Consider the following 72,089-nt stretch of genomic DNA (forward strand, 5'->3'; position numbering starts at 1 on the left):
TCTTTTTGGATAAAGGAGCAGGTGAAGTTTTTTTCTGGCCCAGTCAGTCACACAGCTAATGGCACAACCACACAGACACTCAGACACCCACTCACATACCAATTCTGCCACCCACATCTATTCACAGACCCACACAGCCATTCATACATTCACCCACACAACCAGTCACTCACACCCACAAAGCTACTCACATACCCAAACAGCCATGCACACACTGACAAACCACTCACACACTCACTTACAGACCCACAAAGCCATTCACACATCCATTCAACGGATCCATGCAGCTACTCACACACCAATACAGCCGCTCACAACCCCACTCATACACCTAAACAACCACTCACAAACCCACTTACACATAGCTACTCACATCCACTCACAAACTCATAAAGCCACTCATACAACTACTTACCAACTCAAAAATCCACTCACACACCCTCATAACTACTCACACACCCACTCATACACCCATACAGCCACTTACACACCCACTCATGGACCCATACAGCCACTCACACACCCACTCAAAGACCAAGAAAACCACTCACTCACCCACTCACACCCACAAAAACATTCATAGACCCATTCAGCTAATCACACACTCACTCACAGACCCATACAGCCCCTCACACTCCCACTGACTGACCTATACAGTCACTCACACACTAACTCTCAAAGGTTACAGGTTACAGTTAGGAAATACAGCTTTAAAAAACTTTGAAATTCACTAAAAAACAAAGGTTACAGAGAATTTATAGTTAGGGAATAGAATTTTTTTAAACCTTAGAAATTCACAAAAAATAACAAATGTTACAGGGACGTTATAGTTAGGCTCAGATTTTACTCATACAAAAGCACTAACTGGCATTAGGCAGTCTGCCACACACAGACATGTTTCTGGACGCCTGGGTGCTGCACATCTATTTTCTGGGACCAGAAACAATGCACATCCTAGGCAAAGGTGTCACACCTCCAACCCCAGGGTGGGACAGTGCTTGAATGGAAAGTTTCAAAGGCCTGCCGCCTTTGTAATGTGACCCAGCCTCTGCTGCTAGCAGCAGATGGCAGTACCCAGTTTACACCCCCCTTTTGGACAGGACAACCGTCAGGAAAACTTAGAAAGGCTAGAAGGTGCGCCCACCTTCTGCCATCGCCACCCCTCTTGCAGACGTGGTGAAGTTAAGCACACTTTTCAGTCCCCCTCCATGAGAAGACCCCTCCAATCAGGGCTAGGTCTATGACTCCTCCCACAGGAGGGTGGTATAATAGAGTGTGTAGTCACCCCAGACAAGGTGCTCATTGGCCCTATCTGCTACTTCCCTAAAACAACCCTAAATGTAGTATTCAGGTGGTTCCCACAGCCTAGAAATTAGACAGACGTCGACCTTAGAAGAAAGAAGACATCCCTGTAGAGAAGAGGGAAGACGACGACTGCCTTGGCCCCAGCCCTACCGGCCTGTCTCCAGCTTCTGCGAACCTGTGACCTGTCTTGCAGCCAGCAACCTGTGAAGCCATGGGAGAACTGCTGCCTTCAGAAAAGACTCCAATCTCCTGTGTACAGTGGACCTATCCAGAAGAAACCAACTCCAAGGGCTCAGAATCCTGCCGGAACTGCAAAGCCCTGGTCACTCTGCACCTAACGACCATGGCCCGAGTCCGAGTGGTTCACCTGTGCAGTGAAGTCTCCCCAGCGATCCTGACCTCCTGACCGACGTTGGCTGACCTCTCCTGAGCTCCACACCGGCACCTGCAGTGTGAATCCAGAGGCTTCCCCTGGCCACGACAGGCTCTGATAAGAGGACTCCAACATCGAAAGGCACACCTGTACCCGAAGACTAGGGTCTTAGTGATTTGAACCGACAGCGCCCCTATGACTCCCTACAGCTCTACTTACCTCTGTCATTAGTCTCCCTTCTGCAACCTCCGGAGCGGCGCCAAAAGAAGAATCTCCATTGAAAAGCATTGAGCAACCGGTGCTGAAATTACACCCTGCACCTGGCTGTTCCAGTGCCGCTGTTTGCATATGTTTGGAGTTGGTTTGTGGCCTCCCTTGTGCAGGTCTTATCCTCAAAAACTTGGCCCCTGCAACCAATTTACCTTCCTGCAAACAGTGTGGCTCCAGGCACCTCCCAATCTCCATTGAAAAGCATTGGGCCGAACTCCGACTTTGACCTCTGCATCCAGCTGCCCCTGTGGTATGGTTTTGGTACTCACCTGACCCTTGCTCCCTTACTTACCTTTGGTCCTGAAGACTGGGATTGTAAGTGTATTACTTACCTGTTTAACCGTGATATTGTTTTCCCCATAGCATAACATTAAACTGTTCTGAAAACGTTATGTCATCTTTTAAAAGTGAAAAGTATTTTTATTTAAATACATACTTACCCTATTGCAAATACCTTGGTCTTAAAATAAAATACAAACAAAGTATATTTTTCTAAAATTGCTCTGGATCTCCTTTTCGAGTCGTGTGTCCATTATTAGTCAATGTTGTGCAATAAATATCTAACACTCCTCTGTGTTAGGCCTAAGGCTGCTCGCCACACTACCACTAATAGAGCACTTTGGGTTTTACATTGAGCCCTGTACACTTTTGGTGAACCCCTCGACTCTGTACATGGTATAAACACCTAGTGGCAATACCATAAACAGAGCCAGCTTCCTACATAGCCTCCAAAACAGAACCTACACTGAAACGTATTTTAATTTGCTACAGCAAAACACGGTAGTTCAAAAGAGGTTGCTCAAGTGGTGCCCCTTCCCCTTATTAGAAAATCAGCACTGGGGATGTGGTCCCCGGGGCCTCAAGGAGTTCGGTGAGAGGGGATTGCATGCCCCTAGCAGTGCAAAATCCTTTGCCCCATCCCCTCGGGCCCAGTCCCATGCTGGGGATTTTTTTAAAGCATGTTAGCCCATGATTTTTAAAAACATTTTTCTGCAGATTCATGGATCCATTTTAAATTCACAGCAAAATGTAAGGAAAAATATGTTTTGAGTCCCAGGGAAGTACCTCAGGGACCCCCATCGGGCCTAGGGGGCAGGGTAACCCTATTCTGTCCCCCAATATATATATGTTACCTTTTTTCCTGGACATGGGACTGAGTCCCGAGTTCAAAGACAGTTGCTGCTACATTGTTGTTGATGTGTTGGCAGCCAATCAGATCTCATCTTGAGATCTGCTCGCTCCGCCGACCCTCCACAGCATGTTATATACAATGTTTTTGAGCCTTAATTTATCAAAATCTATTGAACAAATTTGCACCAAATCACAAAAGCATGCGTTGTGGACCAAGATTTAGCTTTCTGCCAAACTTGGTGTAAATCTGCTCAGCAGTTTTTCCAGTATCACTGTTCAATGTTCTTATGGGAACATTAATGGGCAAAACTATTTTTGGAACCTCCCCGTTTTCTTGGCCTCTGTTTGACGGATCACCCCAAGCTTTCCAGAAATTAGCTGAGGTGGATGAGACTTGCTTTTAGAACGTTTTGTGAAGATGTGTCAAATGGTAACAAAGTTATAAGAAACCAAAAAATGATCTTCCAATGGAAATGCAGACCTAACTATAACTACCTGTGTGCTTGTATATATATATATTACCTACTGGCGGTCGCCAGTAGGTATATATAGTTAGGATTTTTTCTCTATGGGATTTTTGAAAATTCTATGTCTAATAACTTTGGCGTTTGTGGACGGAATTGGCTGAAATTTTCAGGAAAATGGAACATTTTGTTTCTGAGCAGCCCCTGACAATTTGGGGGGGTTTCATCAAGGGGGGGCCGAGAAAAAAGGGGGGTCCCAAAACGCGTTTTTCCCATGTTAATTTCCATAGGGCGGTTGGCCTCACTTTTAGCTCGAACGGCTGAATGGATTTGCACGAAACTTGGGAAAATTGTAGGGACTGTTAGCCCGATGTGCCTTTGCTAGGTCTCAATATATGTGCTCCAGTGGATTTTGAGTAATTTAGGTTCAAAAAAAGATATATATCTGGGCGGAGCCTAACCACACATCTGATCTGATTGGCTGTCAGCACTTCATCCAAGAAGTGTTGGCAGCCAGCTTGGGACCAATATACATGATAGCACCTCATTAAAAAGCATTGTAGTTAATAGAGGGTTTTAGGACTTTAGTTACATTATAAATCATTTGTTGATGGTACCATACTCGTTTTAGGAATTGTGGTGGGTTCTAAGGTGATTTTACCATGTGAAAAAACCTTCTGCTGTGATATCATGAATATTGTTTGAAAGAAAACTAATATCTCATGATTTTCCCACAGTGGTTTGGAAGGGGATCTATAAGCTAAACTGAAAGCATATTTTCTGTAAATTCACATTATCTTTCTCAGTCATGTGAAAATGAAGTCTGACATTCTCAGTAAAACATGTACATCCAACAAGGACAGAGACTGTCAGTTGATTCCTTTGTGTTCTACTGCAGCCTCCTAGAGTGTTCTAAAGAACAACTAGAGCGCTAACAGTCCTACTTATTACAAAGGTATGGCACACCTGAAGCCATCTTGATTGGAATAAAGTGGTAACTCTTAAAACATTTAATTTAAAAAGAAACAACATGAGGGGATATATTTTGCCATAGAAAGTATGATTAGTGCTGCAGAATGAAAAATTAGGGCACATTTTGAGTGACTTCTCAAATCCTTTTCTATTTCATTAAAACATTCGGACATGCAGTCTCCCAAAATGGCCACCAGAGACAAAAGAGCCCAAATGTAGCCCAAATATCACCCAGATGTAGCCCAAGTATAGCCCAATGACAGAATGTCCCAGAGTGTTCTAAAGAACAACTAGAGCGCTAACAGTCCTACTTATTACAAAGGTATGGCACACCTGAAGCCATCTTGATTGGAATAAAGTGGTAACTCTTAAAACATTTAATTTAAAAAGAAACAACATGAGGGGGTATATTTTGCCATAGAAAGTATGATTAGTGCTGCAGAATGAAAAATTAGGGCACATTTTGAGTGACTTCTCAAATCCTTTTCTATTTCATTAAAACATTCGGACATGCAGTCTCCCAAAATGGCCACCAGAGACAAAAGAGCCCAAATGTAGCCCAAATATCACCCAGATGTAGCCCAAGTATAGCCCAATGACAGAATGTCTCAGAGTGTTCTAAAGAACAACTAGAGCGCTAACAGTCCTACTTATTACAAAGGTATGGCACACCTGAAGCCATCTTGATTGGAATAAAGTGGTAACTCTTAAAACATTTAATTTAAAAAGGAACAAAATGAGGGGGTATATTTTGCCATATGAATTATGATTAGTGCTGCAGAAAGAAAAATTAGGGCACATTTTGAGTGACTTCTCAAACCCTCTTCGATTTCATTAAAAAATTCTGACATACAGTCTCCCAAGATGGCCACCAGAGACAAAAGAGCCTAAATGTAGCCCAAATATCACCCAGATGTACCCCAAGTATAGCCCAATGACAGAATGTCCCAGAGTGTTCTAAAGAACAACTAGAGCGCTAACAGTCTTACTTATGACAAAAGTATGGCACACCAGAAGCCATCTTGATTGGAATGAAGTGGTAAGTCTGAAAACACTCAATTTAAAAAGGAACAACATGAGGGGGTTAATTTTGCCATAGAAAGTATGATTAGTGCTTCAGAAAGAAAAATTAGGGATCATTTTGAGTGACTTCTCAAATCCTCTTCTATTTCATTAAAAAAATTCTGACATGCAGACTGAAACATGCACTTTGAATACAAGCAGCAGACGTCCCTGGTGAGCAGTAGCTTTACTACAGTGATCTAATGTGCAACTAGAGTGCTAACATTCAGAATTTACGGCAAATGTGTGACACATCTGAATGCCTTCTTGATGGAACCAAAGTAAACAAGCATTGGAAATGCAATAGATCTCGCCCCCGTTTAAGTTAAAGCCATTCTGTTTGTAATGAGGTGGCTTTTTAGCTTTGCTTTTATTAGTGTTTTTTCAACTTTCATGTAAATAACATGCATCTGTATGCATATAAGTATATGTATGCATGCATTTATGTTTGTATTTATATAGATATACAGATGATATATGTTTATATATGTATGTATATATATATATTCACTGAAAAAACCATAGGCTATAGACCATATATAGTTAGGAATTAGCATTTACAAAACCTTGAAAATTCACTGAAAAAACCATAGGTTATAGACCATATATAGTTAGGAATTAGCATTTACAAAACCTTGAAAATTCACTGAAAAAACCATAGGTTATAGACCATATATAGTTAGGAATTCGCATTTACAAAACCTTATTTTACTCACACAAAACCATTGAAATTCCATATATAGTTAGTTGCACTAACTATATATCGCGCACCCGCAATCCACTGCTGATGATGTCACATATTACATCATTCATGACATGGTCAGTGACATCACTGATGACATCACTGATGACATCTCAAATTACATCACTGATGACATCACTGATGACAACATCCAGTGACTGTATGTTTCTGTAAAGTTAAAATATGTCTTACATATTGAAGAATGAGTGGATGTATAAGTGTCTGGATGAAGGATTTAGTAGGTGCATGACTGACTGTATGAGTGAATGATTAAATGTGTCTCACTGAGTGCATGGGTTAGTGACTAAACTGTCTTAATTTGTGCATCATTATGTCTGTTGTTCTGTAAACTGTTGCATGTGTTGATAAGTAGCTATATGAGTAACTATATGGGTTATTGATTGGTTGCCCAAGTATTTGTATGGGAGACTGAGTGTGTGTGTGGGTGGCTGGGAGGTGTATGACTCTGTGCATAGATGTGTGAGCAGTTGATTCACTAGATGTATGGTTTCAAAAGTGCATGTGGAAACAGCTGTATGGGCGGTTGACTGTGTGCATGAGTGTATTGGTGAGTGAATGGATATCTCAGTGCTACATGTCAAAGTAAGTACATATGTGAAACACAGTACATGTGAGAGTTGACATATATAAATAACTGTGCATAAGAGCCAGTGAATGTGTGAGTGGCTGTATGGATCATTGTGAACTTGTATCAGGGATTGTATAAGAGAGTAAATATGTGTTAGTATATGTTTGAATAAGTAAAGTTTGTATAACTGTATAGTTGAGAAAATGGAGGTGTGATTGATTCTTTGCATGACTGACTAGGTGTGTGAGTAACTCCATGGATGAGTGACAGTCTGTGAGTGTCTGTTTACACTGATTGTATCTAAGGTTATATTAGAGTCTGAAGAGGTTCATCGTATTATCACATGAATGATATCATCAGTGATGTGATCAGTAATGTCAAATGAGATGTCATCAGTGATGTCATCAGTGATGTCATTTGAGATGTCATCAGTGATGTCATCAGTGATGTCACTGACCATGTCATGAATGATGTAATATGTGACATCATCAGCAGTGGATTGCGGGTGCGCGATATATAGTTAGTGCAACTAACTATATATGGAATTTCAATGGTTTTGTGTGAGTAAAATAAGGTTTTGTAAATGCGAATTCCTAACTATATATGGTCTATAACCTATGGTTTTTTCAGTGAATTTATATATATGTATATCTCCTAAGCGATACAAATCGGCCGAAATGCATGAATATCGCTGAAAAGTCAGCGATATTCATGCATTACCGAGCTAATGCTCTTAGCCATGTTAGCCACCTACCATTGGATAACATGGCTAAGAACTGCTCAGGGGCAGGTGTTAGCTTTTGGAGATATTCGCGATTAGCACGAATATCTCCAAAAGTTGGTAATAGGAGATAGCGATGTTAGCGACATCTTGGCACGCCCACTTTGCATGTGATTAGTGATAAATATCACTGACATGCAAAGCGGGCCCAAGATGGTCGATATCTCCTACTAGCCTTGCTAACTGGTGTTAGCGACAGCTAGGTAATAGGGAGATAATTTTATCTCCGCTTTCTTGGCTTTTAAAGCCAAAAAAGCGGAGATAAACCCCCTTGATAATATAATAATATATAATAATAGTCCCTATTGTGAGCAAAAGTTTGTTTCCTTTAGTGGGATCGATGCACATTAATTATTAAACCAATTGTTGTCCTATAGTAGGCTTCAGAACTGAACTTCAGGCTTACTTCGCATTGGAGGGCTGTGCTGTCATGATGCAGATTAGTTCCACTTCACAGCCTCTTCTCGGTGATTGATAGTGCTTCTCTCCACTGCAGGGCAGCCGTGCAACATATTTTTTTTATTCCAAATGCCCGAAAGCTTTCGAGAGTGCACTCGACAGAGCTCCTGCCATCTGGCATTTCATTGCAGCCTGCTTGAAAGTCCCAATTAATTTTATCTTGTGCCAAGATTATATATATATAAATACCGGTCGAAACGCGTCATGCTGAGGAGGTAGTTGTGAAATAAATAGCACTTATTTTCACGAGCCGTTGGTGGTCTGTACCTGTTTGTTCTTCCAGCCCTTAGGGGAAAGTGTGGATAGAGAAAACCTTTTATGGCATCAAGTCTTTTTTCGTAAATAGTTCATAAGTAAAAAAGGTACATAATAATATAACAATGACAAGTAAATTGAAGAGAATCCATTTCTGTACAAATTATACAGTAAATTGATGTATCCAATTTAAAAAAAGGAAGGAGAACATGTCTTGAGTACCCCTAAATAAGATTATTTTATTTTGTACAAACAGACCAGGATTGACTTGTTACAATGCAGCTACAATGCATTAAATGTAAACACATTGTGCCAGCCTCTGGTATAATGTCCACCACTTAGTGAATTATATGAAAATGGCAGAATGTTAATGATTTGGTAAAGAGCAAGAAGACACGAGAGGTGCTGTGCTGGCTATTGAGAACAAAGGAAAGTTTGACAGGCAGGTGAGAAGAAAGGCATAAGCTTTAGGGGAGCAACTGCTGAAGTAGAAACACTTTAAGGACTTGCAACAATGAGGTTCTGATCAAATGAATTTTCATTAGGATCATGGCCAGGATTTATTTTGATTTTGATTGGGGTTACTTCACTTTTGTGATGCAGCCCGGACAAAGATAATCACTTTTGCCAATTACTAAGCCACACAAAGCCCCTTTGCGTAGCTCTTCAAAGCTTAGTAAATACAAAGTAACGCAAGGCAAGACATAGCATTACTTTGTGTCAAGTAGGCATTACAGGGCCAGGGGATGAGCGGGCCAGGGCATGCCAACATTTTCATTCTGGTGGAGAAATTCTGATATTCGTACAAGCATGGGGACTCTTTTAACCTTTACAATGCAGCAGAAGATTATACTTCCCCTGCACAGGAACAGGTACTGAGTGGCATATTTACCAATCTTTTTACACAATGCAGGGCAGCCAGCAAAGTTGCTGCACTGCACGAAAGAGAGAGCAGAAATGCTCAATATATAGATAAGGACATAGAGTATTTCTGCTCTCTCCTTTTGCTGGCGCCAACACCTGCACCCTTGCGCCATAGTGCAAGGGCGCCTGTGTCACAGGCAGGAATATTTTTGTACAAGAAGGGACACCTTACTGCACAAAAGCAATCCTACGAGGAATTTTTCTCTTTTTATTTGTGCTGCAGAAGGCAACACATGTGGAAATAGGAAATAACAAGGAGAAAGAAAGATACTTCTCATTCTTACGCCTAACTGGGGAAGGCATAGCATTTTGACACATTTCCAGGCTAAATAGCTTTAGTAAATCTGCGAATACGCCAAAATCCTTGCGTGGATACATAGGAAAGCCCATACTCCACCCATGTAACGCCTCCCATGTTGAAAGTTAACACAGCGCAAGCAGCTGCGTTGCGTTACATTTCTTTACAAAGCCAGGCAACGCCATGGACATCAGGCCTTGCATGGCTTTATAAATTCCAAGGGGCAGATTTATGTTAACTGGCACATCCCCAGGGATGCGCCAGTTAACATGCGCCACAGTGCGCCACAGCTCCGCCAGCCATGGTGCGCTGCATTTATAATGCGGGGCACCATGGTGCAAAAACGGCACAGATGCGTGACGCATCTGTGCCGGAAATGTGGCGCATTGCTGGAGTTGCGTCGCAAGCGCGGCGCAGCTCCAGCAAGGCTCGGGGGTGCCCCATTTTAATAATGCTGCGTCAAGACCTACGCCTGCTTCAAGCAGGCGCAGGCTTTTGATGCAGCATTGGCTTGAAAGTGACTGAGTGAAATCTCATAGATTTCACTCAGCCACTTTTGCAAGGCGCACCTGCCCCGGAACGCCCACCCTGCGCCGGAACGCCCACAAGCGGCGCAGGGCTTTACAACGTGACGCATCTGCCTAGATGCGTCACGTTATAAATCGTTCGTAGGGATGCGCCACGTTTACGCCGCCTTGCGTGATGCAACAGCGGCGTAAACGTAGCGCAAGGGCCTCATAAATCTACCCCCAAGTACCTGCATCACCTTGCGCAACTCATGGGCGATGCAAAGGTTAGTACATTTTGGACTTAATTTTACATGGCAACATGCCAACGGAACTTCAACATAACGTTTTGCCTTAATGTGCTATTTTTGGTGTAATTGAGGCAGACCGTACACATGATATAACCTGTATCTAGAAGGGGAAGCGGCCCATCTGGAAAAGAAAAGGATTCTCAATATTATTCTTGATTCGTAGGGACTAGCGCAGGCTTGTATTGTAGTAACTGGTCTAAGGAATTATTAATGAAAATGTGAACATGTACAGTAAATATTGATGTTATATATTTCTAACTAATTAAGAAAATTGAATCACAGGTAACAATCACCTTGATGCCAGAGGAGTGGCAATGTTTCACAAGTAGAGTGACTGATGAAATTTAAGTATTCTTACATAATCAGGACACCTGTGTCAGGGTAAGCCTAAATGTGTAGCTGGTGGGAATAAAAAGCCATTCTTAGGCACCTGCATATAAAATAGAATAAGGGAGCATTAACTCCATACATCGCCAGTATTAGAAAGGGAGAACATATACAAAAGACAGTGGGAGGCTGGCTTTGTTGAGTGGGAACTGCAGCGCACAACAAGGTGTCAGGAAAGCAAATACTCCATGGAATCACTTCTTTGGTTCACTCTGGAAAAGAATGCTCAGTACTAACATCAGTTTCCAGTGTGCAAGTGAGACTGTCCAGAAAGGAAATAGAAGCGCGTACAGAGAAGCTGGAAGAGAGCCACAGCTGCTACAGCTGAGCACATAAGCCCAGGCAGTGACACAACGGAAACCTCTGACAGGTTCAAGTGCTATAAAGCCATAATAAATAAAGGTTGACATAGAAATGGAAATGACACGCCAGCAGTGAACAAGTAATAATCTTAACTTGACATCGCGAATCCAGACTATTATAAAACTCAAAGACCATCATTAAAGAGAAGCGATGGATGGAGAACGAAGACAGAAAATTAAGCAGGAAGATTAAGAATAAATCTACAGACAAAAAAGACATTACATTAAACTAACAGGAAACACACATTACAGGAATCCTACAGTGAATGAAAGTGTGAAACAAACGTAGGGGCATATTATCAAGAACTGTGATAAAATTATCGCTGTTTTAGCTGCAGTTTCCTGCCGCTAAAGCAGCGATAATGTTATCACTGTTCTTGATAATATGCCCCGTAGTTATTATTAAACTGAGCTCTATGGAAACATGGGGGCATATTACCAAGAATAAGCGATAATTATTGCTAAGCTTGGTTAGCGGCTATATTTTTTATCCCCATGCTTCGCCTATTTTTATAGCTTAGAAACCTTGCTATTATCAAGGTTTATCTCCTAAGCGATAAAAATTGGCCAAAATGCATGAATATCGCTGAAAAGTCAGCAATATTCATGCATTACCGAGCTAATGCTCTTAGCCATGTTATCCACCTACCATTGGCTAACATGGTTAAGAACTGCTCTGGGCAGGCGTTAGCTTTTGGAGATATTTTCGCTTAGCACGAATATTTCCAAAAGTAGGTAATAGGAGATAGCGATGTTAGCGACTGTTTCGAGTCGCTAACATCTTGGCACGCAGACTTTGCGTGTCATTAGCGATATTTATCGCTAACATGCAAAGTGGGCCCCAAGATTATCGCTATCTACTACTAGCTGTCGCTAACTGGTGTTAGCGACAGCTAGGTAATAGGGCGATAAAATTATCGCCGCTTTAGCGGGAAAAATTCCTGCTAAAGCGGGGATAAGGCCCTTGGTAATATGCCCCATGATTCTGTTGAAGGAAAGAATAAGGAACATGCTAGAAATGCTAAAGGTTAAACAAGTCACAATATATTTCAAAGAAAAGCAAACAGGCATACCAGGGCTACTGTACAGATAACAAGTGGTCAGATGTACTATAACACTGGTCACAAAAAATATTTACAAATTAAGCCCTAACTTTTGAAGTCAGTAATTAATTTCTAGTAACAATGAATGTACTTATAGATCAGTTTGCAAAATAGGAAATTAGAGGGGGTCTCAGAATGACCTTCCTAAAATTCACTATCCATGACTCAAATGTCAACTCCCTTTGACTGGCGACATTCACAGGGATGGTGGCCTACAAGGGTCAGCAGACCACCATTCCTGTGAAAGTATTTAAAAATAAAAAATACAAATTTAAGTAGCCAATGTTTGTTAAAGGGAACAGGACTGCTTTGAAACATTTGGGGGCATATTAGCAAGAAGCTCGTTAAAATTATCGCCATTTTAGCGGCAGGAAACTGCCGCTAAAACGGCAATAATGGGCTTGCTAATATGCGTTATAGAATTCCAATAGTAGCCCAGGTTAGATGTCCTGCACATCTAACCTGGGCTTCTATTGGAATTCTATAATGCATATTAGCAAGCCCATTATCACCGTTTTAGTGGCAGTTTCCTGCCGATTAAAACAGCGATAATTTTTACAAGGTTCCTGCTAAAATGCCCCAAAGTTTCGTCCATTATGAAAAACTTCCGTGAGAGTTGACAGTGCTCCTCTGGGCCAATGCTAACTCTACCTGGAGGTGCCACCCGGGTTCCCAAATAAGAAAAGGCCCCTCTGGGGACCCGCTCACTTTAAAAATCAATTAGTACCCTAAATTGGGAGTCAGTAACTGATCATTGTTTTGTAACCAAAATTGCGGTCACAAAATGTTGATATATACCTTACTGGCTCGCAATTTGGATGGAATCTCCATTTTGCAATTTAAAAAAACATTTCAGAATGGTAAAATGCTAAAATATATAACAAAAATGGATTGGAAAGTTACAAACCAAGCGATATTGTAAATCGCAGTGTCTTTGTCCATAAAATCCCTTAGTTCACCTGGCCCTAGGAGTGTACGATCTGCATGAACAAAACACTGAAAAGGCGATAGTCAAACAGCAGCGGCTGCTATATTGAATACTGTAATCCAGAGATTTTTGCAAAGTCTGCATCAAAGCACACCTTTTCCTAAAACAGCTTTTGTCAGGAAACAGCCACACGGGTACCAAGGGCGAGAGTTTCGACCGGCTGCTTAACTCAGAACAGTGCAACCCCCCCCCCCCCAACGGCAGAGATAAACACCAGCCTTCATTTGCAACAACTCTAACCAAGGAGCCAACTCTGACTATTGCCTTGAAAAGCAGCTGTACTCAGTCTAGACACAGTGGGGCATATGTACAAGCCCTAGGAACGTCACTTTTTACGACATTCCTGTGGTGATAGGGGCTTTGCTTACTTACAAGGCGACTTTAAGCCACTTAACGTGGCTTAACGCTGCCTTGTACATAAGGCCCCTTTCACGCTATGATGGGCGTGAAAGGGGAGGACAATTGGTGCTTCTGTGGCCGTTCCACCGTAACACGCATTGATTATGACGCTGCCCCCTATTTACAAGGGTGGCGTAAATAGGAGGCAGCTCCAAAATTAAGACCAGGGAAAACCTAGTCTCACCCTGGCGCAACGAGGATAAATGTTTCCTTTTTTTTTTTGCTGTTTTCATATGTGCTGCGTTGTGCAGCACACATGGAAACAGCAAATTGCCAATGATTGTTTATGCACAGGAATTCCCCCCTTCCTTCTCATAAATAAATGATCATTAAAAAAAAAAATGCCATTTTGCAACTTCCATGTGCGGCTGCACAACACAGCACACATGAAAAGAGCAAAAACGAGGAGAAATTAAACATTTCTTAACTCCTGGCTATTTCGCACCTAAGCTAGCTCCCCTCTTTTCTAGCTGCAGTATAGCGCCGGGACACTCTTGTTGAGTAGCTGTGCGCTCTATAAATGTTCTCATTCATTCATTCATTCATTCAAGCATAGCATGAAAGGGGGCCTTATTTACAAGGCGGTGTTAAGCCACGCTAAGTGGCTTCTTAACGCTGCCTTGTAAATAAGGCGAAGCCCCTATCGTCACAGGAACATCGTCAAAAGTGACATTCCTGTGGCGATAGGGGCTTGAAAATATGCCCCAGAAGCCTCCTATGGCATGACGAACAACAAGAACCAAGGGGCATATTTATAAGCCCCTATCGCCACCACAATGTCACTTTCAATAACGTGGTGGCGATAGGGGCCTTGCCTTATTTACAAGGCAGCATTAAGTCACTTAATTTATTTATTTATTTTTATTTATTTACATCATTTATAAAGCGCCTGAATCACCCCGAATGGGGTATCTCCGCGCTGAGGACAGCCGTTGGGATGGGTAACAAAATTAAAAGAGTAGCGTTTTGAGTTTCTTTCTTAAGCCTAAGTAATTAATAGTAAGACGAATCTCAAGGGGCAGTTGGTTACACAGTTAGGGAGCCAGGTGGGAGAAGGATTTTCCTCCCAACCTGGCTTGCCTTATGCGCGGGACCACGAGCAGGCCCTTCCCTTCGGAACGAAGGGGGCGAGGTGGTATGTATTTCGTTAGTTTATCTGCCAGATATGCAGGGGCCATCTGGTTTATGCCTTTAAAAACAATACAACAGATTTTAAAATGTATTCTTTTGCGAATAGGCAGCCAGTGAAGCTTGCGCAGTAGGGGAAGTGAAGGGGCCCGGTAGGGAGCACTATTTACCAGGCGTGCGGCTGTATTCTGAACCACCTGAAGCCCTTGCAATGCTTATTCCTTGGCGGCGATCAGCAGAGCGTTGCTGAAGTCCAGGCGGCTGAGCACCAGAGCATGAATAAGGTTTTGCGTGTGGGTGCGGGTAGGAAATGAAAAACCTTGCGAAGGAGGCTAAGTGCATGGAAGCAGGCTCTTTTTGTTGTAGCTATGTTTTCATCCATGTTACGATCTTTGTCAATTAGCACCCCTGAGTTTTTGACAACTGTCTTTGGCAGAGGCGATGGCCCTTAATCATCAGGCCACCAGCTTGGGGACCAGCTATTGATCGCGTCTTTAAAGAGTCTTACTTCAGTCTTTTCTGCATTCAGCTGCAGGAAATTACTGCTCATCCAAGAAGTTATGGCTCTCATCCCCTCCTTGAAAATGTTTTGGATGTCAGGAGTGTTTTTCTTGTAAGATAGGATAAGCTGTGTGTCATCCGCGTAAGAGATCGGAATTAACCCTATCTTCCTAAGCAGCACTGAGAGAGTGACAATATAAACATTGAACAAGGATGGGCTCAGACAGGACCCTTGCTGTACCTCTTTAGTAGTGACTTGGGTAGTCTTGGAGAAAAAAGGCCCAAGGTTCACAGTTTGTCTTCTATTGCTAAGGAAGTCTTGGAGCCAAGCCAATGCGGAGTTCTGGATGCCTATAGAACGCAATCTGTGCAGCAGGATTTGATGGGAGATGGTATCAAATGCGGCGGATAGGTCAAGCAGTATAAGAATCACTGCTTGACCATCGTCTGCCAGCATACGAATGTCATCGGTTACTTTCACCAGTGCTAGTTCCGTACTATGCATAGGTTGAAAACCTGACTGATATTGGTCGAGGCAGTAGGAAGCCTCTATAAAAGCAGAAAGGTGAGTGTTAATATGCTTTTCCAGAAGTTTGCTGTACAGGGGTAGTAAAGAAATTGGGTGATAGTTGGACACCTCACTAGGGGGAAGTTTTGGATTTTTCCTAATGGGCATGATCTGCGCATCCTTCCATTCCTTGGGTAGACGACCCTGTTTGAAGGAGCAATTAAGAATGGTGCTGAGGGACTCTGCTACTTCGACTGCAAGTTTGTTTGCTTCTTTGGTGGGCATTACATTTTTGCGAGAGCCCGATTTGGCGGAGTTCAGTAATGATTCTGTGTCCTGAATAGTGAGCAAGGGAAATTCAGTTAAAGTAAGCTGATTTTTTAGAGACGGATCATGGCCAGGTAGAAAAGTGCAATTGGTGTTAGTGGGGGAGGCTAGTATCTTATTATAGATGTTTTCTATTTTTTGAGAGAAATGGAGAGCTATATTGTCACATAGTGATTGAGTTGCTTCCTCATCTGGATTGCACACTTTCGGATTGATAAGAGAGTTAAGGATATGGAAGAGAGTTTTGGGAGTTTTGCCTGCTTGCTCCAGCTGGCGGGCAATATGATTTTTCCGTGCTGATTTTTTATTTTTATGGTAAATATCTAGGGCCACTTTATAAGGTTCCTTAGCTGAGGGATCTTTCTTCCGGCGCCATTGTCACTCTAGCTTTTTACATTTACTTTTCTCTAAGCGCAGAATTGCTGTGTACCAGGGTGTCGGTGTGCGAGTGGGGGCCACACAAGATTTGAACGTGGCTTAACTCTGCCTTGTAAATAAGGCACCCTTCCACGCTGTATTTAGCGTGAAAGGGGAGGGCAATGGGTGTTTCGATGCCCGTTCCACCGCAACACCCATTGATTTTGACGCTGCCCCCTATTTACAAGCGAAAGACACAGAATTGATGGATGGAATGCAGAACAAATCAAAACATTCACCCCCCCGTCAAGAGATCTGGGTTAAATCCATCATTCTTAAATTAAGACCATGGAAAACCTGGTCTTAAACAGGCGAAATGAGGAGAAAAGCTTAATTTCTCCTTGTTTTTGATGTTTTCATGTGTGCCTCCTTGTGCAACACACATAGAAACAGCAAACTGCCTATGATTGTTTATGTGCAGGAACGTCTCCCTTCCTGCACATAAAAAATCATTTAAAAAATATGCTGTTTTGCTACTTCTATGTGTGCTGCATTATGCAGCACACATAGAAGTTACAAAACGGCATTTGAAGATTGTTTATGTGCAAGAAGGGGGATCTTCCTGCACATAAACAATCTTCCCACCAACGCAGACACCCTTGCACTATGGCAGCTGAACTCAGCGCCAACGCTTGGGAAAAACGCTGGGGTGTGCCGCATTCTTGTGAATACGGCACATCCCTGCATATTCAGAATGGAGAAGCGTGGCATTAGCAATGTTTGTTTACGCTTCTCCATTCTGCTGTAAATATGCCCCCAATTCTCCTCACTGGCCTTCTGTACTAAAAGGGGCTTATTTACAAGCCACGTGTGCCACTGGTGCATCACTTTTCATATGGGCAAAAGTGGTGTACCTATGGCGCAAGGGGCATGTAAATAAGTCTCAAAGGACCTCATCTATGAGGCTCCTTGCGCCATTGGAATGTCACTTTTTGTGATGCTTCGGTGGCTCTTGAGCCTGCTCCATATTTACGGGGCAGTACTTAGCCACTTTTTTTGGCTTAATGCTGCCTTGTAAATATTGTCCCCTTTAGTGCAGTTTTTTGCATTAAAGGGGCTAGCAATGGGTGTTGCTGGGGGTGTTCCCAGCAACATCCATGGCATTTTGACACTGCCCCAAACTTACGAGAAATTGTAAATCTGAGGCAGCTCTAAAAACGTTCGCCTCCCCAGGGGAGGCATAAGGGAGACACAAGGGGGAGAAATATCTTTGTTTCTCCTCGTTTTTAGGTCTCGGCCTGATCCAGCGCATGCGCTGAACTCGGCCGAGACATTTTGGGGCTCTCAGAAACGCTACTTTGCAGGCGATCAGCTTGCTAGAACACGCACAAGAGCGAGCGGGCATGCGCGTTCTAGCAAGCTGATTGCCCGCAAAGTAGCATTTGCGGTGATGCACGTGCACACCACTCAAGCCACCACTCGCGGTTTTTTTCTTGTTTGAGACTGGCGCTGTTCCACAGGAGTGCCAAGTGGCAAAGATAACTTAGACAGCAAGTAGGCTGCAATAATGATAGAGGGATAACTGGTAACATAGTAATGAAATGGATGATGCTCCCTTACCCTGGTCGCGCCATATGTTTAGATCTTCCCTATCAGGAATTGTCATGTTATTTAAATTAGGAGCATTATTTATAACTCAAAAACTGTACTAGTGCGAGTGATGAATACAGTTTTCTCAAATTTTGATTCAACAATAATACTTTGATGAACCAATGTTCTTCTGGTGCCCTGCAGGTGATAATGTGATACAGATAGTTGACCTTATTTTGGATTGAGTGCGTTCTAGCAGACTTTTGTAGTTATCTATTGGGATGGTTAATTATACTGTATCATTTTAAGCTTGATTATTATTGCTTCATTACTCCAGTGCCTATTGCCCTCACTCTATCTATCGCCCTCTATCTATCTATCTATCTATCTATCTATCTATCTATCTATCTATCTATCTATCTATCTATCTATCTATCTATCTATCTATCTATCTATCTATCTATCTATCTATCTATCACCCTCACTCTATCTATCTGTTGTCCACGCTCTATCTATCTATCTATCTATCTATCTATCTATCTATCTATCTATCTATCTATCTATCGCCCTCACTCTATCTATCGCCCTCTCTCTATCTGTCGTCCTCACTCTATCTATCTATCTATCTATCTATCTATCTATCTATCTATCTATCTATCTATCTATCTATCTATCTATCTATCTATCTATCTATCTATCTATCTATCTATCTATCTATCTAGCTAGCTAGCTATCTAGCTTGCTATCTATCTATCTATCTATCAATCTATCTATCTATCAATCTATCAATTGCCCTCAATCTATCTATCTATTATTATTATTATTATTATTATTATGTTTGCACTTGTAAAGCGCGCTGCTACCCGGAGGTTTCCTGGCGCTGTGACAGCTGGGGAACCCGTCCTGGCTTTCCCTGTGGGATGGTCCCTGCTGGGAGTCCCCAGGGTGGAGCCAGGCATCCCCGGCGTTGGGGGGGGGGGGGCGTTGTGGAGATTAGGCAAGCTAATGCCCAGAGTTGCCGAGTGAGACCCCAGATTAGAGTAGGCACCGAAGCGAGAATTATCGAGTCCGCTGACCCAAGTACACGACCCTGCCGCGTCGGGAATTGAACCCTGGTCCCGGCCGACTTCTGCTCCCGGGTCTGCCGCCTCTAACTGGTGAGCCACACCACTCCACATCTATCTATCTATCGCCCTCACTCTATCTATCTCCCTCACTCTATCTATCTATCGCCCTCACTCTATCTATCTTTCGCCCTCACTCTATCTATCGCCCTCACTCTGTCTGTCTATCTATCTATCTATCTATCTATCTATCTATCTATCTATCTATCTATCTATCTATCTATCTATCTATCTATCTCTAATCTATCTATCTATCTATCTATCTATCTATCTATCTATCTATCTATCTATCTATCTATCTATCTATCTATCTATCTATCGCCCTCACTCTATCTATCTATCACCCTCAATCTATCTATCTATCTATCTATCTATCTATCTATCTATCTATCTATCTATCTATCTATCTATCTATCTATCTATCTATCGCCCTCCCTCTATCTATCTATCGCCCTCCCTCTATCTATGTATCGCCCTCACTCTATCTATCTATCGCACTCACTCTATCTATCTAGCGCATCACCACAGCATCACTCAGCACCACCACAGCATCACTCAGAGGCGGTTGTATGACATTACAATGCAGGCTTTTACCCCGTGTGCCATTACGACGCTGTTTTTACAACACAAGTTGTAACAACGAATTGCGCTGTAAGCGCTGGATAGTGGAATAGTTTAATTTTGTATTCCAACTCCAGCCCACCTTACAGTCGGGAAGGTGTTGGAATAGAAAATTCAACTATTCCTTTTCTAACAGCGCCTTCCAGCGCACGTCGTTGAAACGACTTGCGTTGTAAAAGCAGCGTCATAATGGCAGCGCATGTTATTGCCCACGCTGTGATAGCTGCTCACCCTCAGGGGCACCACAACATCACTAGGCGCTACCACAGCATCACTGAACGCCACAGCATTACTCGTCTCCACAACAGCATCAATCTGTGCAACCATTCAACAACAACTGGTTCAAATATGTTCTCTCAATGTTTCAAGCTTTATTACAAATGTCACAAAAATATGTTAATATTTCACTTCTGTTCTTGAATTTTCGTCACAATAAAATACACTGAACACAATCTTCACAAAAGCTATTTACAAAAGTTTAAGCTATTGCCATTATAAATGTATTTAAGTATTAAATATTTTAAAAAAATTAAAAGCTATTGCTATTTGTAATATCAATACATCTAAGTCATGTAAATACAACACATATTGCATTACAAATGCTACAGGTGTCACATTTGCGAAAGTTAAAACTATTGGCATTGTAAATGACAAAGCTATTAATTTCGCTATTTTCAAAACCAAAATATAAATCAAAAAATTGTAATTTACAATACCAATAGCTCAAACTTTGCTAATGCGAGACCTATTGCATTGCAAATGCTTGTTCCTTTTTCTATGTGTGCTGCATTTTGCAGCACACATAGAAAAAGGAAAAAGCCTCTTGTTATTGTTTTTGAGCTGGAAGTTTCCCTTCCTGCACAAAAACAATCATCCCCTCAACACAGGCACTCTTGCACCATGGAGCAAAGGTGCCTGTGTTGGCACACGGCAGCCCAATGTGCACCGGCACAGAGGAAAAGGACAGGAATGCACCGTATCTTATTCCTGCCCTTTTGTTTTACCGTAGGGCAGCACAGGAGGAATGCCGGCGGTGCTGCCCTATGGCAAAACCTCATAAATGAGTCTCAAACTGTTTAATTTACATCAATTGTGGGATTAAACAAATTATAACTGAACGTATGATTTGTGTCTTTCTTTTTAAACTATTTCTGCCTAATAATGTTAAATGGAATATGGATTTTCCATGAACAATACACATAATATGATACCTCGCATAAACAGGTGACATAATAATACATTGTAACAGCAAACTTGTTTAAATTTGTTTTTCTTCACTTACAATTGAGCGGTATGCTACCATACTTTTCTCAAATTATTTTGGGATGCCCTAATAAACCTTCACAGAGAGTTTATGTAGAGTTCATGTGACTTTGAAATTGCTCTAATTTAAGATTGAGCAAGATATTAGCAGGGGTGGGATGGTTGAAAGGAGGGGGGGAGACCCAGAGTAATTATGACCTTAGTTGCTGTTTAAGCATTTCTAGAAATATACTGCAATATGCTTCACAAGACATGAAATCAGAAACTGTTTTACTTTGCTACCCACACTATCGTCTATATTTAGCTTGTGAGTATAAAATACCAAGCTCTTCAATTTGAAACAAAAGATTAGGGAAATGCATTAAATGGGCCTTCCCACTTGGAACACAAAGTTCCAGGGCCCTTCACAGCACAGGGCTGGTATTTTATTTTCATTGTTCCCAGAACACGAGGACATGTTTCCTATCTAAGTGCCCAAACTGGATTAGAGAGCTCTTATGCTGTCAAATACCATAATCAAGTTGTAACTGCATAAATGCAGTCCATTCTGACAAGGGAATAACTTTCACCAAAATAAGGATTAGAAGAAGAGAATGTCCTTCAGAGCACAGAGTGGGAGGGTTGCAGTGTGGGACCTGTGAAACTTTAAAAATAAATCTGGCTTGAACATGTACAAGATCATATTTAACTCTGGTATGGTTTAAATCATTACTGTAGTAAAGTCTGATGTGACACAAGACTTCAGGACAGGAACACATCAAGAATTGTCACTAGGCTCCTTATCTTTGGAGAGGACCTGTTGAGAGCTTAGCAGAGAAAAGGGTGAATTATGAGAGAACTCTTTCAGGAGCTGTTGGGCAGGCACGAAAAACTGCAAAAATGTAGAGAATTGCTCCTACAATTGTGAATCATGTAGTAGACCTTCTGCGCAAAGGGTGAGCAGTACTGATTTAGGTAAATCATAGCAACGTCGCCAATCACGCTCTAGCCGCTTGCAGCCCTTCTTAGCCTGTGTGAGTGACTCATTGAACCACGGGTTGGAGGGTCCTCACCCCTTGCCTCCCCATTTGGCCGGGATACAAGTATCCAGGCCAGCCGTCAGCCATTCCTGGACACACAGATTAGCCGCATCCACATCCGAAGGAAGCTGAGGCCTGTGCTTGACAAGCCAAGCAGACAAGAGATCCGGATCTAACTTATGCCATGGTCGTTTAAGGACCTTGGCTGGGCAGATCATGTCGGCTTTGCCCTGCAGCTGCAAAACAAATGACACCATCAAATGATCAGTCCAGGCTAATGGCATTGGCAGATGGACTATAAGAGGACTCAAGTTGGAAAAGATAGGGTCCAACAGGTGGCCCGCCACATGGGTGCCTTCAAGCACATGCTGCAGCAACTGGAAAGCCTCCAGATTTGCCAGAAAACTGGCAATCTCAGCTTTCCCCCCATTCTCTAGGTGAAGATTCAGGTCTCCAAGGATGGTGAAATTTGCCGCCTTCCCAGCCAGAGGACCTACTTTGACCAATAAGTGGTCCCTAAACAAACTCGACAGACCTGGCGGCCTGCAAATTAAAAGACCAGATAATGTAAAATTATGATTAAGCTAAATTTTGAAGAAAGCACTTTCACAGTCCGCAATCTTTTCCCTACACAGACTAAAAGAATAGGGGGGCATATTATCAAGGGGGTTTATCTCCGCTTTTTTGGCTTTAAAAGCCAAGAAAGCGGAGATAAAATTATCTCCCTATTACCAAGCTGTCGCTAACACCAGTTAGTGGCAGCTAATAGGAGATAGCGACCAACTTGGGCCCCACTTTGCATGTCAGTGATATTTATCACTAATGACATGCAAAGTGGGCGTGCCAAGATGTTAGCGACTGGAAACAGTCCCTAACATCGCTATCTCCTATTACCAACTTTTGGAGATATTCGCGCTAAGCGCGAATATCTCCAAAAGCTAACACCTTCCCTGAGCAGTTCGTAGCCATGTTATCCAATGGGAGGTGGATAACATGGCTAAGAGCATTTGCTCGATAATGCATGAATATCGCTGACTTTTCAGCGATATTCATGCATTGCGGCCGTTTTTATCGCATTTGCGATAAACCTTGCTAATAGCAAGGTTTATCTGCGACAAAAATCGCCGATGTGCGGCGATAATTTTTGTCTCTAAACAAGTTAGAGACAAAAATTATCGCTAGTTGTTGGTAATATGCCCCACGCTTCCTTGGCGACCAGCGCAATACCGCCCCCTCTCCCCCCTCTCTCTTAATGGTCTTCAACACATACCCTTGAGGGAGGGCCAGCCAAGGCTCTGATACAGAGTCTAGCGTGAACCATGTCTCTGTAAGGAAAAGGGCGCCGGGGGACTCATCAACTAAAAGATCGAACACCACAGCGTGGTGTTTGACCAACGAGCGGCAATTCAAGCTGAGGAACTTATAGTCTGTATAGCCAGGTTGGGAAAAAGTCTGTTCCACAGGCCCCAGCTCAAATGCACACAATCCACAATTTAAGCAGCGCTCGTGAAAGGCCCATGGTAGTAAGGGGCAGTTTGATGTTAAAGCCAAGAGCAAAAAGATGCAGGGTTCCTGGCGACTGGCGACAGCCTGGCGCGGACGGACGCAGACGGGCTTGCCTTTGGTGCGCCAGCGGCGCGCCCGCTGTGCGCATCCGCTGCATGCGTCCGCTGTGCGGGCGCAGCTGTGCCTGCATTTGAGCGATCAGGGTTGCAACCCCTAGTCTGCTACCTTACACTCCCCCAAGATGGCGGAAACGCTCCAGCCACCCTAGGAAAGCTGCCGCCTAGTGCCTTGTCCACCACCCAATGCACAGTAAGCCTTCCGCAATACTCAGATGCCCAGATCAAATTCCCCATGTTTTGCAGGTAAGTTAAAAACAAAGTAGTAGGGGAGGAGCTACGCGGGCATCCAAGATGGTCGCGTGAGCAGAGAGCTCCCGAGACCCGCGCCGCCCTTCTTTATCTATCCTTCACCTATCCTGGTCATTTTGACGGGCTTTTGCAGCGACATCTTCACTGATACTAACGATCCTTTTTTGGTCGAAAACGGACACTGGGGACCATTTTTCTGACATCTGCAACTTTTTGGCCTGCCCACGGGCGCGACCGGGGACTCGGCTACCTACTGTGGCCGACCCGTAATTGAACAACAACGGCTGCCTGGCATCTGGCCCACCGGAGGTGTACTGCTTTCACTTTCGGTTTCCAGCCTCATTGTTCTTGTCTCCTCCTACTCTGCCTTCGCCTGCTGCCCTCACAGCCCACACTTTCCTCCGTAGGACTGGCACGGAGGCCGCGATACTCTCACTTCACTGGCACGTCGGAGTTTCGGGATTTTTCCTCCTTCTCGCCATTTCTCCTGGCTACTTGGCCAACATTGACCGCGAGATGGCAACGAAAGCGGAGGCCGAAAAACGCCGGAAGGCTGCAACCCGGGGGGGATCGATCCAGTCTAATATGATCAAACGCTACACCCAGCCGAGAGGCTCCCCCGGGGTCACGAGTGTGGGTGCTGAAGGACTTCAAACGGACATGCCGTCCTCTTCGGAAGTATCGCTCCAAGATCTTTTGGCTGCCATCACTGGACTTAAGGCCGATATGAGTCAGCAATTCGAAGCCGTAGTGTCCAAAATAGACACGGTGGCGGTGGATGTAACTCTTATTCAGGCCGACTTAGCCAAAACAAATGAGCGGGTGAAGGCTCTGGATCTTAAAACGTGGAGTCTGGTGACGGACATGGCTGAGGCGCAGTCTGAGATTGGTAATCTGCGTGCCTCGCACGATTTGCTGCTCAAGCGGATGGAGGACTATGACAACAGGGCCAGGCGGAACAACATACGCCTAGTCGGAGTGCCGGAATGTGATGGTGCTGTATCGACCGACCTGTTGGTCGAGGAACTTATTGTCGCTCAACTTGCTCCGGCAGGACTCAGTAAGTTCTTTGCCGTAGAGCGCGCCTATCGTTTTCCAGGAGGACAAGTGAAGCCAGGAAACCCACCGAGGCCTATCATTGCGAGACTTTTTCACTACCGGGACAGAGACGCTATCCTCCAGGCCGCCCGTAAGCACGGCCCTTTGAAATACGACAATAACTCTGTCTCCATCTATCCTGATTTCACTCCCCAAGTGCAGCGACAAAGATCAGGTTTCCTTGGAGTGAAGCGTCGTTTGAGAGATCGGGGCTTGAAATACGCCATGCTGTTTCCGGCCCGACTACGGATCGAATTTCGAGAACGTGCCTACTTTTTTGATCAGCCTGAACGTGCTGCCGACTGGTTGGACTCGTTGCCGGCAGATGACTCTGGAAGTGGAGGCCCTGGTGGTGCTGAAGGTGGTGCAACGGCCCAGGAGTAATATGGGGCCCCAGAGGTTCTGATTGAGACTATGCCTTGTACTATGTAAATTAACTTCGTGCTTTATGGTACTGCCCGTGGCGGTGCGGGAACGGGTGATTTCTCCCTTCCTCCTCGGGGGGTTCTTTGTGTAGATAAGATGGGGCGACAGGCACACTGCAGTTGGGGGTGGCTTTTTAGTCAGCAGGGGTGCAGGGAGGGGGGTGTTGTAACGGGTTTCGGTTTTGGGGTTGGTTTCTGGGGACTGGGTTGTGTTTCGTTTAGTTTGTTCTGTCTTGGTTTTCATGGTATTTCACATTTTGCAATGACTTTGATCCGTGGGTTCTGCTGGGGGATGGGGGTGGAATGTCTTTGTCGCAATGGGGGGGGGGTGAAATGCGGGTTCTTTCTTGGAACGTAAACGGATTGGGTGATAGGATCAAGCGGGGCATTGTACTGCAATTCTTGAGGCGCCACACCCCAGATGTTGTATTCCTTCAGGAGACCCACTTGATTGGAAATGCTTGCAAGGCCTTAGACTGCCGGGGTTATCGCCTGGTTGCACATGCTGGTTTCACTTCAGGTTCCCGGGGTGTGGGTATCATGATAAAGTCTTCCCTTGCTCTTGCTATTGACGAGGTTATCCTTGATGACCGAGGGCGGTATGCTGCTGTTTCTGGGAGGTGGGAGGGTAAACAGATCGTGTTTGTTGTTGTCTATATCCCCCCGGGACTGCAGGCTACCACTTATGCCGATCTTGGCAGGACTCTCCTTGGGCTTCCGGACGGATTGTTGATCCTGGGCGGAGACTTCAATTCTGTAATGTCCGGTGAATGTGACCGACTTCCCCCTAGGGTATTGTTGCAGTCCCAGATGTGGCTCAGTGAGATGGCTGATACTTTTGGCTTGGTAGATGTCTGGCGCTCACTACACCCCACACTCCAGCAATACACTTTTCACTCTGGTGCACATGGTAGTCTCTCCCGTATCGATTATTTTTTTATGTTGGCCTCCACACTGTCCACTGTTCGGGAGATGCGACATCTTCCCCGGGGTATCTCGGACCACTCCCCCTTGCTGATTACGATTTCTGTGGGCGGTCTACTTGGCAACAGGGTCCCCCCGATTCCTTCCTGGCATTTCCGAAACCCCCGGCTCCGCTCAGATTTGATAAAGGCAATAGATTGCTACTTCGCTGAGAATGTGGGCTCGGTCACTTCCCCCACTGTTCTTTGGGAGGCCTTCAAGACGGTCATTAGGGGTTCCGCCCTATCATTTATTGCCGCAGAGCGTAGGGTGAAGAGGGAGGCTGTTGTGGCTCTTGAAACCGAAATTACTGCGCTTGAAAGTGAGCTGGGTGGGAATGACACGCCTGCACTGCTGCACACTCTGGAATTGAAGCAAGCAGACTATAAAGCCTGTGTCACGGATGCTGCTAAACTGTTGCGAGCGAATCAACTAGGCCGACTGTATGATGTGGGTGACAAGGCTAGCAAGCTCCTTGCGTGGCTGGATAAGACTGAACGTGCGAGTCGAGTTGTACCGGCCATTGTTCGTGAATCTGGTGAGAGTGTCTCTGATCCGGGTGAAATTGTTGATTGCTTTGTGGACCACTTCCGGACGGTGTACACGCCTGTTAGTGATCGAGATGAGGCTGATTCCAGGCTACTGTTGCGTGACATTGCCCTACCCACTGTGTCGGATGAGGACTGTCTTGCCCTGGAGGCCCCTTTTACGGTTGATGAGATTGCCCTCGCTATCCGATCCTTGCGCTCGGGAAAGGCGATGGGCCCCAATGGACTCCCCATTGAACTTTACAAACTTTGTCCCGACAAGATGGCCGCCCACCTGCGTCACATGTTTCTCGAGGCGGTTGAGGCTGGATGCCTCCCCCTTGAGCAGCGCCTCGCTACCATAGTCGTCATTTATAAGGACGGCAAACCTTGTGACCGCTGCGCCTCGTACCGCCCTATTTCCCTCCTTAACGCGGAACCCAAAATCCTTGCCAAGGTACTGGCCAATCGGTTGCTTAAGGTGATTTGCGACCTGATCCACCTGGATCAATCCGGTTTCATCCCCCATAGGAACACTGCCCTCAATCTGCGTAGACTCCACAGCGTTCTCGCGAGAGCTCCAATTCTCGCCGAGCCGGCAGTGGTCGCTTCCCTGGACGCCACAATGGCTTTTGACACTATCGAATGGCCCTACCTATGGGCGGCCCTCGCTAAATTTGGCTTTGGCCCTAAATTCATCGCATGGGTCAAGCTCCTCTACGAACGGCCACTTGCTCAGGTCGCGGTGAATGGTAGATGCTCGGACCCCTTTCCCTTAGGCCGTGGCACACGTCAGGGCTGTCCGCTCTCCCCGCTTCTATTTGCATTGGCGCTCGAACCCCTTGCCGCATGGCTCCGGTGGGAACCCTCTATTAAAGGGATCCGATGGTCCCCAGACCTTGAGGATCGTGTCTCCTTGTACGCGGATGATATCCTCCTTTATCTCACTTCCCCTCAGAAGTCGCTTAACGTTCTTTTCGACGTTCTCACGTCCTTCGGTAAGAACTCGGGACTCATCATTAACTGGACCAAGTCCTGTGTTTACGTTATAGCTGGTACTCTACCGCCTCTACCCCGCAGGTTTCCCATTCTGGTAGCGGCCGACGGCTTTAAGTATTTGGGGATCTATGTATCCATGACCTCATCGGTCCGCTATGAGCGAAATTTGTATGCTCCGCAACGTAGACTTAAGCAAGACGTTCGACGTTGGCGCGATTTGCCTCTATCTCCATTGGGCCGGGCGGCTCTCTTTAAAATGATGTCGCTCCCCCGATTTCTTTACGCCCTACAAAATTTTTTCGACCCTGTTCCAGCTCGCTACTTCCGTGAAGTCGAGAGTTTACAGCGACAACTGATTTGGGATGGCCGTGCCCGCATTGCCTTGTCCAAGCTTACGCTCTCCTGGTATGATGGGGGTATTGCGTTGCCGGATATTAGACGGTACTACTGGGCCTCGCACCTGAGCGCTATCAGCCATGCGACCTATGCTCCGGAGCCCGCTCCCGCCTTTGCCTTGGATAAGCTATCGTTGCCCGGTGGCAATTTTAATAGGGCTCAGTATTCAAAGGCACCTTTTTCGACTCCTTACGGGCCCGACGAAATGTGCAGTGCGGGCATGGAGGGACGCTACCGTGGCCAGGGGCTGGGGTGGTAGGCTGACACGTAAGACGCCACTGTATGATTCGGAACGGTTGGGCAACCTGTGGAAGACAAAAGGGTTTGAGAAATGGGACATGATTGGGATCAGCACGGTGGAGGACCTATGGGCACGGGGCGCGGTTAAGTCCTTTGAGTCGTTGAAACTGGAATACCGGCTTGATGATAGAGAGCACTTCCGGTACATGCAAGTGAGGCACGCCTTGTCTTCCGTCTTTCCACCTGGCACCGACATTCCGCAGTCCTCCCCCTTGGAGGATCGAGTTCTGGACGGCCACGTCCCGGATAGTACCATCTCCTTAATCTACAAAAAGCTTATTAACAACAGAGCTGACCAACTCGAGAAGCTCCGGGCTGCCTGGACGGCTGACGGACTTGAATTAGACGACGAGGACTGGCAGTCAGCTGTGTCCTCCCCTAAGGAGGTGGCTATTCCGGCACGGCTTCGCTTTGTCCAGTTGAAGGTCCTCCACCGTGTGTATCTGACTGGAGTGCGTCTGGTGCGAATGGGTTTGGTTTCGGATGGACGATGCAGGCGTGGGTGTGGGATGGATGGTACCTTTCTTCATGTTCTGTGGGAATGCCCGATGATTGTAGCGTATTGGTCCAGGGTGCATGATGTTATGAGTCGTGTCACTGGGATCCCACTGCTTCCCGAAGCACGACGTTGTCTGTTGAATGTGTGGGAACCGTCTGATTGTAATGCTGCCCAGACACTTTGGGTTACCCTGGGCAATATGGTCGCAAAGAGGGACATCGCGCAGCTCTGGGGCTCCCCTAGATTACCATTGCTCAGTGCCTGGAAAGAGAACATGGACTGGTCCATGTTCCGAGAGAAGACTGTGTATGAGGCTCGGGGGCGTCCGGGGAAGTGGTCCAGAGTTTGGGCTCCGTGGAATACTTATCGCGGAGATATCTGCTCCCCTCCGCTTGACTATGAGGTCCCTCTCCCCTCCTCTCCATGATTTACGTTCCTCCCCCAATTTCACTACATGTTTTGTTTTCCCGCTCGTGCTCACCCCCCCCTTGCCAGAGTCCTTTTTACCGCGTCACTTTTCCCCCCCCGCCCCCAGCGACCCTTGCCACTATGATACCATGTGTTTGTGTGTTGTTGTTCTTCTCGACAAAAACATAAAATTAAACCTTTCTTATCCTACTTGTATGATGCTATGCTCTACCCGATAATGTGGACTTGAAGGATTGCTTCGGCAACGTGCTGTCTCATAATCTACTTTTCACTCAGCCTGTTTATGTCATAGCGGCCGGCCCTGCGGGGTTGTAGGCAGACGCTGTGTATTGTGCATTCGTAAATAAAGGTTTAAAAAAAAAAAAAAAAAAAAACAAAGTAGTAAAGAGAGCAAAGGTAAAATTATTTTAAAACAGAAATGCAGCGCGAGGAACATAGTGCACTCCCGGCTCAAGCCTCAGGAGACTGGTGACGGTCGCGGGCGTAGCTGTGCCTGCATTTGAGCGATCAGGGTCGCAACCACTAGACTGCTACCCTACACTCCCCCAAGAAGGCGGAAATGCTCCAGCCACCCTAGGAAAGCTGCCGCCTAGTGCCTTGTCCACCACCCAATGCACAGTAAGCCTCCCGCAATTCCCAGATGCCGGATCAAATTCCCCATGTTTTGCAGGTAAGTTAAAAACAAAGTAGTAAAGTGAGCAAAGGTAAAAATATTTTAAAACAGATGCAGCACGAGAAACGTAGTGCACTCCAGGCTCAAGCCTCAGGAGTCTGGTGTTGTGTTGTGTGTATTGCGCCAGTAAGTACTGATATACTTGCACTCCCAGATAATATGCATAAAGGTGCCAATCTGACCGCATTGCCTCGTGCATTGTCCTGCCTCTGACAACCCCATGTGTACCAGTCTAGGTCCCGTAATGTAGACCCTGTGAAGAATCTTAAGTTGGACCAGTCTGAGGCGCGCTGTGATCGCCACCTCTCTGGGAGAGGAGACAGCTGCCTGCCAATCTTCCTCATCCAGCTCTATACCGTCCTGCGTCCACATAATTTTCAAGGCCTCCAGGGAATAAGTTCTGTCGTTGATCAGTTTTTTTTATATATAAGAGAAATCTTCTTATCGGGAAGGTATCCGTTTAACACTCTGTCTTCCAAAGGGGAAGCTTCCAGTCCATCGAACAACAATGAAAGAAGGGAATAACGGATCAGCCCATACCGAAAAAACTCAGATTGTGCGAGCTTATGTTCCCCCTGCATTTCTTCAAATGATTTAATCCTCCCCTTACCACAGATGTCACCGACCGTGGAAATGCCTATAAGGTCCCATCTGTCAAAGCCTTTTGTCTTCCAGAGCTTGCCAAGCCTTTCAGAGTCCCATAAAGGGGTAGCCACCGTCAGTTTGTTTCTCCAACCCAATGATTCCGTGGCAACGTGCCAGACATGAACAGAATGCTTAGTGAGACCCGTTAGTGTCACCTTGTAAGGTCGAGAATACAGGGCTCTGCTGTAATTATTGCCGGGGAGAAGCCATTTAGCCATGGCATAACCAGGATCTTCAACCCCTCTGTAGGTGCAATGATTAATTGCCACTAGATGGGCAGCCCAATAATATCTTTTGATATCAGGGAGGGAAATGCCTCCATCATACCAAGAAAAAGTGAGTTTGTGTAGTGCGATACGAGGCCTGCCCTCCCACAATAGACTCCGCTGTAGACTCTCAATTTCACGGAAATAATAAGGAGGAATGATATCCAAGGTATTCTGCAGAGCATAAAGAAACCGTGGGAGAGCCATCATTTTAAACAGGGCCGCTCTTCCTGATAATGAAAGAGGAAGTTTCTTCCAGGGATACGAAAATCCCGAGATATTTAAACCCCTCAGTGCTAAACTGTATAGGACAGCCTTTAGGTGGCTCCGGGGGGTCACCCTTCAATACAAATAAAATGGATTTCTTCCAATTAACAGAGAGCCCTGAATTCCTTCCGAAGGAGGCCAGGACATCAAAACCATAATAATAGACTTACGAGGAGAGGCCAGATAGAGCAAAATGTCATCCGTAAATAGTGGTCCTCCCAGTCAGGGGACCACTGCGGGCCCCTGACCAATGGCTCCCAACGTGTCCCAGCGGCAAGGGGTTCTATAGCCAGAGACAAAAGAAGGCGGGATAGTGGGCAACCCTGCCTGGTGCCCCGTCCCAATAAAAAGGGAGATGAGACTCTATTGTCTACTACCCCTTGAGCAAGTGGCTCTGAATACAGCAATCGCACCTAGCCGATAAATCCGGGCCCAAATCCAAACTTGGCCAATACCGCCCATAAATACGACCATTCGATCATGTCGAATGCCATTGTTGCGTCAAGTGACGCACGTATAGATGGTTCCTGCAGTGTATGATCCCTAGCCAACACACCGTGCAACCTGCGTAGATTTAAGGCCATGTTTCTGTGGGGCATAAAACCCGACTGGTCGGGGTGTATAAGGTCAGTGATGACCTTAACCAACCAGTTTGCCAATAATTTGGCCAACATTTTGGGCTCGGCATTGAGCAAAGAGATGGGACTATATGAAGCAAAGTCTGTTTTTGCCTTGCCCTCCTTATGTATGACGACTATCGATGCAACCCTCTGATCCCTGGGAAGGGTCCCATAATCTCTGGACTCCAGAAACATATCCTTCAAATAAGGCGCAATACGATCTGGCCTAAGCATGTAAAGTTCTAAAGGGAGTCCATTGGGTCCTAATGCCTTGCCAGAATTTAAGGAGCGGACAGCAAGGGCAACCTCATCAGCAATAATCTCACTATCCATGAATTTCGTATCTTCAAGGGAAAGGAGCGGAAGCTGTATGTCGCGAAGCAAGAGATGGGAGTCAGCCTCTGGGCGAGTAGAAACCGAAGTGTAAACCATCTGAAAATGTTCAGCAAATGTATCTACAATATCCTTCGGGTCAGTGAGTCTCTCCCCCTCCTCCGTCAGTAGCTCAGGGACCAGACGGCAAGCCCACTCCTTTTTATCTAACCATGCAATAAGCTTTCCTGCCTTCTCACCCAAATCATAAAACTGCTGTTCCCTGCCACCGCTTTGTAATCATGTTGCTTCAGATGCAACTGGTAAAGCTTACAGTGCGACACCTCCTGCTCCAGTTCTCTCTCCAATCCCTTGATTTCAGTTTCTCACTCCGTCACCTCCTTATGTTTCTCCAGCTTAGAGCCCGCTATCAGTGACAGAGTGTGACCTCTGATGATGGTCTTGAAAGCCTCCCATAGGGACCCCGAAGAGGAAACAGACCCTACATTAGTTACAAAATATTCTTCCAACCTGGCAATGAGGTCTTTCAGAATTTTGGGATTTCGAAGATACCATGGGTTTATCGGGGCTTCTCTCCCTGCCGAACCTCGATGTACAACTATATGAATCGATAGTGGAGAGTGATCCGAGATGCCTCTAGCTAAATGAGTGACCCCCGCCACATATGGAGGCTGGACAAAAATATTTACAACAAGGGGTGGTGAAGGACAGAGTCTCTGAATTAAACAGAATACTCTCACCCAGTCAAGAGATCAGGGCTAGATCCAACACCGTTTTTTAGCTCACTGCACCATCCCAGTTTCAGAACCTGGCTGTATGCAAATTAGTCTGTTCCTGTCCCAGTGCATGATGGGAACAGGGCAAACTAAACTACAAAAGCCAATTCTTACACTGGGAAGGAAACAAGCTACCGGGGACCGGTTTCTGGCATTTCAGCCTCTTCGGCCCGGCTTGCTTGAATCCTGATGGTGCAATGAGCAAGGGACTCACATCTGAGTATACCCTTCCACGCTTAGGGTGGACAAAAATATTTACAACAAGGGGTGGTGAAGGACAGAGTCTCTGAATTAAACAGAATACTCTCACCCAGTCAAGAGATCAGGGCTAGATCCAACACCGTTTTTTAGCTCACTGTACCATCCCAGTTTCAGAACCTGGCTGTATGCAAATTAGTCTGTTCCTGTCCCAGTGCATGATGGGAACAGGGCAAACTAAACTACAAAAGCCAATTCTTACACTGGGAAGGAAACAAGCTACCGGGGACCGGTTTCTGGCATTTCAGCCTCTTCGGCCCGGCTTGCTTGAATCCTGATGGTGCAATGAGCAAGGGACTCACATCTGAGTATACCCTTCCACGCTTAGGGTGGACAAAAATATTTACAACAAGGGGTGGTGAAGGACAGAGTCTCTGAATTAAACAGAATACTCTCACCCAGTCAAGAGATCAGGGCTAGATCCAACACCGTTTTTTAGCTCACTGCACCATCCCAGTTTCAGAACCTGGCTGTATGCAAATTAGTCTGTTCCTGTCCCAGTGCATGATGGGAACAGGGCAAACTAAACTACAAAAGCCAATTCTTACACTGGGAAGGAAACAAGCTACCGGGGACCGGTTTCTGGCATTTCAGCCTCTTCGGCCCGGCTTGCTTGAATCCTGATGGTGCAATGAGCAAGGGACTCACATCTGAGTATACCCTTCCACGCTTAGGGTGGACAAAAATATTTACAACAAGGGGTGGTGAAGGACAGAGTCTCTGAATTAAACAGAATACTCTCACCCAGTCAAGAGATCAGGGCTAGATCCAACACCGTTTTTTAGCTCACTGCACCATCCCAGTTTCAGAACCTGGCTGTATGCAAATTAGTCTGTTCCTGTCCCAGTGCATGATGGGAACAGGGCAAACTAAACTACAAAAGCCAATTCTTACACTGGGAAGGAAACAAGCTACCGGGGACCGGTTTCTGGCATTTCAGCCTCTTCGGCCCGGCTTGCTTGAATCCTGATGGTGCAATGAGCAAGGGACTCACATCTGAGTATACCCTTCCACGCTTAGGGTGGACAAAAATATTTACAACAAGGGGTGGTGAAGGACAGAGTCTCTGAATTAAACAGAATACTCTCACCCAGTCAAGAGATCAGGGCTAGATCCAACACCGTTTTTTAGCTCACTGCACCATCCCAGTTTCAGAACCTGGCTGTATGCAAATTAGTCTGTTCCTGTCCCAGTGCATGATGGGAACAGGGCAAACTAAACTACAAAAGCCAATTCTTACACTGGGAAGGAAACAAGCTACCGGGGACCGGTTTCTGGCATTTCAGCCTCTTCGGCCCGGCTTGCTTGAATCCTGATGGTGCAATGAGCAAGGGACTCACATCTGAGTATACCCTTCCACGCTTAGGGTGGACAAAAATATTTACAACAAGGGGTGGTGAAGGACAGAGTCTCTGAATTAAACAGAATACTCTCACCCAGTCAAGAGATCAGGGCTAGATCCAACACCGTTTTTTAGCTCACTGCACCATCCCAGTTTCAGAACCTGGCTGTATGCAAATTAGTCTGTTCCTGTCCCAGTGCATGATGGGAACAGGGCAAACTAAACTACAAAAGCCAATTCTTACACTGGGAAGGAAACAAGCTACCGGGGACCGGTTTCTGGCATTTCAGCCTCTTCGGCCCGGCTTGCTTGAATCCTGATGGTGCAATGAGCAAGGGACTCACATCTGAGTATACCCTTCCACGCTTAGGGTGGACAAAAATATTTACAACAAGGGGTGGTGAAGGACAGAGTCTCTGAATTAAACAGAATACTCTCACCCAGTCAAGAGATCAGGGCTAGATCCAACACCGTTTTTTAGCTCACTGCACCATCCCAGTTTCAGAACCTGGCTGTATGCAAATTAGTCTGTTCCTGTCCCAGTGCATGATGGGAACAGGGCAAACTAAACTACAAAAGCCAATTCTTACACTGGGAAGGAAACAAGCTACCGGGGACCGGTTTCTGGCATTTCAGCCTCTTCGGCCCGGCTTGCTTGAATCCTGATGGTGCAATGAGCAAGGGACTCACATCTGAGTATACCCTTCCACGCTTAGGGTGGACAAAAATATTTACAACAAGGGGTGGTGAAGGACAGAGTCTCTGAATTAAACAGAATACTCTCACCCAGTCAAGAGATCAGGGCTAGATCCAACACCGTTTTTTAGCTCACTGCACCATCCCAGTTTCAGAACCTGGCTGTATGCAAATTAGTCTGTTCCTGTCCCAGTGCATGATGGGAACAGGGCAAACTAAACTACAAAAGCCAATTCTTACACTGGGAAGGAAACAAGCTACCGGGGACCGGTTTCTGGCATTTCAGCCTCTTCGGCCCGGCTTGCTTGAATCCTGATGGTGCAATGAGCAAGGGACTCACATCTGAGTATACCCTTCCACGCTTAGGGTGGACAAAAATATTTACAACAAGGGGTGGTGAAGGACAGAGTCTCTGAATTAAACAGAATACTCTCACCCAGTCAAGAGATCAGGGCTAGATCCAACACCGTTTTTTAACTCACTGCACCATCCCAGTTTCAGAACCTGGCTGTATGCAAATTAGTCTGTTCCTGTCCCAGTGCATGATGGGAACAGGGCAAACTAAACTACAAAAGCCAATTCTTACACTGGGAAGGAAACAAGCTACCGGGGACCGGTTTCTGGCATTTCAGCCTCTTCGGCCCGGCTTGCTTGAATCCTGATGGTGCAATGAGCAAGGGACTATATGGAGGCTGAGCTGCCGGGACCAGACAATAGTCTAGTCTCGATAAACTGTTATGTGCTCCGGAATGGAAAGTAAATTGCTTACGGTCAGGGTGGAGTAGTCTCCAGCAGTCAACAAGGCCAATTCCTTCTATAAAGTCGGACAGCCATTGCGTCGCCCGCCTCATTTCTCTTGGAGGATGTCTGTCCATTGTCCCGGAGACGACTGTATTGAAGTCCCCTCCCAAGAATAAAAGACGCTCAGGGAGAGAAAGGAGGACCCTTCCCAATTCCGCAAAAGTCGTGCCCTGTAGCCCGGGAGGGATATAAATGGAAAGGAAGGTTATGTGGTGTCCCTCCCATGTGCCCGTGACTCCAGAGCTCCTATCTTCCCAACTGGAGGTGACTGCAAGGAGAAATGTCTTACAAACCTGCACCCCAACCCCCCTGGATCCCGAGGTAAACCCTGAATCGCGATTCATTTGTATCTATGTAAAGCATTGCATGAGTTACCAATTAGATGAGTCTCTTGAAGCAAGACCACGTCTGGAGCTTGCCTTTTGAGAAACTGAAGAACTACACTCCTTTTGATTTTGTCCCCCAACCCGTTAACGTTCCAACTCAAAATTTTGAGTTTACTATCCCCATCATATGCCCGATACTGCAAGCCTAACCCAACATGTCGTCTATGAAAACCGATGTACAATGCTGATGAAACCAACTAACCTATGACAATAAAGAATAAACATTCCCCCCAAAAACCCCACCTCCCTGCTGCCCTGCCCGTTGGGCTCAAAACTGCCCACTAAAAACTGCAGAGTTCCTGTCGCCCCTAACACTTCAAAGAAAGAAAAACTGGAGGAGGATTCCGCTCCACCACCCCCGCCCGAACCCCGATCCCTTCAGTTTCCCTCCCCGAGCCCCCAACTTCTTCATCACGAAATTACTGGAAGGTCACGGAATAGCACACAATACCATGTTCCCCTGCCCCCACAAATATCAAACTACCCCAAACAATCAAAGACAGTCTCATTCGCGTTCCAATGCAGCCTCCTCCTGAGACCGATCCGGTGACCCCGCTCCGTCACGAGGGAGAGTGTCAAGCCAATCAGCCACAACATCTGGATTGTCAAAGAACCAGACCTTTCCACGCACCTCCACCCTCAATCGTGCAGGAAACATCATGGCATATTTCAAACCTCGGTCTCTCAATTTCTTCTTTACTGCCAGAAAGTTTAGTCGCTGCTTATGCACTGCCTGCATGAAATCCTGGAAAAAGGAAAGGGTGGCGTTCTCAAACTGAACAGGGCCCCCTGCTCTTGCGGTTTAGAGGATGATGTCTCTGTCCCTAAAATTTAAGACTCTAGCGATCATAGGACGAGGCGGGGCCCCGGGCCTCGGCTTCCCCCCGGAAACTCTATGAGCGCGCTCAACGGTGAAAAATTTACTGGAGTCTTTAGGCTGGAGTCGTTTGAGGATAAGGTCCTCCACAAATAAATCAGGGGCAGGACCCTCCGATCTCTCCAGTACACCCAGAATACGGACGTTGTTTCGCCGGGCCCTACTTTCATAGTCATCCAGCTTGCGTTCCGCCAGGTCATGTGAGGCCTTGAGCACGTGGACATCTTGTTGAAGCTGAGCCACATCATCCACCAGGCTGCATGTCTTGATGTCCAGCGACTTGACCTTTTCATTTACTTTAGTAAGGTCCACTCGTATGAGGTTGACTTTCATAGACACCATATCCAATTTGGTATCTAGAGTCACCACTTGTTGCCCCAGGGAGGTTTTGACGCCATCTATAGCTCCCATTACATCATGCAGTGTGATTTTGCCTCCCCGATCTGGGAGTACGCCAGAGTTCACAGACGTAGCTCCCGCTACACCTGGCGATCCTTTAGGCAGGGTATATCGGTCCAGCTTGTTGGTCTGTACTGTCTTCAGGGTCCTCTGTGCCCTGGAGGAGGGTCGCTCACTGTCCTGCTTGGACGCCATCCCGCGAGATACACAGATTACAAATTCGTTTCCACCTTGAACACACCACAATCCCTATCGCGGCCCCCAGAGATCAGGCTCGAGGTATTTACGATAGGTCCCAGGGCCGGTTCCCGTCCGGAGGGGCAAGGGAGTGGTCCACAACACCAGTGCCCAATCAACCAGGCAGGCCGCTACTCGTCTCACACTCCCCATTCCACCAGCATAATTATACGAGGCAACCCAGCAGGGAAGAACCTGAAGATACCCTGAGCCGTCCTCAACACTCCCGGTGGACAGTACGGTCATCCAAACAGCCAATAGATGAACCCATTCACCTTTGAGCCGGGGAACTTCTGATGGTCAATGACAGGGCCTGCCCCACTACCCCGCCGACTCCCCCAATCCAGGCTCACTAGTCCCACAGAGAGAACTCAGGGAAAAATGGGGGGGCCCAAGCGATGAAGCCCCCGCCTACACTCACCCCCAGGCCAAGTGCAGTCCGTAGTCCAGCCACTCCCGCTGATGCGAGGCAATCTGCAGATTTATGCACTCCCCGGCACCCCGGGCGTAAGCTGATCAGGAACGGAGAAGCGGAGGGGGTCAAGAGGCCCCAGCAATAGCGCTGTCCCACCGCACCGATTCCAGAAATTTTCATTCACAGAGGACCCAGCGGGCGACTTCCGGCCAGGGCCGCCGCTGTTGTTTAACTGCGGCGCGGGAGACGCAATCACCAAAGTCCCCGGCTCCACCGCTCACCAGGTTGGAAAATGAAAATGGGCACAGCTTCCGTGTCGGGCGGCCTCCGCCACTAGATGAAGGGCTCGAGGGGACAGGATTATAACCAGGATAGTCGGGCCGGCGGACGGACTCGACGGAGCCGAGAGCCTACCCGGCAATTTTAGGTCGGAGCGTAGCTGTAATCTTAAATTGGTTTATGAAATTTTACTCCCCTTTACACTTTCATGCTGCTAAAAAGAACCATTGGAAGATTGACATTGAAGAAGAACTGAACAAATAGGCCCAGGCCCTTTCACCACTAACACAAGAGAGCTTCAGCAGTGAGTGTGGAGATCACCACTAATACAAGAAAGCTGCAACAGTGAGTATGAAGATCACCACTAACACACAAGAGAGCTGCAGCAGTGAGAATAGAGATTACCACTAACAAGAGAGCTGCCACAGTGAGAAGGGAGATCACCACTAACATAAGAGAATGCAGCAGTGAGTATGGAGATCATCACCAATACAAGAGAGCTGCAACAGTGAGTATGGAGATAACCACTAATACAAAGAGCTTCAGCAGTGAGTTTGGAAATCACCACTAATACAAGAGAGCTGCAGTAGTGAGTAGAGTTTGCTTGACCCAGGACTGTTCTACAATACGATTCACAGAATCAATATGTTGAGACTTAACAATTTCAATACTTCCAAGAACTCAGGGGAAAATGGGGGGGCCCGAGCGACGAAGCCCGCACCTACACTCACCCCCAGGCCAAGTCACTCCTGCGGATGCGAGGTAATCTACAGATTTATGCACCCCCCGGCACCTCGGGCGTCAGCTGATCAGGAACGTAGAAGCGGAGGGGGTCAAGAGGCCCCAGCAATAGCGCCGTCCCACCGCGCCGCACCGCTTCCAGAAATTTCCATCCACGGCGGACCCAGCCGGCGACTTTTTGAATGAACACCATTAACATTTGGGAAACATAACAAGTACAAGGCATGAAAATTGAGACATAGGTAAGGACAATGGCACAGGTAACGTAGATTTTATCATAGAAAAGGGGTTTTATTATAAATCTGATTATTGGTTTTTGTTGAAACTGAAAGACTATCTGCACAATATGAGATGTGTACCCCTGCCCTGAGTGCCCAACTGTACTGTTGTCTGACTCCCTAATGCTGATTTATTGTCATAGGCAAACACATATCATGTGTGTGCGCCATAACATTCGTCTGTCTCACAGACTGCGTCTTGTTGGACAGGGAGGGGCGCCCAAGCCACTGCCCTCATAGTGGTGGAAGACAACCACCTTCTCCAGCAGTTACGCAGCACTAGTGCGGTGGTGGCAGCATACAGTGTAGTAATCAGTAGTAGTTAACAGAACCTTTTTACCCTGTGTCACTGGAGCTAGGCCAACAAGCTCAGTCCCCTTTTCAAAAGTTCAGCCGCTGTGTGTTTAACTTACACCTGACCTACATCAGGTAGATGTGGAAAGGCATGCATGATGGAAATGTGCTGAGTGCACGAGTGCTCGCAAGAAGTATACTACACAAGGAATGAAGTGTAGTACAGTGCACACAAGGTAAATGTGTGTATACTGACTGTGTTTTTAAAATAACACACTCTGGTAAAATACAGAAAGGCTGCAGTACTGAACATTGTGAGCAGACTGAATGAGTTTGCTGCATGTAGTTAAGCTGTAGTGGCATAATACACGAGGATAACAGTGCTGTACAGTAAGTGCGCTGTAGATGTACACTGAGTAGAAGCGTGGTTGCACTGATACATTCAGGGGTCTCCAAACTGGTCCTGGAGGGCCGGATCCATGCCAGATTTTTAAAATAACTACATGTATCTCAATGGGGATATCCAAAATATCTGGCATGGATCCGGCCCTCCAGGACCGATTTGGAGACCCCTGCATTACATGAAGGACCTTGGGTTCCATTTTGGGCGGCCCAGGCGTGCCAGGTGGACAACATGATGTGTAGAGAAATCCCCCCCCCCCCCCAAAAACAGATTTGTGTATCTCTGCATTCCTGTAAGCTGGGAAGGACATGCACTGGGTGAGGGAGAGACAGGCTCTTTCTGTGCATTTCAAAGGGCTCCTTGATTCAATGATAGATTATTAAAAAAATGGGCCTAGACACATCTCAGGAAGAGCCTGATGGGGTTGATAAGGAATCATAAAGAGTAGGACTGGGAGCTCCGGATAAACCTTTTGAGGCACATATCACTGTGGTTGATATCCAGGTGTCACTCCCATGAATCTTGTTGTGGGTTAATCAGCTTAAGAGTTCTGCCTGCTGTGACAGACATTCTTCAAGAGAAAGAAGAAAAGGGAACGATGTCAATTTCAAATAAGCAGAACCCCAACATAAAACTTCAAAGACTCAGACACTAAATTACATTTTGTGTGAAAAAAGGACTATAGGTAGGTTAGTTTGAGGCCTAAAACATTTTCATCTGCCAAGCATCCAAATGGGCTGTGTGAGGAGGAGAAGCTCTGCAAGACTTCTGCTTGTGACCAGGACTGGGGGCCCAGGCCTGCTACATTTCTTGTTGGGTGAGGGGGCATCACCTAGGGAATTCAAAACCACTTGGCCTGGAGCCTGGAGCACCAGCACCAGCTTGCTCACCAAGATTAGTGTGCCCTGTGAGAAAGCGGAGTGTTGGATGGAGCAAGGTCCAGGGGGGGCCCAATCGTGAAAACTCCCTGTGCTAGGTGTAAGGAATCCGTTCTTGCACCGATCAGGTTGTAGCCTGTGTACTGGATTGATTTGGCGAGCCCCGTGAACATTAACACCTGGTCATCGTAACCATATTTATGACTGCTGTGGCAGCAAACCTGTATGCCAGTAGTAGCTGCAAGATGCTGAGACCAAGGGTTTGGGCCGTTGCCCAAGACTGAGAAACTGCTGCTGTGACCAAGTCAGGTCCTGCCCACATACTACAAACTGTACCGAGGGAAGCCAGAGGATCAAAGGACATCACCGAAGCCCCGTCAGAGCAAGGAGAACAACCTGCCCACCCTACAAAGGGAAGCTTGACTTACCATGCAATCACTGGAGTGGGAACAACCATGATCGCTAGAACCAGCCAGTAGGGTGGCTCAGAGGCACGAGCCTGCACCTGCCGGGTGCTGCCGCTTGTCACTGTATGCTGCCCAACTTTCCCGATCCGGAGCTGGATTTTGCTGTGCCACTGAGGGTTCCGTACCACCAGAGCAGGCAAACCACGAAGTGGGCCTTTGGGGCCCGAGGGACATACTGCAGCTGGTACTGTGGCACACTGAAAGGGGTCTGACAGTTTCCATTGATATAAAAACATTGGCATATGAGATCAACACACTGTTCAGGCCAGCACTGTATGTGATTACAAGCACAACACAAAGCTTACATTCTGATGCTATCTCTGGCCTTGTATTAGCAGCCAACAGGGACAAACTCAAAAGGGAAAACAAGAACTGATGGGGAGGGGGCAGATACAAGGAAAAAGGGAGAGGGCGGGGGGGTCTTTGTGTATATATTGTGTTTTTGGGGGTTCGGTTGCCGGCCATTAATGCAATTGGAGCTGTTATTCATGGCTGCTGACAAGGGCAAGGGGAAGAAGGAAGTTCTATCTGTTGTTGTTTGATGAAGGGGAATTGGGACCTGGTGCGGGGACACCCCACAGATTTTTTCTCTGCCGTATTTGTAGTGGCCTGAGGCGTGTCCCCATGCTGGCCCAAGCTGGGAAAATGTTAGGGTCAGGAGGAGTTTGAAATGCTCGTCCTCCTTGATTCCGGTCAAAGAGCTGTAGAGTTTGCAGCCGTTGTGGTATAAAGCAAAGGAATCCTAGCCAAATGATTTCTGAGGGGTTGCCATAAAGTTTGAATTTCTGATCCGAATAAGTTTGTGTGTGGGTTATCTTTTCCATTGTACACCCTGGCCACATTTTGTGGAACCACCGAGCCGCAAACGGGGCCTCTTTTTTCCAGAAGAGGGTGTTAACGTGTTTTGCCCCCAAGCCCGAATCATGTATTATATAAGCATTTTCTCAGCCCTGGTGATTCCTCTCATATTAGAAGACGTGATTCATAAGAGGATCATGAGTGGTTATGCAAGGATGAGGTACCTTAGGGTGTCTTTTATATGACCAATCATCTCCTTCCAGAATGTATGTATGAGTGCGCTATCTCCCAATATGTGCTAGAAGGTTCCGTCCCTTTGCCTACACCTCCAGCATCTCTTCGAGACCATGGGAAATATTTTGTGTAGGCAGACTGTGGTAAGATACCACTGGAGCATGATTTTATAGGCTGATTCTCTCTGAAGGGACACTTCATAGGGATTTGGGTATATCGTGACACAGCCGGTCCCAATCCCTGGTCTCTCTGGTTTCTTGCAGCTCTATTTCCCATCGGACTTGGCAAGAGAGCTTGATTAAGGGCTTTGAAGCCTGTATCACCTTGTAGGTTCGAGAGAGGAATGCTTTTGTTCCTGAATAGTTATGTATCATTTCCTCCAAAGGCGTTAGTCTGCAAACATCCATCAGAGCATTTGTGCTCCATAGGGCCCAGTTTTGGAGCTGGTAGTATTGAAGTCTAGAGTTTTTCCTGGATATGATACTCCTGTCAGCACTGCTCGAATGGCTAAATAGTACCATCATGGAATAGGTCTTGCAGCGTTCCACACTCACCAAGGAACTAGGATCTAGGGCCGGAGTAAAGTCAGGGTTCTGTGCAATATGAGTGTTTGGGGATGGGAAGGTCATGAGCCCCTTCTTAGAAGCAAGGGGTCCCATATCTCAATGACTGTTCTCGTACGCATGGCTGCATAGGCACCCTTCAGCCATGCTGAGCCGGGGAGCCAGGTGAGATCTCACAGGGATTGACATATGACAACCCAGTCCATATGGAACCAGGGTCTTTCGCTCTCCCTCAGGGTCCACTCTAGAATGAACTGTGCGTGAGTGGCCTAATAGTATTCCAGAAGGTTCAGACATGCGAGGTCCCCTCTGTCTCTAGGGAGCAAAAGGCTTGGTCGATATATGCTTTTGTTTCCCATTGCACACAAAGTATAGTATTTTTGTTTGCAGACTGGCAATGTCCAAGGTGTGAATTGGTGTGGAGAGTAACTGCAAGAGATACAATAGTAGGGGTACAATGTTCATTTATAGATATTGATCTTTCCCAACGATAATAAGTAAAGGGGCTCCATCTCCTCAGGTCGTTCAGGATGTGTTTTTGGCAGGAGGCACAGTTTATCTGGGTCCAATCTTCCAAGTGGGGGGCTCATCTGCAGGCTGAGGTATCGTATCGAAACAGAGGCCTATTGTTAGGGTGCCTGTACTCTCAAGCCAAGTACAGCCTGGGGGCTAACTGTGAGTTGAGCACGATTGATTTATCTTTATTTATTTTGACAGAGTCTCAAATAGGTCTGGTGCATTCATTATTGCTGGAAGGGAATCAGGTGAGTCGGTGAGGGTGAGAAGGTTCTCATCCAGGGGATACTCACCAGTAGTCATAATCTATGAATAATCCCCGCCCATGTGTGGGATCCCAGAGCATATAGAAAATACATATATATACCTATATATGCATATGTGAAAACATATATCTATGCAGCCTAAAATATTTCCACAATGGCCAAAATGCTGAAATTACATAGGTTTGTATAGTAGCACCTATACTCTCCCAACCCCTAAGGAAGAAAGAGAGCAGTAAACATTTGTCATACAACAATGCTTTATTGCCCTAGAGAAACCTGTAATTGCAGGCATTTGCCAGTAGGCTGCAGTAGAGTATAAAGAAAACAAAGAAAACTGACACCTTGCCTTTAAGGCATTAGAGTAGGGGTACTGTGCCTTTAAGACCTGCAGGTGACCCCCTGCTCTCATGATGCACCACAGGTGGCAGTTAGGTCAGTTTTTTTTCCGGCTCCTTCTGAGAGGATCCTGGAGCTTGAGCTCTTTAGTTTTGTGACTAAAACTGATTTTGAAGAGATTGTTTCTGAAAATTTGACGTTTTCTGTTTTCTAAAGGCTTCTGCTGCTGGTTTTGTTCAAGTCAGAATGCCAGTTTTATTCAGGAAATGCCCTTCCTGTGACAAGAAGATGGCACTGGCAGATCCACACTCGGTGTGTATTGTGTGTCTTCCATCCTCACACAATTCTGACCAGTGCCACTATTGTCAGAAGTTCTCCAGGCGGACCCTGTGCATAAAACTCCATGCTCTGCTGGAAAAGGACAAGAGTCATCAGGGTGGTGGCCATGGAGGCACCAGGACATCATCTTCCAGCAAGCAACTTCAAAAGCGGCGACATTCCACCTCTCCTGATCCTAGGAAGAGAAAGGGGACAAGAGAATCACTGTCGAAGACGAAGTCGCAGTCGAAGAGGCCCAGACACTCTTCAGGAACACCTTCTCGATGTTGAGATTCTCCGCCGCATGCAAGTAAGTCGGCGTTGAGGCACCACACTTCGGGCTCGAAGGCTGTGGGTGCTGAGAGGCCTAAGTATCCGTCAACGTCGAGGCTTCCAGACCAAGATCGCCTTCCAGACCAAGATCGCCTTCTACCTGTCGGTCTAGGTCCAGGGGTCATCACAGCCGTCATCACGACAGACCCCATAAGAGGAGGCGCACAAGATCTCCCACATGGTCCTATTCTACAAGATCTACGGTACGGTACTACTCTCTGACCTTCTCCTCAACGCCTCCATCAGAGGTATCACCCATAGAAGACATCTCAACCTTCACAGATGTTCTGGGTAGGGGTGCAAATAAACTCAACATCACTTTGCATACCCCGGTGGTTCCCACGTCTGTCATCTTTGATACCTTGCATTACCGGACAGCTCCTAGACCGCTGCTACTACTGGTGCCAGGATTTTTGGAACCGGCTATGGCCACCTTCCTCACCCCTGCGACGGTGGGGTCTGTGCCATCCAGAGTCACCAAAAAATACAAGGCTCCAGCAGAGGACCACTTGTTTCTCAGGGCTGTCCCACCAGCAGACTCAGTCATTTTGGCTGCAGCCATTAAGTCCCACTCCGTTTCTACATCATACTTTGTTCCTCCTGAGAAGGATAGTAAACAGATGGACTCATATGGGAGGAAGATGTGCAATACTTCAGCGTCATCAATGAAGGTTGCGAGTGCCTCTGCCCTTCGCGGGAGATACAACAGATCTCTTTGGGACTCCCTGACACGATTCACCGAGAAGCTTCCCAAAGAAGACCAGCAGGATTTCACAGAAATTCTACAAGAAGAGGGGCTAGTAGCCAATCCGGTGATAAGTGCTGCAGCGGACGCTTCAGATCTCGCCGCTGATGGCTACTCCCATGGAGTCGTTCATGACGCTCAGCCTGGCTGGCCTCACAGGCCTCAAGCCTGATGGCCAGAATTTTTTTTTGAACCTTCCTTTTAATGGCTCGTCTTTGTTTGGGGCTCACGCTGACTACGAGATGAACAAAATGAAGGCTGAGATGAACACTGTCAAGGTTGTTGGTCTGAAAAAGCGCAAGAAATGTTTCCATTAAGGCGACAAAAGTTCTTTTCAACAGAGGGTTCAAACCCCTCAATGGTCATCCCAGAACCAACAAAGATCCCAGTTCCAACATAGGCGCCCTAGAAGAGGAAGAGGCAATAACAAGCAGCAGTCCACCTTTAAGCAGCCTCCCAAGCCTTGAGTCGTTGCTTCCTCCGCAACCGTTTGCCACTCCGGTGGGAGGGAGTGTAGCTTGTCACCTGGAAGAGTGGAAAGCTATAACAAGAGACAAATGGGTGCTGAATATTGTGCAGCATGGTTACTTGCTGAGGTTCAAGTCTCCTCCTCCGCAAGTGCCCCGGCAATTTAAGCGCCGTCCTCAAATTAAAAGTCAGCTGTTGAAGGACGAAGTTTCTACCCTTCTCGTAAAGAAGGCCATAGAGGAGGTCCCTCCCCTACAAAGAAATCAGGGGGTATACTCCCGCTACTTTCTAGTCCAAAAGCAAGGAGTAGCCAAAGAGTACAGACCTATCCTCGACCTGTGCCTGCTGAACAGGTTTATCAGAAAGGAGAAATTTGGTATGCATGCAGCAGTTATTTCCACACATTCACCAAGGAGATTGGATGTGTGCCATTGACCTGCAGGACGCCTATTTTCATATACCTGTCTCAGTAAAGCATCGCACATTTCTCAGGTTCCAGATAGCCCGTCACCACTATCAATATCGAGTGCTTACGCTCGGCCTCAAATCCACCCCGTGGACATTCTCCAAGAGCATGGCGGTGGTGGCTGCCTTCCTCCGCAGGCGGAAGATCTTCGTCTGTCCCTACCTAGACGACTGGCTCCTGAAAAGCTGAACACCTGTTCTGCTTCAGAGCCATCTCTCAGACTGCCTCAACATGATGCATTCTTTGGGGTTGCAAGTCAACTACAAAAAGTCGGTCCTCAACCCCACCCAACGAATACACTATCTGGGCGCCTCCCTGGACTCTGCAGAGGCAAGCGTGTGTCCTTCGGAGGAGAGGTTGTCATCAATGCTTCTGAAGTGCTGCACCCTTCTTGACACCCAAAGTCCTACAGCCAGATAAGTGTCATCACTACTCGGATCGATGGCCTCGTGCATCTACATTGTGCCCAATGTACACCTTTACATGCATCCTCTACAGCAGGCACTCAAGGACCAATGGTCTCAGAGGTCAGGCCACTAAGAAGAGCGTGATTCTCTCCATCACGTTGCCAGAGACTCCATCAGATGGTGGATGAAACGCTCTCACCTGCTGCAAGGAGTGCCATTTCATCAGTCGCCTCCAACACAGATAGTGGTCACGGATGCCTCAATGCACGGCTGGGGTGCCCATATGGAATAGCTTCAAGTACAAGGTTTCTGGTCCCAGACAGAAAGAAGCTATTATATCAACTTCTTGGGGCTACGCGCGGTCCATCTGGTGCTCAAGTCGCTGTACCCGTCTCTTCAGTCCAGCCACATTCAAGTTCAGACAGACAATGCAACAACGATGTTCTATCTGAACAAACATGGAGACACCAGGTCACGAGTTCTGTCTCTGGGAGCTCAATCCATTTGGTGGTGGCTTCTGGCGAGAGGTCTCTATATCGTTGCAGTTCACCTTCCAGGGATCCTGAATGTTCAGGCAGATGGTCTAAGCAGAGGCTTCGTAAAAGCGCATGACTGGGTGGTCAACGAAAACGACGCTCAGGAGGTGTTTCGGCAATAGGGAGTGCCAGACATCGATCTGTTCGCAGACGCGGCAAACGCGAAATGCCCCTTCTTCGCGGCCAGATTCCCCCAGCAGGGATCACGGGGGAATACACTTTTGATCAGCTGGTCTCAGACATTGCTGTATGCTTTTATTCCACTCCCTCTGATCCCGGCGGTGATACAGAAGTTCTACAGGACCAACACCAGGATGATCCTGATAGCGTCGGAGTGGCCACACCAGTGGTGGCACCCGGATCTCCTCCAGTTGTCAGAGGTCCCTCACCGGAGGCTGCCCTGCCGCCCAGACTTACTGATCAAGAACGAGGGGAGGGTGTTTCATCCCAATCTCCCTTCCCTTTGATTGATGGCATGGCTCCTGAGGTTATCCAGTATGGCCACCTAGACCTTCCGGCTGACTGTATAGACATTCTTAGAGAAGCGAAGAGGCCCTCCACCAGAAAGTCTTATGCTTTCAAGTGGAAGAGGTTTTACATTTGGTGTATGGACAATGCTCTTGATCCGATTCAAGGTCAGGAACAGGTGATTCTCCCATACTTATTACACTTGGCAAGGTCAGACCTGATGTACCCCTCCATCAGGGTTCACTTAGCGGCAATCACAGCGTATAGGAAGTCTCCTTCCCAGACCTCATTCTTCCTCATGCCTGTGGTCAAAGATTTCTTAGAGGGGCTTAAGAAAGTGTTTACGCCAGTGAGGTCCCCCTCTACTTCCTGGGAGCTTATCATCGTACTTACCAAGTTGATGGGTGCTCCTTTCGAGCCTATTCATAAGGCATCTTTGCAGCACTTGACCTGAAAAGCTGCTTTCTTGGTAGCCATCACCTCAGCCCGCAGGGTGAGGGAGATTCAGGCCCTGTGTTGCAAGGAGCCTTGCACAGTTTTTCATGCCAATTGAGTAGTGCTGAGAACACATCCAGGCTTCCTGCCCAAGGAGGTCTCGGATTTCCATATCAATCAGACCATCACTCTGCCTACTTTCTTCCCTCAACCAACCACTCCCTCAGAGAGATCTTTACACTCCCTAGATCTCCAAAAGGTTTTGAAATTTTACCTGGCTTGAACTCTTCCACTTAGGAAGTCTGACCAGCTCTTTGTTAATTATGGTACAACTAATACCGGTCTGTCAGCTTCAAAAAGGTCTATCTCTAGATGGATCGTCTCCTGTATGGCTCTGTCTTACCAATTAGCTAACAAAGCTTTACAGGGCAAACCACGTGCACATTCCACTAGAGGAAAAGCTTCTACAACATTCCGATATGTGAGATTTGAAAGGCGGCTACATGGCGCTCAGTACACACCTTTACCCGCCATTACTGCCTAGATTCAGATGCACAGGCCGATGCCCAAAAGAGACAGGCCTCTTTGAGGAATTTGTTTGCATAACTGCATTATAAATGTGATATTGATTCATGTTTTTCTGTGTACTTGGTTGCTCGTCCGCAAGACTTTGGGTATGGGCTTGCTAATCTATTCATAGATTATTAATATTGATGAGTATCCCCTGGATGAGAAGGATTAGTTACTTACCTGTAATCCTAGTTCTCATTCAGGGGTATACTCATCAAAGTCATAAGAGACCCACCCACTTCTCCAGACGAGCATTACTGCAAAGTTATTGTATGATGATTGCGGATTTACTCAGGTGTTTATGCACCTCCAAAAAGAACTGACCTAACTGCCGCCTGTGGTGCATCATGGGAGCAGGGGGTCGCCTGCAGGTCTTAAAGGCAAAGTACCCCTACTCTAATGCCTTAAAGGCAAGGTGTCAGTTTTCTTTGTTTTCTTTATACTCTACTGCAGCCTACTGGCAAATGCTGGCAATTACAGGTTTCTCTATGGCAATAAAGCATTGTTGTATGGCAAATGTTTACTGATCTCTTTCTTCCTTAGGGTGTGGGAGAGTATAGGTGCTACTATACAAACCTATGTAACTTCAGGATTTTGGCCATTGTGGAAATATTTTAGGCTGCATAGATATATGTTTTCACATATACATATATAGGTATATATATATGTATTTTCTATATGCACATGGGCGGGGATTATTATGACTTTGATGAGTATACCCCTGGATGAGAACTAGGATTTCAGGTAATTAACTAATCCATATCATCCATGAACAGACTTATTTTGTATTCTCTACCCCCAAACAGGATACCTGCAGTAATCAGTCTGCCTTAAGGTTAATGCTAAGAGCTCTACCACCAAGGCAAACAGGAGGGAGGAGAACGGGTAGTCATGCCTCCTCCATATGGTGAGTCGGATCGGGTTGTGCATTGCCCATTAACCCTGATTACTGCTGTTGGGGACTCATACGCTGCCATGATTTTACCTTTCATCCTAGGGCCCATCTGCATTTTCCAAAGAACCACTTCCAGGAAGGCCCAGCTAACTCAATGGAATGCTTTTTCACCATCTACGGAGATGAATAGGGCCAGGATGCTCTGTTTGCATACCTTCTTTATGAAATGAGAGGGTCACCCTATATTGTCTGCCTCCTGTCTGTTACAATTGAAAACCAATTGTCCAGGTCTGTTGACCCTTGGAGTAGGTGATCTAGCCGCTTCAACAAGGATTTTACTGTATAACTTTGCATCTGTGTTTAAAAGAACACTAGATTGATGACATGCAGAGTGCTGGCCATTCCCATCTTTGGCGATCAAGGTTATCTCTGCTTTGCACATTGTGGGTGTGAAGCTGGTGTTACGTGTGAAAGAATTAAACAAAAGTGCCAAGTGCACCCGTAGACCAGAAAGGAACGTCTTTTAGAAGACTGGTTTAGGCTGTCCGGGCCCGGGGGCTTCCCTTTCGGAAGAAGTTTGAACGCCTGGCTCACCTCCATCCCTGTGTTAGGGGCCTTCAGGCTCTCTCAGTGGAGTTGGCTGGTTAGGGACCAGTCACCTGCTTCCACGTTCACTTGGATCTCATCCTACCTTTCACGGCCATGTTCATATAGCTTTTGGTAGAAAGCGTAAAAGGCTTTTCCCTTCCCTACCTCTCCTTTCATGTGGGTGCCGGATCAGTGGTATAAGGGTTTTAGCCCTATGAAGTCTGACCTTACGAGCCAGGAGGGAGCCCATTTTATCTTCCCTATCATAGAACTTCTGGCCCATGGCTAGGAGTGATCTCTCTGCATGATTGGTCCTATGCGCTCCTTATTGCCCCCTAAAGATAACAAGCTTGTGTTTAGTGGTTCTGGAGGTCGTTTTCTTGTCTTCGTTTTCAAGTTCTGTAATCTCTGAGGTGACTGTGTTCTCCACAAGTCATGCCCCTTTAACTTTGTCAACCGCGAAAGTAATCAAGGCCCCAATTTGTAGCTTTAAACCCATCGAATAACATGTGTAGGGGCACATCATGGCTGGTATTATATGTAAAGTAATCTGTGATTGCTGCACATATGGTCTGCCGCTTGATTGGGTTTCCAAACAGTTGGGGATTGAGGCCCCACCAGCACAGGCCTTTCTTAGGGGCTAAGCTGTCCCTCCATGTCAGAGCCAGATGGATATCATTGGATATGGAAATGTCAGACATGGATACAGATTCAAAGGTTTGGAGCAATGACTGTGTAGGTGCAGACTAAGAATATTGATGTAAAAATGTCGACTTGCACAAATATCGAGGTAAAAATATTGTGGGTCAGAAATATTGTCAGACAAAATATCGTGGTCAAGAATATCAATTTTAGGTAAGTAATATCGATGTAAAAAATATCTAAATGTCTAATATTGTTTGTAAAAATATATATATTTTTGGGGCATGGCCTGGCGTCAGCCACGATGGCGGCGTAATCTCTCCGCTCCGTCCCGGCCCTCGCCCCGCTCGTAATATCCTCAACAATCCGGCTGCTGGACGGAAGAGAAGAGCTGCATTGTATTCCAGACCTAATTTTGCGAAGATTGAGGCATCTCTGGCCCCGAACGGTGCACCAAGTCACTAGTTGCGTCGGAAGGCCTTTCCGGCGTTTGCAGCGGGGCTATTGATGGCAAAGGGGCGGAGTCGCGCTGGCTGCCTGAGAAAAATATGGCCCGGGATCTATGCTACACAAGATCTGCTGCTTGGGGCCTGTGCTGACTGCTCTGTACAAATCCCTGCTCCTCGCAGCGTGCTGCCTGGGTGGTCTCCTGTCAGCGCGGCTGTGCCCCACTATCCGGACCTTGTGGCTGCCACGCGGTGCGGCGCAGCTGATCATCCTACTTTCTATGCTGCCAGGGGGTTGCCGGCACTGAGCTCCCGAGGTTTCTCCCTCTGCCAGCGAGGGGGCCCGCCCTGGCTGTTTTACCGGATTGGCTGCAGTGTCTACAGGGGTCCCTCCTTCCTTCCCCCCATTGCATCTCCTGCTGAAATTAGTCATGAAGAGATCGGCACACAGTGGACTCAGCCCTGATCCATCCAACTGTTGACCGGCTCTTTGGGAAAGTTAAGGACAGCTACGATTCAGTCGCAATACCTCAGGGAATACATTGGCAGTGCTGGGGGCCCACGTAATATGGCTGAGGACTGTTGGTGAGTGCCCGGAGGCCTGCTGCTGGATACATCATGGAGGGGGGCCTGCCTAGTGGGAGACACGGAGGGACTGCCTTTGTTTGCTTCGTAGCCCTGGCCGGTACAGTGCATCGCAGGTACCACTGGAGGCCCAGTACTTGAGGGCCGTAGTAACGGCGATTGGGCCACAGTGTGTAAGTGGAGAGGGCTGGAGATGCATCGCTCTGTCAGGCGTTTGGGGCTGCGACTCCACCTGAGTGTTCCTTCTGTGACTCGAGCTCACGGCGGACGCCTTTTGTGCTACGAGCCCGATGTGTGGGAAGTGTGGAAGCCAGAGACTCGGAGTGACTGCACTAACCTGTTCTATCGGGGGTGGCCCACACCCAGTAGGCGTGGAAGTAAAAAGGGTCCTGGTTTCCCATTAGCGAGCTGTTGACCATGACCAAGCCGAAGGGGACCTCCGCTGTTATACAGTCGGATAAGCTAGATTGTCCCACGCTAGCTAGCGCATGAGGAAGGCGTGATAGGCGGCCAAATAACCGGGGTGGAGCCCTCCCTTAGCTCCATTATGTCAGCAATTTAGTCCTTGGGGGCGAACTTGGAGACCAAAATTGACAAAGTCACCATCAAAATGAACTTAATGAGGGGGAACATGCATAAAACCTCAGAGAGTCACGGCAACGGAAGAAAATGTGGGAGAGCTCCAATCGACGACGCGTAAACTGGAAGAAGGGGTGCTGAAACTGGGGCATCAACATATGCTGATGTCATTGAGGCTGGACGACCAAGAAGGGAGGGCACAACGCAATAACATCAGGGTGGTAAGAGTGCCGGAGGATGCGGAAGGCCCTTCCATGGATCTTTTTATAGAAGATCTGATATTGAACCACCTCAAGCCCAATAGACTATCTGCCTTCTTCACTGTGGAGAGGGCGCACAGAGCCCCGATCCCGAAGCCAAAACCTAGGGTTCCTCCTCGGATTATTATTGTGCGTGTACTCAATTTCAGAGACTGGGATGCCATCCTGCAGGCTGCCAGAGCGCGGGGAGATCTACCCTTAGAGAATTCGACTGCGAGGTTCTTCCCGGACTTCACACTGAGAGTGCAGCAGGAGCGGCGTACGTTTGATGGGGGTGAATCAAGCCCTTTAAGAGAAAGGGATAAAGTACATGATGCTCTTTCCGGCCAAGTTGAAAATCATTGACAATGACAAATCGCTGTTTTTCACATCACCTGGGGAGGTCCAACACTGGCTAGATGGAGAGTCCCATCGACCCTCCACTCGTCGTACTGCAGAAGACTGGCATGGGAGTCACTTCTGGACTCTTGAATCCCCAACCAGGCTAGGAGTCAAAGATAGCTCTGTATCCAAATCTAGGAGCTCCCGGTCTGGCAGTCCTACGAACGACGATCGATCTTCAGGGAATATGGATAAATTGCTGTACATTGTAAAGACTCTGGGCGTTAGTCCTTCACGTCCGTTTTGGACTTAATGCTCAGGGAGAGCGGTGAACTGGGACATGTCCGGATGGGATATTGCAGTGTATGTTCCGGTATATTGGGGTGGGGGGGATGGGGCGGGCAGCTCGGGTGGGAGCATTGTTTGGTGGCAGTGCCAGACAGCCCAAATCTAGTTCTGGTTATTGGGGTGACAGGGCTCTGCTATTGGGATGTGGGTAGTTTCAGACCCACAGGTCAGGGATAGAGGGTGGCGGGACCGTGCAAGATGGCGGACGCACCGGCGTCCGAGTGAGCAGCATTGAGATCGGGGCTCCCGTCCGGCTCTATTCTACTTTTTGAAATCACTACTCAATGTATTTGAACCGCGTTATTTCATGCAAAAAGAACTGAAGAGGAAACTTGCTTGGGTGTAAACTTACGGAGTGAGACTGGGGCGAGACTGGTATGCGGCTTGATCTTTGGAGGAGCTATCAACGGTCGCTTCGCTCGGTGTGGCTGCAGCCGATTCTGCCTTTGCCCTCACTGCACACACCTGACGCGAGTCAATCGGCTCTGCAGTCGGATCGTCGAGGGCAGCGGGAGCAGTCAGTGCAGGCAGAGCGGCAAATTTGAATTTGGATAGAACAACAGGACTCGCTGCAGCTCAACCCCACGGCTTGGAATCCACGTTTACCCTACCAATTACACCGGAGACGAAGAGGGGACTGCTCAGCGGTAATGGCTCCAAAAAATCAGACTGCTGGTGCGGCATCAAAACCGCAAAAACCGAAGACAAGGGCAGTTACCGCTGCAGCACAAGACTCAGGTCAGACAAAGGGGGTTTCAGCTGAAAATGTGAATATTGTGAAAACGGTGAATTCGGTGAATACTCATGTAGATGAGGTTGAAAATATTCCTCCGGTCCCCCCTACAGCTTCTGTTATATCTAACTCTTCAGCTCCAGAGAGTGAATTCTGGGGGATGTAGGCTTGGTGCTATTCCCAAGATTCCGGGGATGTTTGCTAAAAAGACTCCTGTACTCGACAAAACACTCCCAGTAGCATCAAAAAACAGAAATAATCAATGTAATATGCAGGATAAACAGTTGCAGATGGCTACAAGTTCTAATAATGGGTTATCTACTGTTATCTACTGTGCTAGCAGATTCAATTGCTGAAATAAACCCAGTCTCTGATAAAGTACATGGGGGGCCAGAAGTCTCAGTCTCACTGATTCCAGTGGAGGATACAGAATCTATTGACTCTGCTGGAAATTTCTATTCAATGACAGACCTGACCCAAGCTTTAGACTCTGATGGTGTAGATGGAGATAGAGACTTGGATGATTTTGAAAAATCTCTTTCTGATCCCAGGCAAGACTTTGTTAGTAATGCTGAGGATTCGGAGGCTGAAGAATCTCCAATTAGACCGGAATGGGGGGATGAGGAAAAATTCAAATATCACTATGCAAGGTGGTAATGGGTACTCCTCTCCTTCTGCATCAACATTTACATTACCTGGAGCATCAAAACCTGTTTTAGAGGGGTCAGAGACACCTGTAATTACCCTAGATGTTTTATATCAGGTTATGCTTCACCACAGAGAAGAAACAAGAGCAGAAAATCTTCGTACACTGGGAGCAGTACGAAAAGTACAAAACAATTTAAGAAAAGTGGTGAAGGCATCTAATGAAACCATTGCTAGAGTAACAGAGACAGAAAGCAGGATCTCAGTAATTGAAGACTCTATGGCTCAGCAAAAGACACAAATATTGGCAATGGAAGTATTAAAGGAAGAGATTAATTGGAAGCTAGTGGATTTGGAAAATAGGTCACGCCGGAACAATCTCCGAATTTTAGGCATACCGGAAGGAAATGAGGGGACAAATGTTCGACAATTTGTGACTGAATTATTTACAGAGGCCTTCCCAGAATTAAGCCAGTGGAGATGGGAAACTGAAATACAGAGGGCCCATAGATTCCCATTCCAAAAAAAAATGTTCGACAAGACTCAATACTTAAACCACGAGCGATATTGATCTCTTTAAATAATTTTTTGGCTAGGGAGGCCCTCTATGATTTAGCTAGGCCTAATAGGAAGCGCAAGGGAAAAGGCTTGGAATTTTTTGTACGCCCAGATTACTGCCACGCCACTGTTAAGCTGCTTTGGCAGTTTCTCCAGTTTATACCTTTATTCCAAGCTAAGGGCGCCCAAGCTTTTCTCTTGAATCCTGCCAAACTCAAAATAGTTCACAGAGAACGCTCCTATTTTCTAACCTCTGAGGGGGCAGCCAAAGAGTTATTAGCTTCGTTTTGATATGACTATTTTCTGGTCGATTATTGTAGCGGTTCAATGGGTTCTAAGCGTTCAATGGTTCTTAATTTCAGAGCATGGATGCTTTATTATTATTAAAAAATTCTTTTTTTCTCTTTCTTGCTCTCATATCATTAGTTTAACCAGTATCTTTATTCGATTGATGAGGTATTATCATCTTCTTTAATTATGTACTGGATGTAGATAACGAACAAGAACTGTAGAATAGAGCTATGTGACGCGAGTTACTCAGCGCTTCTCATGTCATCAACTTTAGGGACTGGAAAGTCCCTTTGTCCAGTTTGGGTGGGGTTGAGGGGGGGGTGGGTTGGCTCAGGCTGAGCTTGGGTTGGGCTGGGTGTGGAAGGGAGGGTGCAAACAAAATCTGAAAATGTACTAGTATGACTATTTTGATTGTTTTTTTTCTTTTCTTCCGACTTCTTAGTAAACAGTATAATCTGATGCATAGCAACTACTGTCTGAGTTCAGAGATGTATATGATTTTGAGACGGATTTCTTGTATACTGATAAATGTAATGAAAGATATGCATGTTATGCAGATAATTATTGATTAGATGGAGAAATTACGAATATTCTCCTGGAATATTTGTGGGTTAAATAATAAAAAAAAGGGGGATTGCTGCGCAAATTATCCAGACTATGAAGATTGATATCCTTTGTATCCAAGAGTCACACATTACGTGGAATGATAGCCAGATGTATAAGGATTGGGGGATGAACTTATTGGCATGCACACGTCAAGGGACAACTACAAAAGGAGCGGCAATTTCAATAAGGAGTGGTTTAGGTAATTCTATTTGCAGTAAGGCGGACCAATATGGCAGAAGGGTAATTACTGAGATTAGAATTAATATCAAATTATGGACTATTTGTTCAGTATATGCTCCAAACGTAGATGATCCAGGTATCCTAAACTTTTTAAATCTAGAATTAGCTGATTGGTCACCCTCTTTAATACTATGCGGAGATTTAAATCTTCATATAGAACCCAATGTGAATATACGTGATAATGCACCTTACCAATGTGGTAAAAGAAAATCGTACAAAGCACTCCGCTCTATGATAATGGATTATGGTCTATCCGATGTATCTTATGAAAAAGATCCTTTGGCACCAGGGTTCACATTCTTCTCTTCTCCACATAGAAAAATTTGTGCGCTTAGATTACTTTTTTATTAAAACGGCACTACTTGATGATACTAGATTCGAGATATACCCACGTATAATTTCGGATCATAATCCGATAATGATCGAAGTCAAAACTGATATGATCCCAATTCAGAACCTGGTCATTCGATCGTAAACTGCTAGTAGATTCTGACTATTTAGAGTATATGGCAAAATGGACAAAATAATTTTTTGAAATTAATAGGGGAACGGCCTCCGCTCAGAATGTCTGGGACTCGTTCAAAGCAGGTATACGTGGAGAGTCATTATCTTATGTTATTAAAAAACAAAAATTTATTCGACAAAAAACAGATTTAAATTTTAAAAAATGTTCTGGATTGGGAGAAGAAATTAGCAACAGCAATTGCTTTAACACAGGCAACAAGTGATATTGAAACTAATCTAGCTATTTATATAGCGCGGCTATATGAAACATTTGCGTCTAAATTAGCGGAACAGATGGCAACTTTTCACTCTCAGATTTATGAAATGGGTGAAAATTCAGGAGAAATACTTGCCAAGAGAATTATTTATTTATTTATTTATTTCTGACATTTATTGAGCGCGAACGAATACCCGTAGGCGTCTCAGCGCTAGACTAATCAGATGTCTTTCCCCAGATATTAAAAACTTAGGCAGATCGCTGGGCCGTATCACTGGTTAAACAGCCAGGTTTTTAATCTCTTCCGAAACTGCAAAAGTGAGGGGCTGGTTCTGATGTGTTGTGGCAGGGTATTCCATATCTTAGGGGCCGCAACTGAGAAGCGGCGGTCACCCCAGGAGACTGTTTTAGAACGTGGAACCACTAATTGGTTGAGACAGAAAGAGGTTTTTAAGACTATAAACTCAATACAGGATGGAACAGGGCAGATACATAACAAACCTTCATGCAAACAGACTGATATAGCCTTGGATTCTCCTTTGGACCACCTCTCCTTTCCAGAAACATAACAAACCTGAGTCAATTTTGGAAGTTTTTCATCAGTTCTATCTTAAACTATATCAATATGACACTGTATCTTATTCCTTCTTATGAATTTGTGTAGGTTAAACCTTTCATCATGTCTTTCCAGTGCTCAAAAGGTAGTTTTAGAATCAGAAATCACATGGGAGGAAATTGAAAAAGCTCTACTGTCACTAGCAATAGGGAAGGCTATGGAACCCGATGGCACCCCGCTGGAATTTTACAAGATATTTAGGAACATTATAAAACAAGATATGTTGACTACCTTTCGCGAGGCACAAAGAGGAGTACCACCATCCTCTTGGGGCCAATCTGTAATCATGACATTTCTTAAAAAGGATAAGGATCCTTTAAACCGTGCATCATATAGGCCAATATCATTAATAAACGCCGATAGTAAGGTATATTCAAAAATTCTAGCCTCTTGACTATCAAAAATCATATCTACAATTGTGTCCCGATGGCAGCATGGGTTTATTCCAAATAGAGACACAGCAGATCATATACGGAGAATCATTGCTTTGATGGATTGGGCAGAAGGCACCAGTACACCAGTCGGGATCACCCTATTGGATGCCGAAAAGGCATTCGATAGGGTGGCCTGGCCTTATCTTTGGGATTTACTTCATATGAAGGGATTCGGTCCAGGTATAATAACAGCTTTGAAGGCCCTGTATCAAAATCCGACATCTTGGGTTAAACTGGGGGCTAATAAATCTGCTTCATTTTCTATCCAACGAGGAACGCGTCAAGGATGCCCATCCTCTCCACTTCTCTTTGCCATGTACATTGATATTTTTCTTAACCAATTAAATCAGGAAGAAGATATAATCCCAGTAGAGGTTGCAGGTGTCAGTTATAGGGCCCTGGCATATGCAGATGATGTGGTGGTAGTAACCAAAGACATTGAAAAAGCTTTCTACAAAATTTAAGAATTGGCAGCAACTTTTGGTTCTTTTTTAGGATACAAACTATATTTATCTAAAACACAAATACTTTTTGTTGGCCAAAATCCCCCTCCCTGAATTAATATAGTTCCTGAAGCAACCTATTTGGGAATTAAGGTAACTACCCCAATCTCCAATATTCCCAAACTTAATTATACTCCAATCTTGAAAAAAGCTAACTCCACTCTTGAACAAATTGATAATTTACATTTATCATTACATGGGAGGAACAATGTCTTAAACATTTTAATTTTACCCAAATGTTTATATTTATTTAGAACAGTGCCACTCGAATTCCCGTTAGACTTCTTCAAACAATTAGAAAAGATGTCAGGGAGATTCTTATGGGGATATAAGGGCAATCGTAGAGCTTATAAAAAAATGATCCTATCAAAGTCTAGAGGAGGATGGGCCATTCCACACTTTTTGTTTTATTTTCTGGCAGCTCTATTACAATTTATATCCCTTTTAATTGTAGGCAATAAAGCTCCGATTTCTCCAGCACATACTCCATCGATATACGAATTTGCATAAGGCATTGAAGCTCGAGGTTAATTTTTAAAAATAATATAACCAAGCTATTACAAAAAAACGAAATTTAAGATTATAACTGCTGCATATAAAACATGGAAAATTATCAGGAGACTTGTTGGGATTCCAAAATTTTTGAGATATTCTTCTTTAAATTCACCACTTTGTTTCCCCCCTATATTTAGAGACTCTGTGATGAATAGATGGAAGAATAATGGTATAAATTATTTGGGTGATTTATGGATAGATAAGCGTATAATCACTTTTTCTGAACTTCAGTTTAAATTTAATCTCACAAACCGTGATTATTTCAAATACTTACAACTTTATTGTTTTTTAAACTCATTATCTTCTAATGACCGACAAGGCCTCCAAAAGATTTTACTGATAGATAGCCTTTACTCTAAAAACAAAATAGGCTACTTTTATAATTTACTTATGACTTACCTCCCAGATGATTTATCTGTGATTCAACAGAAATGGTTTGTGAAATTAGGAGTAAATGATGCTCTGCTTAAAGAATCAATTGAGCTAGCTAATTCTATTTTATTTTCTGGGCGATCACGAACTCAGCATTATATGGTTATGTTTGATCTTTATTATACACCAGCTAAAGTTATGAAATGGGGGGTTTACGGTTGGTATACGCTGTAATCGCTGTACTCTGATAGGAGCAGATGCAATACATATGTTCTTTTCCTGCACTTAGTTAACTGTTATACTATCAGATATTCAAAAATGTATACAGATTATATTAGGGAGAACAATAATTCTCATCCCTGAGTTGATCTTATTCGGACTATCATTAGACTCTTTAGAAAAAGAACAACGGTCTCTGATTTTTTTTATGATGTCCGAATTCCGTGCATGTATCACCCAGGAATGGATTAGCCCTGAACCGCCTTCTTTTCCCATGTGGAGGGCTCGTTTACTAGCCAAATTTAATTTCGTACTTGCTATTTATGCAACAAAAGGACGAAAAAGGAAACAACTGGGAAAGAAAATTTGGGCGCCGATTCAACAATGGATTCAAGGGGATACAAATCAATAATATATGAGATGTAATATCATCATAACTTATATTTTCTTTTCTTTTTTCTAATTTCTCTAATGGAGAACTTTTTCTTTGCTTTCATGTTTTGAATGCTATGCTTTACAATGTAATCTGATGTGTTTGCAAAAAAAAAAAAAAACTTAAAAAAAATAAAAAATAGAGTTTGGCGGGACAGTGTTAGGGGTGTTACTTTTTTTGTTTGTTTATAGTTTCTGTTTGCTTTCTGCTTCAAATGCAATGCTGCAATCTCAGTGTCTGATTACATTTCTCTATGGGGTAGGTCCTGCCGCGCATAGAGGGGAAGTCTCTGTACAAAGGTCTGATACTGCCGCGCCTAAAGGGTGGGTCACTTTTTGCTGTTGGGAGGGTGGGGAGGGCATAGGCTAGCACAATGGCCACACGACCCGTTAGAAAGTTGTCCATCCTCTCCTGCAATTTGAATGGCAATTCTGGACAAAATTAAACGCACCATGGTTTTGCAATATTTGCATAGGCACTCACCGGACATTGTATTGCTTCAAGAGACGCACCTCAAGGATAATAACTATCTAGCCCTTAACAGGTATGGTTATACACTACAGGCGCATGCTGGTTTGATGTTTGGGTCTAGGGGTACGGCCATTCTACTCAAAAAGATGATGTCTTTGGTAATACAGCGCACATAGCACGACCATCTGGGACATTATGTGGTCTTGTCAGGAACTTGGGAGGGACAGGTGGTAAACGTGTGCTCTGTGTATATTCCCCCCGAGACTCCAGGAAATTACCTTCCCGGACCTCAGTCAGCTCATACTGGGATTTCCCCCAGGGATCTCAATTTTGGGGGGTGACATGAACGATACAGTGACACCTGACCTGGATTGGGAAGTTCTTCCCCCCGGGGCTAAGGGGCCCCGTCCACTGCACACTTTTGCGGGTGCGTTGGGTTCGGTAGATCTCTACCGATCCCATAACCCCAGGTCTAGACACTACACTCAAATCTTGGCATCTCATGGCAGTGGCGTGAGCTTGGACTACATTTTCATCCACACTACTGCGGCGGTGCTCTTTTAGGGAGGGCGTCACATGGCGTGAGAGATATCAGACCACTCACCAGTTACGGTGTAGTTACAAGGGCCAGGTCGTGAATGGTCCCTTCCTCCGAGAGTGGATCCCTTTCTGTTTCGGGATCAGGAATTTTGGGAACGCTTTGAGGAACGCACGGAACAATACTTTGCCGAGAATGCCAGCTCTGTGAGATCTGCTTGTATTCTTTGGGAAGCGTATATGGTGGTGGGGTGGGTCTTTGTACAGGCAGTGAGCGGCACGCAACACAAAGAAAGACAAGCCCAGTGTGAAGAGCTTGAGCAGGAGATACTTGCTCTGGAGCGTACATTAGGCGCAAACACGGGGGAGGTTGGCAGTCTTAAGCACTCACTCAAACTAAAAGTAAAATCCCTTTGGGATTAGAGGAAAACGCAGCTCGGGCTCACGCGATTGCCACTCATAGACGAGTGTACGATGTGGGCGATCAAGCCAAGAAATTGATAGCATGGCTTGAAAGGAGAGATAGGAGCCGCAACTGGGTTTTCGAGATTATGTCTGCAGAAGTGATGCAAGGGGGCAGAGGCCCTGGTGGAAATTTTCACCAAATACTTTGAGAAGATTTACCAGTCCCAACCCACGTGGGTGGAGTCGGATTGTGCCACCATCCTGCGTGACATTTCTCTTACGCCCCTAGGGTTGGATAACAGGGCCGTGCTGAACACCGACTTCGATTTGGAGGGGGTAGAAAATGCTATGCGTGATTTGCAATCAGCGAATGCAGCGGTCCCGAATGGGCTCCCCACAGAACTATTTAAATGTGTGGCTGGCAAGCTAGCCCCCTACATGCTCAACATGGTTCGGGAGGCACTAGACTTGGGCTGTCTCCCCGAACACACAAGATTGGCGACTACAGTCGTACTCCTTAAAAAGGGCAAACTGCACGACCTCTGCAGCTCCTACAGACCTATCTCCCTTCTGAACTTTGAGGCCAAGGTCCTAGCAAAGATTACCGCAAATCGCTTGGGCCCTGTAATACAGTCCCTAATCCACCCAGATCAATCTGGCTTCATGCCACATAGGAGCACTAGGCTCAATCTGAGACAATTATATAGAGTCATGCATATGACTCAAATGCAGCCAGAAGTTCCGGACGACTCTTCTTTCGCTCGACGTGAGAATGTCATTCAACAGCATCGAATCGTCCTACCTTTTCGTGTTGCTGGGGAAGGTGGGTGTTGCCCCAAAGTTGAAAAAGTAGATCCGGTTGTTATACATGGCTTCAATGGCGCGCATTAGGGTCAATGGGATGATCTCCAGGGCATTCGCGCTACACAGGGGGACGCGGCAGGGGTGCCCACTATCCCCGATGTTATTTGCGCTGGCTCTGGAACCCTTAGCATCATTGATCAGGAACGACCCGGTAGTAAAGGGCATCGATATAGAGGGGGCTTGGAAGAGCGCATATCTTTGTATGCTGACAATATTCTCCTCTATGCACACAGGCCCCGTCAGACATTTCATGGACTCATTCATATTATAAGATCTTTTGGTTCCTACTCTGGGTATCGCATTAACTGGGACAAGTCCTTGGTATTTTCTGTAGCGGGGACTCTTCCAGTTTTATAATTGAGCTCAGCATTACATTGCCATTTGAATGAAGGAGTACGATTCCAGAATATTCCTCACTAGAGGATAGGCTCCTCTTAGACCCCATGATCGAGAAAGTGGTATCACTTACATACAAAAAGCTGGTAAACAATTCTCCGGACTGTCTAGGTTCCCTGTGGGAGGCTTGGGAGTCGGACGTGGGATTGTTGGAGGATGATGATTGGGCAAAGGCCCTCCAGAACCCCAGGGGAAATAGCTATCAGGGTGCAATTTCAGCTTCTTCAACTGCGCATCCTCCACAGGTCTTATGCCTCGTGGATGGTGCAGTTCCTGATTAATTGGAGTGGTTCCGAGCTAGGTGTCAGGGGGTGTGGCGAGAAGGGGTCATTCTTCCATATACTATGGGCGTGCCCCAGGATTCAGAAGTATTGGAGGGGTGTAATCTGCATAATGAAGGCTGTAGTGGGGGCGAGCAGGTTCCAATGGATTCCAGGTGGCATATTCTCTGGGTTACCGGAGAGATCACTTGGCCGCAGTGGGCCCGGCTATGGTTGGCATTCGCTGGGGGGGTCGCAAAAAGGAACATTGCACATGCATGGGGGGCGGCGGAGCCTCCGACAGTAGCAGCATGGCTGTGCGATATGGACTGGTGCCCTAATACAGAGAAGGTGGTCTTTCAAAGTCGTGGGTGCCCTAGCAAATGGGAGAAAATATGGGGGGCCTGAATAATATATAGAGGCCTTTAATGGGGTTCGGAGGGGACGCTGAGTGGGCTATCCGTTGAAGGGTGAGTGACAAACACAAGTGGTCGGTGTCCAGAACTGCATTAAATGTACCTGCGCACTACATTGCAATGCATGATGATGATTGTGTACTTCACTTAACTTGTTTATATATACCAGGATTCACTTGTATCTGAAGCCTGTTTTCTGGTTCAATAAAAAGATTTACAAAAAAAAATATTTCGATTTTTTATTAATGTTATGTATTTTAGTATACAGTTTATATGTGAATGAATGAATAACTTTATTGTTTGGTTACTCAAAACCATTACATTAAACAGCGCATAAAAAAAGATTACAAAAGTTAAAATAGTTAAAATAGGCAGTGTGTTAGCAAAATAGTCTATGCATCTACGGAGTCTCTATTCATTTGAGCCCTGAGTGGCCATCAACTTAGACTGTGTCTCTTGAATGAACTTGCCAAATGAGACCATGTCTTTTACTGTGGACAATGTGTATAATTGATGGACCGCCTCCTTTACAGTGCGTGTCCCCACTTGTCTTAGGATGGGCCTGAGGTAAGGACTACGTGCAGCCTGCAGGGCCGGGCAGCAAAATAGCAGATGAGCATGGGACTCGCGTTTGTAGTTGCAGAGCCTGCATTCTGAAACACCCAATTGTGCCCGTTCAACGGCGTATAGTTCTTTAAGGGGCAGAGGGTGTAGTCTGTAGGCTAGAATGTTATGGAGAGCTGTGCGGCCCACAGCCTGCGTAAGATGGTGTTTGGGATTGTACACAGTGTGCGGCAGGCATAGGGTCTCGTGCAGGTCTCTTGTCACTAATGACTCCAAATCCAATTCGCGGGAGCAAACCCAAACATGTTTCTTGATTGCGTTTTTGATCGCCCTGTAGTTGACTAGGTCGGGGTCCCAAAGCTCAGTGGCCAGGTTGAGGCGAACTTTTGCAGCGATAAGGGTAGCTTACCAAGGATTCCCGGGTTCCATGAAGATATATTTCAGAACTGCCTTAAGTGTCTTTTCTTTTGCAGCTGTAGCAAGGTAGTAGTATTTGCTTATGGCCGCCATCTCTTCCAGATTTTGTTGGTTGAGCATGAATTCTAGGCGGATAAGGGTGTTTCTAGTGCACTTCGGTAGGTGAAATATTCTTTTGTATGCTCTGCAATGGATTTTTTCAAGTTCCTTGTTGAGTTTGCCCGGGTATGCTTGCTGAGCGTAGTTGAGAGCCGGCATTAGTTTGGCCTTTAATACTCTTCAAATAGCCGTTGTAGATGGGCTATGTAAGGAAGCTTGTAGTTTGCAGAGTACATAAGTGATGGTTTTCCCTTTGCCTTGGATTTTCTTTAACTGGGCGCCGGAGAGACCTGACTCGTGGTAGCAGACTCCCAGGTAGGTGTATCGCTGTGTGCTTTCCAAGGAGAGATTGCTAAAGTTCCATTTTACTTGTTTTTTGTGTCGGTAGTGCCCGAAAATAACTATTTTAGACTTGGAAGGATTTGCCACCAATCTGTTTTCGTTGTTGTATGTTGCCAGGGGGGTCAGCATCTTTTGTAGTCCTATTTTAGTGTGGTCCAGCAGTACCAGATCGTCAGCGTACTGCATAAACTGGATTTTTATCCCTCCAATCCTTGGGGTTGCTAGGGCTGCCCCCAACAGGGCTGTCTCCATGTCTGCTGTGTACAGATTGAACAGCAGTGGCGCTAACACGCACCCTTGCTTTAGACCTCGGTCCGTGTTGATTTTCTCAGATGCGAAATCACTCGAGAGTTTAATTCTAACCCACGTTTTTTGATAGAGTGACTGAATTGCTCTTAGCAGGGTCGGATTGATGTTCCATTGTCCCAGCTTTCTCCATAAAATTGCGCGGTCTACCCCATCGAAGACGGCAGAGTAATCGATGAAGCAGGCGAATAAAGGGAGGGTTTTACGCGACCGAGCTTGATAGGCCAAATACAAAAGTGCAGTGATGTTATCCACGGTCGAAGACCCAGGTCTAAAGCCAGTTTGGCAGAAAGGCAGAAGGCCTTCTTCACACGCCCAATCTGCGAGGTCAGTCAATATTGCACTAGCATAGGCTTTGCCCTCGATGTCCAAGAGGGCAATCAGTCTGTAGTTGGACGGGTCTGATTTGGGCCCCATCTTATGTATTGGGTGTAGAAGCGAGCCTCTCCAGGAATCTGGCACATCCCCCAAGAGCCAGCATTTGTTATATAGGTGGGACAAATATTGGACCAAAATACTATGTTCGCTTTAAACAATTGGCCAGGAAGACCATTTGGGCCTGGTGCGCCATTTTTCCTGATTTCTTTTAGGATTTTTGAGACTAGCAATTTACAAGGCAAAACCTTCTTATCAGTGGTGGAGTATGGCTCGTCTCTTACTATCGGTCCATTGTTTGACTGAGAGACCGGTATGTCTTCGTTGTATAGAGCTTTTACGTGGGCTACCCAGGTTGAAGCCTCAAGAGAGTTTTCTCTGTGATTAGTGCCTCGGCCAAGAATACTTAGGTAGCTCCAGAACTCTTGTGTTTTCCCGGGGCGCAGGTCAAAGATCTTCAGCCAATGTCCGTCGCAGTGTTCGCGTTTTGCAGCCCACACTTTCTTGGAATGGCTTTTTGCAGCCTCTTGTAGTTGTTTTTTGTCTGAGGCTGTGCCGTTTTTACGAAAAGCTTTTCGTTTCATATTCAAGTGTTTAGCACTATTTTTGATTACCCGGTTGAATCCGAGTGCAGGTGGCGGGTGCCAATGGGGAGTCCTGTTTGAATCCTCTCGAAGTGTCGCCGCTAATGTCCCAGTGATGCCATCCCATGTTATTATAGCGCCCTTCTTCTGTTCACACGGTGGCCAACCCTCCCACAAATTTATCCAGCTGTTAAATTTGAAGATCGCTGCGTGCCCCCATTTAATTCTTCTGGGGAGCTTTATCAGTTTGTCTCCGTCAGCAGCTCCCATGTATTGCAGTCTGTGGCGTATTTCTACTGTCAGGTTCAAAGAGATTGTTAGGGCAGCATGGTCGCTGTCGCTGCGCGGGTGGACTGTATAATCTGACATTAGGGGTTGCAGTTTGTCTCTTAAAATGATATAATCGATCGTCGTCTGGTTATTATATGTCGGGGCGACAAAAACCCCTGGATTGTTCTTTATATGGACTGAATGTGCTGTGGCCAATTTGTATGATTTTAATCGTTCGTTCATTGCCTTAGTAGCACCAGACTGGTGTTTTTTTATACACAAGACCCCTATGTTGTGAATATTGAGGTCACCGAGGATAATGCAATCTAGTGCCGGAAATTGTAGCAACAAAGACTCTAGATGGTTTGTTAGCATGGGCGGGTTTGCAGGGTGCCCATACGGGTTGTGATAGATGTTAATTACTAGAATTGAAGTTGTTCCATGTGATAGGTAGAGGCCTTTCAGAATGCCTGCCTGGAGCGTGTTTGGTAAGTTGTTTATTTCCGTAAATTCTAGTTTAAGCGAGTGCTTTATATAGATGCATGTCCCGCCTGATGGTCTTCCAAATATGTTGGTCTTTGTTGCTGCTTTGCCGTATTCTGCGTATCCTCTCATTGAAAGTGGTTTAATCAGCCAAGATTCTTGTATACAGATTATATCCGCCTCCTCCAGAAAAGTCACCGCTGCTTGATTGATTGAACGTTCCAAGTCATGATTTTCAGAGTCTTTGTGGTTCCGGCTTTGTTTAAGAATGTCACATGCTCGTAGGACGTGCGTTGGTGTACGTGACCTGAGTCTTCGGGGGAGTGCCTGTTAGGAGCGGGGATTTAATGCTAGTGGCAGCCAGGACCAGTCCTTGTTCGCGCAACCCCTTGTTTCGCATGAGCGTTTTCCTTGGCTCAAATTTGTAGTTATCTTGATTGGGGTGCCGTTGATTAGGCCTGTGTTCGTGCAACCCTTGGACCCTTTGGAGTTCTGGACTTTTTGGTTCCGTCCAGAGGTGTCAGGGTACAACACCCGAAGACCCCGGAGTTCCACCTGCCTTGGTGCACAAATGAACAGAAACACGGGCTTCTCGATGGTGGCGTCAAAGACCAAAGGTTTATTACTGCAGGGACACAGAAGTCACAGAATCTACACACGGGCAGAGACTAGGAGCCTGTTCCATTTGTACAAAGAGGGCTGCTCCTTATATACGGTTTTTTATGCTAGGGGCAAATTCTTTACATGTAATACATTCCCAAAACCCTTGTGTCTAAAACAATAAATATTTGGTGTTACACAGGAACCGTCGATAATATCTGAGGCCAAACATTGCGAAAAGAGGGGTTCCCACTAGTTTGTCACAATTCCCTGTCAATATTGCATTCAGGACCCGGACCGCCTCATCGTAAAGTTCGTTACCTCCCCCTAATAAAGATTCAGAAAGAAAGAAACAGAGCCAGGTGTGGAAGATAGAAAAGTGGGATAAGGGATGTTTGTGGGTTATAAATGGGCAAGGCTACCGGCTTCGGCCGCCTAATCATGATCAGGTACAATGGACACGAAGACCAGTTTGGCAGGACTGGCCTCGGGCAGAGGAGGCAGCCTTTGTCGAGTCATGCAGCTACAGCGTGATCTGGTTTAAGGTGCACGTGTCATGTAAGAGGTGAATCTCCGGCTAAGGCTACGTGTCCTTAATCAAAGTGGAGTGAATGAAGTGATCAGAGGCTATTGCATATGTGAGGGCAAGGAAACACAAAATGGCGGCCATGATCTAAGATGGATGCCGTGGGTATATCAGAAATATGTCAATGGAAGGAGTGCTCTTGCTCGTAGCGTAGCGAAAACACTAGGATATACTAAATGGATCATTTGCGGTTCACTGATACCAATATTAGGTATTTCCGACAAACTTGAAAACACGGGTTCAAGTCGTCACGGAACCGTCACGGAACCTCAGACCCTCCTTTTGCCCTTACATAGGCAATTACTCAGTCTATGTCAGAATCTAGTTCTATGCTCATCAGGTCAGTGACATGTTGTTGTATCATCATCCTTTCTCGTGTCTTTTCTCCATACGCAGGTGGTTTTCTGAGACAAGTCGCAGCACAAAGACTACACAGAGCAGGACCACACTGGATAATCAGACAACATGAGAATAGGAATACTAGGATGACACCAATGACCATTAGAACCTTCCATCCCCACGCTGAGATCAGAGTCCAAAACCACTCCATGAAGGACCAGTTTCCCTTGTCTACATGTATGGAGTCTGAAATCTTGTGCAACTTAGAGATCGCCTCATAGACTGTTGGAGCATTATTAGGAATAAAGACACAGCAGCTCGATTGGATCATTCTGCATACCCCACCTCGATCTGCAAGTATAACGTCTAGAACCATACGGTTCTGCAACGTCATGAGCCTATCCGCCTGAAGCTCAGCTGTCAGATTGCTAAGGGCACCAGCAGTTTCAGTAATAGTAGATTCAACTACCCGTGTTAGCTGACGTATGTTTCTACTATTGGCCATAGGTCCCCAGAACGGAAGGAAGCCTTTGAAGAAGTCTCCAGCTTCCTGACCAGCGGTATCTTCCTTGCTGAAGACACCTCTCGCTGCTCTTGTTCTGTGGTAATCAGGTGAAGCAGTGTATGTCGGAGGCAATAATCGAGCAATATAACATGATCCTGAGAAGTCGGCAGGCAACCATGTATAAGCTCTGTCTCGACAAATGAAATAGGTACCCCTAGCAGTGAGAAAGGCAGGGGAAGAGTTAGCCGGGAACACATAAGTCTCTACGCACTCACTCCTCCCTAGCTGAGCTCTCGGATTTCTCCCATTACCTTGCAAACAGACCTGACCTCGGTGAGGTACGACCCAGATTGGAGTTGAGCTTTTACGCTTGCTTTCTCCTAAACTAAGGCGATACTCTGAAGTATTCCAACTTAAATATACTCGCAATTCGTCTCTAGGGTATGATGGAGTATTATTGGCGTCCTTGACCATGTCAATAATTCCCTGGACTAAAGCTTTGTTAGCAGAGTTATATTTAGTGGAACGTGGTGGACGTGGAGGATAAGTTTCAAGGGCATAAGCAAAGATGGTTTGGAAGGCCTGAAATGATCCATTATAGCTGTAAGGCAAAACCAAATAGGGAATACCTTTATCCATAGTGTGAGGTATCAAGCCACACACCCAGCAGTCTGTTGTGTTAACTACCAGTTGGTGTTGGTGTAAGAGCTGTACAAAAGTGTTGTTGGTAAATTCTGAGCGTCTGGCTTGCTCATGTTCCGGAAACGAGTGAAAAGAGTGTATAGAAGAAACAGTAGAAATAGCAGGATCAAGGGGAGGTACTGTAGAAACTGGCACAAAAATCAAATTTATGCTAAAGACGATTCCACCCACCAATGTTGCTAAAACAATCAAGAATGTAACGGCACATTGCATCAAGAAACATTTGCTGTGAAGAATTCTATTAAGTCTGTTTCTGCGAACGTAAATCACATTCTTTCGTTGCAGCGCAGGAAGCTCCATCTTCTACAATCCGCTCGCGACCACTGATGATGTGTACATAGATGAAAATGCCTCTATCAGCCCTGGGAGTTCCCAGAACCAACAGAAAGATCGACCTTGTGTCAGACCCCTGCAAATTCAAACTAGGCACACAGCCACGACCCTACGGCTACCCAGACGGCAAGGCAATTTTAAAAACAATAAACAATAGCAAACTTCCTGGCTGAAGGCAAAAGTTCAATATATCAAAATCACAATATGCAGTTGCCTGCTTTATTTGTCCTTTTTATGGCTTCTAAGGTTGTATTTCTGCTTCGCTGGTACTGTCTGATCGGAAAATAGTGTATTACTAGCAGCTGTTGCAGAGTTTAAGTTCGCAGATAGCAAAGTTTCTTCTGATGCTGGAGACAAATGTTCAGTGTTCAAAGGAGTCTTTTCAGGAGGAGAGTCAAGTTTCAAAGTGTCAGTAATCAAATCGGCATCGCTGAAAGGGATAAACTTCGGAGTGATTTCAGATTCGGAGGCACCAATTCCCTTCTTCACCCAGTCGTCGTAAGGCAGTGGCAAAGGAACACGCTTTACGTGAGAAGCGTGAATCCAGTGCTTACGGCCAGCGACACGTACGGCTGTCCTCGTTGCCAGCAGGACCTGGAAGGGGCCGATGTAGCGAGGCTGAAGATTCTTTGTCCTCGCAAAGTTTCTGACCACCACGTGGTCGCCGGGTTTCAGCTGATGCCCTGGACTCTCCGGAGGTTTTGGCAAAGCATCGAAGACCTGTTGATGAATAAGACTTAATTTAGCAGTCAAGTCGTAAAGGTAGTCTATCAACATAGGATATTCAATGGAGCAAAATTGTTTAGGCCTTGGCACACCCCAGATATTTGCCGGGCGGCCAAACACAATCTCGTATGGAGAAAGCCCTATTCTAGAATGCACTGTTGCTCTCGTTGATAACAAGGCCAAAGGAAGTGCGTCTGGCCAGGCTAAACCTGTGGATGCTTGTATTTTGGCTATCTTAAGCTTCAGAGTGCCATTGTAACCCTCGACTAAACCAGCAGATTGGGGATGGTTTGCACTATGGAATTTTTGTTTCAATCCTAGGCCGGCACACACACTCTGCATAACTTTCCCTATAAACTCACTTCCGTTATCTGACCATACAATCCGTGGCATTCCATACCTAGGGAAAAATTCCTTGAGAAGAATTTTGGCAGTCGATAGGGCAGTGTTGTCTTTTAGTGGGTATGCTTCTATCCACCTGGAAAAAGCACAAACTACCA

The sequence above is a fragment of the Lissotriton vulgaris genome, chromosome 6, assembly GCF_964263255.1.
Source record: "Lissotriton vulgaris chromosome 6, aLisVul1.2, whole genome shotgun sequence".
NCBI classification, from domain to species: Eukaryota; Metazoa; Chordata; class Amphibia; order Caudata; family Salamandridae; genus Lissotriton; species Lissotriton vulgaris.